Raw genomic sequence first — 70,894 nt, forward strand, 5'->3', positions numbered from 1 at the left:
GTTCGGAGCATTACAAATTCTGAGGAGATTATTTAATAAGATCTCCTCTTTTGGAGGTCTTATTGGATATTCCTAAACTGTACGCTATTTTATATTTTATTTTTATTTTTTTGATAATTATTTGTTTACTAAGGATTTAATTAAGAACCATTCGAGTCAATTTAGGGATGATTCATAATTAGATATTGTTTATAGAACGAATGTGCAGAGGGTGTTTATATGTTCTCCTCACATAACTGAACTTTTGATCCCAACTTTGGTAATGAAAGCTAAGGCTACTGATTCCTTGACCTAGGATTAATTTAGAAATCATACAACGAGTAGTAATTAGGTGAACTAACCGCACGTAGAAAAATAACAGGTTAGTAGCGACTCCATCGAACCACTATTATTATTACCCCTCATCATTCTAGACCCTTCTCCAAGATGTTGCAACAAGAATCATAGTGCAACACAATTGTATATCATATGAGAGTATTTTGGAGTTTCGAGGGTTATATATACACATTATAGTCAAGGGTTGAAACTTAGACCGGAAGACAATTTTTCATTGATAATGAAAATTAAGCAGACTCCATGGACGTAGGTATATTGTCAAACCACGTAAATTTGTATTTTTCTTCTCAATTTGATTTTTCTCTAATTTTCATATTTGTTGTATATATGTGCAGACATAATCTTAAGGTGTTATTTCTCAACAATTGGTATTAGAGTCGATAGTTTGAATTAGGTTAAGGTGTTTATACATGTGTCCCTACAAATATTGATCCCATAGAAGACGAGCGGTAGATCTTATGGATGCTAATCCCATAAATAAGTAGATTCCCATGGTTTCATGCTCTTTCCCATTTTTGAGTAGTGACTAATAGTTGGTTGCATAACATAAAGGTGATTAAGATCTGCATTTGGATCACAACAAGGATGAGAGAGAGAGAGAGAGATTTGTAGGGAATTTTTGATCGATCATCAAAAATCGGTATTCTGCAAAACCTAGAAGCCAACCCTAATTGTTTGCACAAACATGGCAATGAAAGATTACGGAAATTCCCCAGCACGGATTTAAGGGACATGAACTCTGGTGAAGATATGCAAAATAGAGTGTTCGTGACACGAGGTTCTGCTTCTAGATCCCCTATCTCGGCTCTGATCGAGCCAGTTTCACTAGGCCTGACTAAAAAGAATGAAACTAGAGAAGTTAAGGTCGTCGTATGCACGCAAGATTGTGTCACTCATGGTTGTGCTTTTTCTTGTCGTCACTATCACATTCAGAGTTGCGGTTGTTTCCAAAGGAGGATGATGAGGTGGAGGTGGTGATGGTAGCCATAGGATTCAAAGGCGGACGCGGCGGCGATGGTGTTGCAGTAGAGCCATAGGCTATGATAGTGGTGGTTGTAGGAGAATCATAGGTTGTGGCAGTGATGATGGTGGTAGCTGCAGGATTCAGAGGCGGATGCTGTTACGGTGCCGGTGGTAGACACAATGGAGCCAAAGGCTATGGCGGTGGTGGTCGTGGTAGAGCCATAGGTCGTGGCAAAGGTGTTGGTGGTAGTCATACGATTTTAAGGCGGACGCAGACGCGACGACGATGGTAGCCGCAATGGAGCCATAGGCTATGGTGGCGGTGGTTGTGGTAGAGTCAAAGGCTGTGGCTACAACAGTGGTGATAGCGTTAGGATTTGGAAGAGGACAAGGATGCGGCGGTGGTAGCCACAGTGGAGCCAAAGGCTACAATGATGGTGGTGGTGGAGCCATAGGTAGTGGCGATAGTGACGCTGTTAGCCATAGGATTCAAAGGCGAATGCGGAGGCAGCGGTGAAGCGAAAGGCTACAGCGGTGGTAGCCGCTGTGGAGCCATAGGTTACGACAATGGTGGTTGCTGTAAAGCCATAGGTCGTGGTGGTGACGAAAATGGCATTGGCAAAGGGCTAGGATTTGTAGTGGGAGTTGCTGCGGTGGAAGCAGTGGTGTCGTCCCTAATCGGAATCACAAGAGCGTCTATTCCGCTTCCATTTATGCAAGGAATTATTTGAATATATATATATCTTTTGGTGGAGGTATTGGTCTTAAAACTGGAAAGGGATAAATATTCACCGGTAGAGATTGTTGAGTAGTGGCTCATATTAAGATTAGTGTGAAAGATCCTAAGGGGTGAATATTTGTAAGGTGAAGATTGTTGACTTGTGGCTCATATTTAGAGGGCATTGACTTGAAGGCTGCTACAAGTTAGAGTCATTGTGTAATACGATTGTATATCATATGAGAATATTTTTAGGTTTCATATGGGGTTATATAGCACTTTAATACTTATATACAAAAATAAAGGAGATATTCAAAATTGTAATAACTATCATGGAATTAAACTTATGAGTCATACGATGAAACTATGGGAAATGGTAGTTGAACAAAGATTAAGGTTAGAAACGAAGGTATCAAAAAATCAATTTGGTTTTATATCTGGGAGATCTACCACAGAAGTTATATATTTTTTAAGAAAATTAATGGAAAAGTTTAGAGTAAGGAAGAGGGACTTACATATGATATTTATTGATCTTGAGAAAGCATATGATAGGATACATAGGGAAGTTCTATGGTGGGTTTTAGAAAAAAAAAAAAAAAAAAGGTATATGTAGTAGGTATACTAATGTCATTAAGGATATGTACGACAGAGTAATGACTAGTGTAAAGACTATAGATGGAGAAATTAAAGAATTTTCAATCATCATAGGTGTACATCAAGGATTTGCTTTGAGTCCTTATCTTTTTGCTTTAGTGATGGACCAACTGACTAAAAGTGTTCAAAAGGAGGTTCCATGGTGTTTGTTGTTTGCAGATGATATTGTATTAATTGATGAAACGAGGGACGGAGTAAAGGCTGAATTAGAATTACGGAGAGAAACTTTGGAATCTAGAGGCTTTAGGATAAGTAGAAATAAGACAGAATATATGAAATGTAATTTTAGTAATAATAGAAGGAATATTGGAGATAAAATTAAACTTGATGATGAAGAAATAAATAGCACTTGTAGATTTCGATACTTTGGATCTATTATACAAGTTGAAGGAGAAATTGAAGATGATATAATGCATAGAGTTAAAATAGGTTAGGTAAAATGTAGAAGTACTTCAAGTGTGCTCTATGATCGCAGGATACCCTTAAAATTAAAAAGGAAATTATATTGGACAGCTATAAGACCAGCTATGCTATATGGATCGGAATGTTGGGCGACGAAAAAACATAATATCCAAATAGTAAAAGTTCGCGAGATGAGAATGTTTAATTGGGTAAGTGGTATGACATTGAAAGATAAATTAAGGAATGAACATATTCGCAACAAGTAAGGTGTAACTCCTATAGAAGATAAGATAAGGGAGAGACAACTCAGATGGTATGGACACTTGCAACGTAGGTCACATAGTGCACCAGTGAGGAAGAGTGAATTAGTTACTGTGGGGGGTAGCAGAAGGGGTAGGGGTAGACCTAAAATAACTTGAAAGGAGATAGTGAGTAGGGATTCAATATTCCTGAATCTATCAAAAGAAATGGTTCATGATTGTATAAATTGGCGAAAAATGATTCATATAACTGACTCCACCTAGTAGGAATTAAGACTTGGTTTTATTGTTGTTGTATATGGGGCTATATATACACATTGTAGCCAATGGTTGAAAGTGAAAATTATGCAAGGAGTCCGAGGAGGTAGGCATATTATCAAATCATGTAAATTTGTATTCTTTCTTTCTTTAATTTTTCTCTAATTTTCATATTTACTGTGTGTGTGTGTGCGCGATCTTGGGATGTTATTTCTTAAAAGATAATGTGAGCATTTCCACTATGTTAGATTCACATACTTAAAAAAAAAAAAATGAAAATGAGATATTATGGACATCACATTCCTAAAAATCTTGAAAGATGTCATGAACCAAACAACCCTTTAAAGAATTGGGTGTGTGCGCTACCATAGGGTTTTGATTAAGTCTAATAGGAAAAATTGTGTGTACTCAAAAGTTCAATTTGCTTAGGGTTTCAGAGTAGAATATGAAAATACACAAAATTAAAGTTTGGTTTTGTCTTTTTTAAAAAATTATTTTTGAAACTTTTTTTTGAATACAACACACCTTTAAAAAGTACAAGTTTTTAGGAAATAATTTTGAATTGCTTCCTATATTCTTGGATATAATTTTCCCAATGAAAATAGGAGGTGTGGGTGTATAACTCACTTATTATTATTATTATTATTATTATTATTATTATTATTATTTAAAAAATATTTATTACAACCTTTTGTTTTTATTTTCAAAAATAATAATACAAAAATTCAATTTTGAATTTTGCAAGTAAGGGACTCACTTCGATTGAAGTGAGCGGGGCAAATTGTCTCCTCTAGAACGTGGCAATCCTTTGGACGGGTGAGGCCCAGGAAGAAAGCCATCCCCTACTCCAGTGTAGCGCGAGTGTCCAGATAAATTAGGAATATCCAAATAAACATAATTAAGACCTATTCAGCACCCGAAATTTTTAAATATATATGTGTATTTATTTTAAAAGTTGAAACTTTTACTTAATTATCAAGAATAAATAAGAAAGAAAATAAAAAGTATGCCAAATGCATAAACAAAATTTTAATTTTACATATTATTAATATTTGACTTTTATTAATTTTTAGAACATTTATTTTTAAATAAAATTCAATATAAAAAATACAATGATAAATAAATTTTCTTCTCATTTTTCTTTTCTTTTATTTTTCCCAAGTAAAATGTTCAATTCAAATGGACACTAAGGGCTTCAAAAGAAAATAAATAAATAAAAAGAAAGAAAAAGAAATTCATTTTTTATTATATTTTTTCTTTATATTAAATATAATGAGTGACACCATTATATTTATTATTTTGACATATTTTTTATTTTCTCTCTCACATCCATCATCTAAAAGTAAAAGCCTTCCTATTTTTCTTTTCCTAATATTTTCCAAGATCCAAATGACTTAGTAAAGCCATTGATTAAAGAAAACTTTATTAGTAACAATGATTCAACAAAGCCATCGATTGAAAAAAGCGCATTTGACTTTAAAAAGCCCATGAGAACATCCACATCGTAGCCTCTTTTCTTTTATTTATACGAGAGAGGACCAAAGCAGCCATCATTCAACCCACATGAACCAATCACGAACAACATAATACCACGCTATAAAAAAAACCATACCATGCTCCCATCCCAAAGGTGCTTTTGAAGCCTTTAAAAACTGATCATTGACTTTAATATTAAAAACTGATTTACATGAAAGAGGTAAGTTTCATATGAACCAATCTTCTGTACAACAATGCCCTTGTCCCAACTAGTCAATTTTCATAAAAGTTTTTTTTTTTTTTTAATATTAAAATTGTAAATGTTTAGATTGAACTTTAAAAACTGTACACAGGGACAAGGGAACAAAAACACATCTTCGCTTATTATCCTTTGCTCATTACATTGTGTGAAACAGCTCGATAACTCCTTGAACCATGCAACCATGAGGAAAGATGCCAGTGGAGCTATTGCTAGTATTCCATGATTTCCCGTCCTCAAATCCTCCCTCAAGGGCACCGTCGTGGCTTCAAATTGTACATTACGATGGGAAGGAGAACTGCTGCTCAATAAAAGCTGTCGTGCAACTTTTGAAGGTAAAAAATTGTGTGAGAACATTGATAATTGATGAACTATACAAAAATTCATGAACTAAAAAACAGAAGAATGCCAGTAAGAGGTGTTATTCACAAGGTTTCTCACAGCACAGCCATAATAATAAACATAATGCTGTGAAAATCTACGTCTCTACAGGGGTATCTGGCAACTCATCCCTGTTCCCTTCAAGCAATGGTTTCATGTTGGCTTTCCTGACTGGGGACACTTGATTCTCAGCATCTTCATTAAACTTATCCACGCTGTTCAGAAACATCCCTGTGGATGGTTGCAGAGTAATTGTTATCTAGTGTTAAGAGAAGCACATTAAATTAGACAAGTAACATATCTCATATTTAGTTAATACAGTGATCAAAGAATAAAGAGGCAATCTCGAATTCATAACCAACTTGGGGTCATTCATTGTTGTTCTAGTACTGTTATTGCTGTTGTTAGGCCTACTAATACTGCTATAATCACATAATTCATTAGCACACAAGTCGGGCAATAGACTAGGTTCAGACAATTTCCACTCATTAAACTGTTACCATGCATGGAACCGGTTCGGGTGTAGCTTATGCATAGAATGCTGTGTTTCAATCCAGTCATTGAAAATTGACTGAAAATAATTGATCATGCAACCATCAATAACTGCGACCAACACAGTTTCATTCGGCTTATAGTTTTGCAGGTAGCATTACGACATGTTTTAATTGTTTATATTAATTTGACAGGAGTATTTCATATAAATTTTATGTAGTTCATACAAACACTCGCACACAATCAAGTCAATAGATTTGGTTTTATTTTTCAGTCATCCAGTTCATATGCAAACTGCTAATAGTTACTTGACCTTGGCTCCCATTAAACAAGAACATTATGCACATTATTGAGCAAGTTAGCTACTTTGGTAAATTATGGACAGGGTTGGGGTGGAGGTAAGGGGGAAACTGGTTAAGTAATAAAGATCATTAGTTTGAAAAGTTAGAGGGTTAGGGGATCTGAGAAATAGGGGTCTTATTAGGGACATTCTGAACAGTTCTCCTAATATTGTTCATACCAAGAAACTAGAGAGTGTGGACAGTCCTCTGATTTGTAGTATTTGGGAGGGTCAGTTTAAGGAGTGGGAGGTTCTTCCTTCTTAGGACGCAGCTGGGGAATCCTTCGTTTTTGTGGGATACTCATTCAGTTGTCTAGATAGTCATGTAGGGCTTTTTCTTCGTTTCTTTTGTTGGGAGCGAAAGGTAGGGGTCAGTAGTGGTTCTTGTCGGTTTGTGCTCCTTCCAGACCTGCTCTTAGATCTTATTTTGAGACAAGTTATTTGCTGTGTACAGTTTTTGTTATCCTACGTGGGTTTTAAGGGTATGATTTTAATGTGGCGAGATTCCCTAGGGAAAAGAAAGGGGGTGGAAGATTTTCTTTGAAGAATTTTGATAGTTTTATTAGAGATTGTGGGTTAAGGGAGTTCAAAACACACAAAAACTGAAAAAAGAAAGAAATTGCCATCCTTATAACAGATCTTCTTTTGGGTAATGCTTTATTTTCCTAGTGAAAGCCTAACTAGACAACCCAGAATTTTAGAGTTAGATATATGTATTAAAAAATGTTACGAGAAAGGATGATATAAATCAATGCAAGGGAACTAGGTAGTAGAACCTAAAGGGAGAAAATATAATAAATTTTATGGATAATATAATCAAAATGGTGATTGGACAATAGAGGATGATGTAGGCATGACAACTCATTGGAAAATAGGATAACTAACTATTAAAGAGATAGCAAAAGAGATTTTAGGTGAATCCAGAGAGAACGATGCTCAAATAGTAAAGAAAGTTGGTAGTGGGATTAAGATATTCAAAAAGTTGTAAAAACAAAAAGCATTTGGTACAAAACATGACAAAAATTTAGAAACATGGAAAACTTTAAAAGGTATAAAGAGGCGAGAAATGATATAAAAAATGCCGTTAATGAAGTTAAACATATATCTTTTAATAATTTATATGTTAAGAGTAGATACAAAGAAGGGGAAAGAGGCATATTTAAACTTGCCAGAGCTAAAGAAAGAAACAGCAAATACTTAAGTAATGTAAAATGTATTAAAAGTGAGAATGTATTGTCTTGGTTAAGGAAGAAGACATGAAAGAAAGATGGCGAAGTTATTTTGGTACGCTATTTAATGAAAACCAAGAAGAAGGCTTGAACCCAGAATTAGGAAATGAGGAAAAGGCCAAAAATATGAGATTTATTCGCAATTAGAGTTAATTAAGTTTGCATTAAAAAGGATGAAAAATGGAAAAGCTCTAGGAACATCCCAATTGAAGTTTGGAAATGCCTAGATGATAATGGAATTACACTATTAACCAATTTACTTAACATCATTATAAAAACTAAGAAAATTTCAGGCGAATGGAGAATAGCACTTCAATACCCATTTACATAAATAAAGGAGACATTCAAAATAGTAATAACTATTGTGAAATTAAACTTATGAGCCACACAATGAAACAATAGCAAAGGGTAGTTGAACAAAGATTAAGGTTAGAAACGAGGGTCTCAGAAGAATAATGGAAAAGTTTAGGGCTTGGAAGGTCTACTTCAGAAGATATATATCTTTTGAGAAAATTAATGGGAAAGTTTAGGGAAGAGAAGAGGGACTTGCCTATGATTTTAATTGACTTAGAGAAAGCATATAACAAGAAACCAAGGGAAGTTCTATGGTGGATTTTAGAAAAAGGGGCATATCTAGTAGATATACTGATGTTATTAAGGATATATATGACAAAGTCATAACTAGCATTTTATATATGACGAAGTCATAACTAGCATTATGATTATAGGTGGAGAGGCTAGGGAATTTCCAATCACAATAGGTGTACATCAAAGATCTGCTTTGAGCCCTATCTTTTTGCTCTAGTGATGGGTGAACTTATTAGGAGTATCCAAAATGAGGTTCCATGGTGTATGTTGTTAACAGATGATATTGTCTTGATTGATGAAACTATGAGTGGAGTAGAATCTAAGTTAGAATAAAATCTAGAAATTTTAGGATAAGTACAAATAAGATAGAATACATGAAAAGTAATTTCTGACATGGTACAGGGAATATTGAAGAAAAGGTTAAACTTGATGGTCAAAATGACACTAGTAGATTTCGACACCTTGGATCAATTATGCAAGTCGAAGGCAAAATTAAAGAAGATGTAATGTATAGAGTTAAAATAGGTTGGATAAAAATGGAGAAGTGTTTCGAGCATGCAGTGTGATCATAGAATACCCAAAAAATTAAAAAGAAAGTTCTATAGGACAGTTGTAAGACCAATTATGCTATATAGATTAGAATGTTGGGTAAATAAAAAATAAAATATCCAAAGAGTAAAAGTTGTTGAGATGAAAATGCTAAAGTGGATGAGTGGTACAATGTTAAAAAATAAATTAAAGAATGAACATATTCACGATAAATTAGGTGTAGCTCTTATAGAAGATAAGACGAGGGAGAGACGAGTCAAATGGTTTGGGCATCTACAACGTAAGCCAAATAGTGCGCCAATAAGGAGTGAGCTAGTTACTTTCAAGAGCAGTAAAAGGGGTAGAGGCAAACCTAAAATAACTGGGAATGAGATAGTAAGGATTTAATAGCCTTGAATTTGTTAGAGGAAATTGCCTATGATCGTGTAAATTGGCAGAAAAGAAATCATGTAGCTGACCCACCTAGAGGGACTTAAAACTTCATTTGTTGTTGTTGTTGTTGTTGTTGTTATTGTAACGAAAAAGAAAGAGAGAGAGAGAGAGAGAAGTTGCTAGTCATTTAGATAGGATTTTTTTTCTTTTTTTCTAGTGAGTGGGAGGACGAGTTTCCTAATCTTTCTCAACCGGTTTTATCTAGATTAGTGTCCGATCTCCCTATGCTTTTAGAATCTAGTAAGGTCAAGTGGAGGCCAACTCCATTAAATTTGAAAATATGTGGCTTCATCATAAGTCTTTTCAATCTTTAGTTAGGAATGTTTGGAGTGAAAATGTTGAGAAGGGTTGGGAAGGTTTTAGGTTTATGAAAAAATTAAAATGCTAAAGCAGCTGAAAATCTAGAAAATTGAAGATTTTGGGAATTTTAAGGCAGAGAAAAGACAACATTAGATGAGATTATTTTGCTGGATAGAAAATAAGAAGAATGAAATCTTTTAGAATTTGTTAAGGTTAAGAAGCTAAAGCTGATTAATGATTTAGAAAGGAGGTGATTTTTAGGGAATTGAAGACTTGGAGGCAAAAAACTAAGTTTAAGTGGGTTAGGGAAGGTGATTGTAATTCTAAACTTTTTCATAGTTTAGCTAGTAGTAGTAGGAGGAGGAATATGATTACAGAATTCAAATTTTTGGGCAGAGAGGTTACTTCTTACTCTTCTTTGATTATTAGGGAGATTACACATTTCTTTTGCTAATTTGTTTACTGAGGAAGATGATTGTAGGCCTACGTGTGAGGGGCTGGATTGGAATCCTATTAGAAGTGATCAGATGAGGTGGTTGGAGCAACCTTTTGAGGAAAGTGAGATAAAGGCACTAGTGTTTAATATGGAGCGAGATAAGGCTCTGAGTTCACATGGGTTCCATAAGGCTTTCTTTCAATACTGTGCGGATATTGTTCGAGGGGATTCAATAAAGATCTTCAATGAATTTTTTTTTAATTGGATTCTGGGTAAAGCATTAACCCAACTTTTATAATTTTGGTGACTAAGAAGAACAAGTCAATTAAAGTTTCAGATTTTTGGCCTCCATTCTAGTGACTAGCGTGTATAATATCATTGCTAAGGTTTTAGCTAAGAGGCTGTCTTGCGATAGGAGATACTATTTCAGAGGCTCAAAGTGCTTTGTGGGGAATAGGCTCAAAGTAGCGAATGAAGTTGTCAAGGATGTTCCTATTAAGGAGAAATAAAGGGATGGTTTAAGGTAGACTTTGAAAAAATATTATGATAATCGTTTATTAGAAAGGGTTTAGTCAAAGATGGCAATCATGGATGAGGGGGTGTTCATCTAATGCTTCTCTCTCTTTTATTATTAATGGAGAGCTTTATTCTTGGTTTAGAGCTACAAGAGGGGTCAGGCAAGGAGATCCTATTTATCCTTCTCTGGTAGTCCTTGTGGTAAATGTTTTGAGTAGATTGGTTTAAAAAATTGTAGATGGCGGTTTTATAAGAGGGTTGGGATGGGAAACAAGTGATTGTGATTTCACATCTTCAGATTGCAGGTGGAGAGGAATAAGGCTTCAGTTCCATATGGGTTCAATATGGATTTTCCATAATTGTTGGGATATTGTTAAGAGGAGATTTAATGAAGATCTATCTTCAATGAATTCCCTTTTAATGGGATTTTGTGTAAAAGCATTAATTCTACTTTCATCTACTTGGTGCGAAAGAAGAGTAGGTCTATCAAAGTTGCAGATTTTCAACCTATCAGTTTAGTGATTAGAGTATATAAGATCATTGGCAAGGTTTTTGATGAGAGACTGAGTTTTGTTCTAGGGGATGCTATTTTCGTGGCTCAAAGTGCTTTTGCAGAAAATCGGAAGATCTTGGGTGCTATTTTAGCAAATGAGGTTGTTGAGGATGTTCATAAATCGTAGGAGAAATAGGTGGTTTTTGAGGTAGATTTGGAAAAGTCTTGTGAACTAGTTGGGCTTTCTTGATAAGATATTTTTAAGAAAGAGATTTTGTTAAAGATAGCAATCTTGGATGAGAGGATTAGGCAAGGGGATCCTCTCTCTCTACTTTTCTGTTTTTTATTAGGGTAGATATTTTGAGTATAATAGTTTTAAGAGCTGTAGATAGAGGTTTTGTGAAAAGGTTTGGGGTGAGAAGTGAGCGGGTTGTGGTTTCTCATCTTAAGTTTACTATTCGATACTATTTTACTTTAGAGCATCAGGACTCTTGTTAATGTGCTTTATTTTGCAATATATTGAGGGCGCCTCTGGTTTAAAAATAAAGTTGGGGAAGAGTGGGTCAGCTTGCATCAATTTTGATAATTCTAGATCTTTGGAATTGTCCTCTTTAGCTGGGAGTGCTATTCTTGATTGACCCCTAAGTTATCTAGATCTGCCTCTAGGCGGTAATTGTAGACCACTTGGGTATTAGGATCCTATGGTAGAGAAGGCATCTAAGAGGTTGGAAGGATGAAAGGGTGCTTTATTTTCTCCAAGTGGGTGTATTACACTCAAGCTTACCTTGCTAGTATATTCCTCCTTATTTCTTGTATATCTTTACAATACTTATGAGGGTAGCCAGAAGTATCAAGAAAATCATGAGAGACCACCTTTGGTCTGGGGTGCAGGAGAACAAAGATCATTTAGTTAGTTGGGAGGTTGTCCATAGGTCTAAAAAGTAGGGGATTGGGGCCTTGGTAAGTTGGTGTCTAAGAACATTGCTTTAATGGGTAAATGGCTGTGGTGTTTTCCCTTAGAGTCGTCTTCCCATTGGCACAAAGTTATTAAAAGTAAGTTTGGCCTGCAAAGATAATGGGTGGGATGCTAATTTTGGTTTGCGATGATGTTGTTATAATTCTAGGAACGGTATTTCAGAGTCATATCCTATTTTTATTCCCTTAATTTTTTTTTTATTTTTTGGGAAATGGGTACCATGTTTAGTTTTGGGAAGACATGTGGGTGGGAGGGTTTTCACTTCGTTCATTTTTCCCCTGTTAGTTTAGATTGTCCGTTTTACAAAAATGGACCAATTTCTTCTTTCCTTATTTCTTATGGAGATGATTCCTATTGGGATTACCATTTCCTTTAGGCTCTCTCCTTATTAAGTTTTTTGGATGGTAGGCTCATTTCCCGAAGGAGAAACTATCATTCTTGGATTCTTGATTCTTTTGGGGAGTGGTGAGCATTCTTTTAAATCTTTTTTGAGCATTGAACCAATAAAATCTTGTCTTTCCCACTTCATAGATCCATTTGGAAGCTAAAATCCCCACTAAGATTAAGGCTTTTATTTTTGGTTGGTCATTCTTAAATAGAGAAAACATTAACGATCTGTTGCAGAGTAGGAGGCCTTTTAATCCATTGCTCCTTTTCTTGGAGGGTGTGAAACAACCTTTTTGGTTTATTTGGAGATAATTGGGTGTGTCCCGATTTAGTGGAAGATTTGTTGGCTATCCATTTTTCAGGTTTCAGAACGGTTAAGGATGCTTTGGCTTTGTGGAGGTGTACAATTTGGCAGTTTTGTGGCAGATTTGGTTGCAATGTAATGCTCGTATATTTTGGTTATGCTTTCGGTTAGGATTCAGTATCTGGGTATCTCAAAGGGCATTCGTTGGCTGTGCTGTTTTGATTTATTTTGATTTTGTTTTGTATCTTTTAAGGAGGATTAATTATGCTCCTTGTTGTACTTCTTATTAAATCTTCTTTGCGATCAGAAAAACTACTGACACCCTGGACAAGATGATAATAATGGCCCCTAGATAACAGTGACTGACAAACATAAAATGTAAAAATATTAACTATGCTTTCACTAAAACAGCAGTACTGCTTCAATTTTCTAATGGACCCATTTTGAGTCCAAAATTTTGTTCATTGGTTGCTATAGTTTTGAACTTTATAGCACAACATTTTCAAGTATGAGATTTGCAAAGATGGTGTGCCAATTTTACAACAGAAAGCTAAGTATTCATGAATTCAGAAAAAAGGAAGTTATTTTTGAGCAACTGTATGGATTATTCACCTACAAACCATATTCCAGCAGCAAGAAAGAGAACAGATGTTAGAATAAGCGCTGTCTCCCTCCAATTGTTAACATTATCCTGCATATAACGTACATTAAAATTGTGAAAATTTTAAATACATAGAGAAGTCAAAGCAAAAAAAAAAAAAATCTCTAACCAAGAGTCAATATTGAAAGGATTGGAATCAATTGTCATATTCCTTCAAACAAATAAAGGGGAACAAAATATAAATCATCAATCAACTAAGCCCTTCTAGGGAGTTGCTTAAGAATGTAAAAAAGAATCACATTATATCCTGCTCATGGAGATTCTGTAAAAATTCCATACCAGAAAAGAAGTTGAAAACAGTTACAATTTTTTTTAAAAATAATTGGATGCAGTTTCATGTTTATTAAAACCAAAAATGCCCCGTGAGGACAGTGTAGCCTAGAACCAAAATAGACCAAAATTAAAACATGGCCTGATCCTGCCAAAACCCATTTCAGGCTTTAAAATCATCCTAAATCAAGCCCTCATCTTGTTATTTCCCATTTTCTTAATTGCAAATCTACACGAGAGAAAAAATTTCTTTGGTAAAAAGGACATAAAGACGGCTGTTAAGTCATATCAGAATACATCATAAAACATAAGGTGTCAGTTATAAAGCTTGCAATGGCACACCTGCAGGACACCAACAAGTGGTGAGGAAGGAACATCACCAAATATGTGGATTGAAACAGTTGATATAGCCATTGATAATGGTCTCAAACTTGGGTTCACACAATGAAGACACACATAATTAACTGGAGCCTGCAATATCAGAGTTAAAAAAGTTCAATAAAATTTTCACTATTTCCAAATTGAGAGCATAATAGATGCTTAAATAAGAACATTATAGATTCAAGTAAAAAACAAGAACTTCATTTCAGCTAACACTTGGTAGCGATATAACTAGGCAACCTTTGGGAGTTGGGCACCAATGATATCTAAATATATCCTCTAGATTGGTTAAGGCAAGGACTTATATGTTCAATACCACATCAAAGAAGGGATCATGAAAAGTAACAAAAAAAAATAGTTCCTCCTTAATGCTCTCATTGTAGCCCATTTAAACACAAATTAAGCAAAGTGGCAAAAAAAAAAAACAAAGCTGCTGCAAGTAGCAGCTTTAAAATAAAACCACTGTGAAAGGAGAAACACCTAGAAGCAACAAAAATGCACATGGATCATGAGATAACTGCAGGGATAGCCTCATTTTAAATTTTAGAAAGAACAGTCATCGAGGGATTGAGAGGAATGAATCTGTCACTCTGTCAGGCAGTCAAAATGACATCAAATTGATGACATAGTCCATGCCGCCATAATCATGACCTGAAGTTTTGCACATGAGAGCAAGCAATAAGAAGAACACACTTCATTATTAATTTATGCAATTTCAAGTTCCACACATAAGTAGAATATCTACACCTGCCGGAATCAGTTGATAAATACGGTAGCCATGGCATAAGCCCTATGCTGATAGCAATAAACCATCGGACTACCAACAAATAATCTACCGGAAGTCATATTTATTAAGTGAAAAATCTAACTTTCGATCACAAAATGTCAAAACCTAACAGACTATATCATCAGCTAGAACACAAGTTAAGGTGAATTTCTCACTGGAAAACTAATTGTCCATTATTTTCCATTTCATTTTATATAAAAGAAAAAAGGTAAGCTTGCAACAACAGTAACTGTAATATAAAATGAAAAACTGAGTTTTCTTTACTAGTTAAATTACCTGGGTGGCAAAGACAAGCAGCTCTCCAACTGAAAAAAGGACTAAAAAACCATACAAGCTACTTAGACAGAATGCACTAAAGCAAAAGATTGCCCCCAGAAATGTTGCTCCAGAAAGAAGCTGTAAAAGAAGCCAAGAGAGGAATTTCTCATCAGAGAAAAAAATATTCAAGAGAGGAATTTAAAACTGTAGATGACTAACAGTTTAGTGTTATCTAGAGCTAAAATTTAAGAAAATATCACAGAGACAAAAAAGATAGCATTCACAGCCAATTTCTTAAAGGCATGTTCAGTTGTCCCACATAAATTGAATGACTCCACTGTAATTTTTCATGCAACACTAGCAGTGGCAAAAAATTTCTTATCTTGAACAAGCCACAAAATAAAAATAGAGCCTTCTACAATAGATATATTAGGATAAAATTAGGATTTATTAAGTGTTAAAAAAAATTATCTTGACCGTAATTTGCAATAATGACTTCAATTCACTTTAATTGCTGCAAAGATTTCTTATCCAAACAGAGCCAGCTCAAATCAGCAGTAAAGATGATATATAGTTTAAGTCTTTAAGATGATATAGTAATGATGATATATAGTTAAGTCTTTAAGATATGAAAGTAGACACTTTAGTGCTTACAAGTAGAACCAATTCTTCTGACTTCATAGATGAACAATATATTTTGGGAGAAATTGCAGAATTTTTTTAAAAAAATCAAGAAAATACTGGATTCTGCAAGAATTTGAGAAATGAAAAATGTAGAGACAATATATTAACAATTGAACCCTGTGCAACATATATATATTGCAAACTGAAGACAGCTTAGAGACAGTTGGCCCATTATTGCCCAATGGTCCACTGCATTTGTAGCATGAGGCATCATGTTTTACCAAATGGGAATTTCAAAGATGCTCAGTTGTACACGAGAAAACACCCCACCAAAGTGAAATTAAAAACTGCCAATATAGAAAGAAAACTTTATTCATGTGTTTCTTTGCTGTATTATTTGCAAGGAGAACATGTCAAAGTTCTTGAGAATCCTACTTCTTAATCCAGACCTGTTCAAGAAGGTTTTGATTTTTAGTAATTTCTCCTCATGGTTCCTGTTCTTCCGGACTCTGTGGATATCTCTTTGAGGCTTCAATTTATGATAGCACCTGAACCCTTTTGTTCTCTGTTTCTCAGTCCTTCACTTTTTCAGGCCTCATTATTGTGCCCAAACAGTAGTTGTCAACTCAAGAACTATCATGTCTAGATTTCTGTTTTCTGTATCATGTATCGTACTTAATAGATGAACACTTTGTAATTTTAGTTAATAAAGCTGTTGCATGGGAACACAATTCTATAACAATAATGAAGTAAAAACTAACATATTATGAAAAGTTTCATTATATGAGTCACAAAGCTGCTGAGCTTGCATACATGCACAAAAAAGTTTAAGCGGTCATTTGGTATCATTGTCAAAAATTATTAAAACTAAAAATCAAAAACAAAAGCTAAAAACTGAAAACTAACAGCCTATTTGGTTAATATTTATGAAACTAAAACAAGTTAAAAACTTGAACGAGCAAATGTTCATTTCTTGTCTTTGAATTAAATAATACTTAAAATATAATTAAAATAATAAAAATAAATAAAAAAATAAAACACTTTAACGTATGATTAAAATAATAAAAAATACAAAAAAAACACACAAATTAAGAAATATTTTAATAAAAATAGAAATTAAAAGAATATAAATTTAAAAAATATTATAATAAAAATAGAAATTAAAACAGTACAAATTAAGAATATTACAATAAAAATATAATTATTATAATTATTTACTTAATTATTATATTTCAACTCATTGTTTAGTACTACAAGAACATTCCTATTGCACATGATAATTGAAAAATAGTAAAAACAAACTTTAAATGACATCTGTAATTTTTTTTCCAAATTTTAAAAAATTTATGGATATTTTTATTTTAATTATATTTTAAATTCACATGACCATTTTATTCTATTTCAAATAATAATAAAAAAACTACGTGCAAAATGAATGACTTAATCTACAAAAGTTGATTCTGATATTAAAATATTCTGGTACAAAAGAACCAAAAGCTAGGTTTTCAATTTTTTTTAAAAAAATAAAATCGACAATAAAATTAGAAAATCAGCAATGTAAAGAAATGTGATGTCATAATATGTTCCTTCATCGTTGACCGTACAAGTTTACAGAAAAAAAGACAAAAAAGAAAAAACAGAAATGATATCAAAAAGACCTTAAAATACTCATCCCTTCTCCCTGCATATGCACCAAAAAAGCCAGTAGCATATTCTAGTATAATCTATGGGAAAAAACGTACTACCAGAGTTCTAGTTGACTTATAAAAATATGAGTATAAAATATACAGCTATATCTTTTTATGTCAAAAAAGAAGAACAAAAGGGGGGGGAGGGGGGGGAACAGCTTCAATTTTGAAGCAATCATCAAAATCAACATCTCCATGATCAATGTCAATAGTCCTCATCACCAATATCATTCATCTCATAATCGAGGAACTCAATTTCTTCAACTTCATCTTCTTTTGATAATAAAAGAAAGTATATTAGATAGAGAAGGAGAAATTACAACAAAATAGGACAAGAAGTCTATCCCACAAAAATAAAAAATAAAATAAAATGAAATGAAAAAAAGAAAAAGAAAAAGAAAAAAGAAAAAAACCTTCTTCTCCCACAACCTTTTTCTTCCCTTTCATTAGTCCATACAAGTCACTTAGTCATGTCAAAGAAATCAATAACATCTTCCTGAGTTGGTAGCTAACTAATTGGAAAATACTAATTAAGTAGTTAACTACCTAGACTATAAATATAAAGATTTGTAGATTAGTTCTCCCAGCTGTTCTTACTAGGCTCTCCTCAACAAATAACTACCAAATGCTTCTCCTTTCTCTTGCTTCTTCAATTGTCTGTTCTTAATATGCTCGACCAAAAACAAAACATTTGAGTTTTTTGTTGATCCAAACAATTCCTCCTCTTGGAGTGAATATGATCTGAAGTGCTCCAATTTCCCTCACAATCTGCAACAATAAAACTGCTGCTAATCACCCATACAGCTAGCCATTGAAGCTCTCCTTGCATTCACTCCTATAGGTCTCCCACCATACTGCTACACACACACCCAAATTAGGAATCACAATAAGTCATAATAAAGACAATCCTATAGGATTAACTAACGAATATGTAAGGCAGCACAGGAGTAGGACTAGGACCAATTATTACCCTTGTTTGTAGTGATGGCAACCATATGCATTTCAAAGATACCTTCCACTTCATGAAGTTTGTTCATGCATCAATCTTGCACTATGAAAGAATATTAGGTGAATATCTTTTCAAGTGTAGTATATAGGCCAATCTCCAATATACTATCGAGGTTTAAATTAGGATCATGGTAAAATATACAAAGGCTCCCACAACATCAGGGTTCTAGAGACTAGGGAGGGCAAGATGTGCATAGTCTTACCTCTATGCCCGCGGAGACTACTGTTTTGAATGTGATGTTCAATGAAGTCGAAATTCCAACCACTAACGATAATTTCCCAAACACGAGCAACTCATCCTAACAATATTAAAATTATTTTTTCAGTTGGTTCCTTTGGCTCTATCCACTGCTTCAGATATGCATCCCATTGTTGGATTTGCATCTCCATCCTATGTCTTAACAATTTCACTTGGGAAAACACCCTCATCAAGCAAAATGTAACAGATTTCCAAAACTTACAATCATACATGGTAATCTCTACCTCCTTTAAGACACCTCTTCTTTGAGTATGGACTCCTTCCCCACTTCTCAATTGTTTGTAAGCAAACAACCTCATCGAGCTAAGTAATCAAATATAACAATAAATATGAAGTCGATGTCGATCCTCCTTACTTTTATTATGCTGTCATCGTGCATCAGCAAGTCTTCAATGTCTTGTGAACCAAGTCAACATAATGGTCCACACATGGGGCAGGGGACCAAAATAGAGACTTCCTCTTCTGCATCTACATCTCATCCACAGTGACATAACTTGAAGGACTATTTGTGATGAACTACATTTTCTTCTCATTTAGCATCAATCATAAAATCAAGTAACTCAAAAAACTCTATTTTCACCGCAAATCTAAGAAAAACCATGCCACTAGACATAGTAGCCAAGACATTAGTAAGTGACTGCCTAAAGCAAAACATCCGACAACTTTATTCCCAATTAAACTCTAAATAAAAACTAATACTTTGGAGACTTACAATGCTTGGAATATAAGGAAACTATTTTTTTTTTTTTTTTTCAGAAATAAAGAAACTAGCTTAAGAAAGCAAAATAACCTAAAACTCGTTCCTCAATATATACACAATACATGTACCAATGATAGAGCAATGACTAGTGTCAGGACCAGGAGAGTTTGGGCAACTCCCAGACACAATAGGTAGAATTAAGGATGCTTTGAACCCTTATCCATTTGCACTAGTGATGGATGGACTTACAAGGTGTATCCAAGATGAGGTTCTATGGTTATGTTATTTGCAGATGATATTGTCTTCATCGATGAAACTAAGGGTAGAGTAGAATCTAAGCCAGACTTAGAGAAGCTTCTAAATCTAGAGGTTTTAGGATAAGTAGAAATAAGACAAAGTAGTCACTATTCAAGGAATACTAGAGAAAAAGATTAAACTTGATGGTCAAGAAATTAATAGCACTAGTAGATTTCAATACATCAAAATCGTTATCAAAGCTAAAGTATAAATCAAAGAAAATTTGATGCATAGAGTAACAACTGGGTACAATGTAAAATGGAGAAGTGCTTTGGGGTGTGTTATGTAATCTTAGAATATCCTCAAATTTAAAATTAAATTTCTATAGGACGATTATAAGACCAACTATTATATGGATCAGAATGCTAGACAACTAAAAAGCAACATATCCAAAAAATAGAAGTTCCCAAAATCAGAATGCTAACGTAGATAAGTATAACGTTAAAAGATAAATTAAAGAATTAACATATTCACGGTAAGTTAGGCATAGCACTTGTAGAAGATAATCGAGGGACGGTTGGGATGGTTTAGGCACCTGAAAAGTAGGCCAAACAGTAAGGAGTGAGCTAGTTTCTGTTAGTGATGGTAGAAGGGGTTAGGGTAGACCCAAAATAACTTGGAATGAGATAGTAAAGATTTAACAAACCTCAAGTTGTTGGAGGAAATTGCTCAAGATCGTGTAAATTGGCGAAAAATGATTCATGTAGCTGACCCCGCCTAGTGGGACTTTAGGCTTGGTTTTCTTTTGTTTGTTTTTTCAATAGTTCCTTCAATAATAAACCCAAAACTCATGCTTCTTCAAGTAATTATATTCTAGAATCTTAGTGATATGACCCCAATAAATAGACCCTAGATAAAATGAACGAAAATATAACTAAAATAGAAAATCTTCTCCCATGTCGACTGCATCACTGCCCCTTTCCATTGGACCATCCATCTGAGATATTTGTGGACTGAGTGATATCACAATATGCTCTATATTGCACGATACAAAGAGCTAACCTGTACATCCCCATGATACTAGTTGATCCCCTCTTGGTACAATAAATATGCTATATTTTGCACATCATACAATACAAACAACATTGACCAATACCAAGGCTTTAAATTTGAATTTCAACTAAATTTTGATTTGTTTTCTATTTCAATTTTGATTATAAAAAGTAATGGAAATTAGTAGCAAACCATGGAACTATTTAAAGACTCTTTTGAAAATTTTAATAGACATAATAATGCAAGATTTAAAACAAATATATTGTATACAATACATCAATGACAAGAATGTGGTGTATTAGTATACGACATAATAACTATACTACAATAACAATATCAAAACATATTCAATTAAGATAAATGAAATTCATCAATCAGTTAAATATTAGCTATTCTACAAATGAAGCTAATTTAAACATAACAGGTCGACTAAAATGTTGTAGCCAATATCTAAGTTCAATTTTTTCCACAAAATTTCAAGTTATCATCCACATCTTTCTCATAATAATCATTGTTTTCAATTAGAAAAGATGATTTATTAAGACAAAATTTCAAATTGGAGGGTTTGAAACTCAAAAATTCAATTTCCATGAAATTTAGTTCCATAGTCAAATTTTTTAAAATTTCTGTTGAAAAAGTCAAGAATTTGATAAATTTTGAATGACTTGTAGAATTTTCTATAAAAAATTTTGTAAGACAAAAATTGCCCGCCGCTTCAGTTTCAAGGGTGATAGAGAGCGAGAAGTTCAGAAATCTCTGGAACTTTTAAAAGATTGTGGCCATACCCAAGATGCATATTCATGATAAAAACAAAAATTAATGTGAGCCTAGGAGAAGAGGAGTAAATGAGTATTTTTTTTCTTTGAAAATTCTTTTGGAGTTGTCCTTCTAAGATCCAAAGTCATTTCTAGTAAATTATGGAGAAAGGAACTCATAAAAAAAAGTGGGGGTATATTTTCACAATAATAGAACTCAATGGGGAAATGTCAAAAGAGCATGCAACTATAGAAGCCAACTTCACATTTGGGCCAGTGATGCCCTTATAAATACAAACCATAGTCAGAATTATAAAACTTGAAATTTGCGGGGCTTCAAGAATAATTCAGACAAAAAATTGTGGGGAAGTTGGGATGTCTAACAATAATAAATTTTTTTACTACCTTTTGAGCAAATGGAAATAAATTGCTTAAAGCAAAACAGCTACTTTGATAACAGGTGACAGGAATTCAACAATAAAGTATAAATATACAAACTGACAGTATCACTACGATATCGAATTTTGATATTGCTAGAGAAAACTAGGAATTGTAAGTCAAGTATTGGATTACAATTAATAGAAGTGTTCAATTCATTTAAAATAAAAATAAAAAAATCACAATCAATCAAAAAGTTCAAAGTTTTTCAGAGAGTGAAAATGAAACCAAAATGCTGAAACCATAGGCATGAAAAGTAGTGGTAAATTAACAACCATATGCTAAAATGACTAAACTACTTAAAAATGTCAATATTGATGCAGCAGATTAAAAGAATACCTTAAAAGCATTAGAAATCGTGGCATCTATGCGATCCAGAATGTAGCCCCCAGCTAAAGTTCCCAAAATTCCACACACAATTGTAACCCCACCAAACATCATATCCGCATTGCTCTGTCAAAAGCGTTAATTTTAACCAACATACCACCATAACCTCAATGGAAATATTGTAATTGTTCAAAAAGAGTACTCAAACTTGCATTGTAGTGGAAGAAAGAAAAAATTAACACAAAAGGATGTTAACAAAAAGAAATTCAAGAAGAGAGATGGAAATAACATTACCATGTGATAAATGTTATAGCCAGCCTTTGGCCCCCAATATGAATAAGCTCCTATGACAAAGTTGTATGCTATGTAACCTGCCAAGCAACTTAACAGTAAAATAATTAACACAAAGCATTAAATACAAGTTAAAAGTGGGGAAAAAGAAAAAAAAGACTACTGTTTAGTTCAATTTTTCTACAATAGAAAAAGCAATGAGAAAAATATATCTATATATGATTGCTAAAATGATCAAAATTTTGTAGCTCGGCATGAAAAGTGTGCAGCAAATTTTGTATGGAGCAGAAACAATATCACCAATATTTAACATGCCATTTGGGATTATGACGTTGGACAAATTTTAATAAAAAATCTTATAGAGTTCTTCCCAAATTCACATAACTTCAAATTCACCACTCCAACCCAAATGCAACGTAGATAATTTTTGTCATTCATATTCTTAGAACTTAATATTCTAATAAAGAGATTAAGATATTGGGCAGTCAAAAACAATTCATTCATATTCTTAGAACTTAATATCCTAATAAAGAGATTAAGATATTGGGCAGTCAAAAACCAGTAAGAAATTACCTAGAACATTGACAACATAGACTTTCTCAAGCAAAAGTGCTTTTGTGTCTTTCCACAATCTTGAGAACTGGCTACAAAACACACCCTTTGACCTGCAGTATGAAGGAGAAGACACAAGGAGCAAACAAAACCATAACAAATATTTAATCCAGAAATTACTTCTGCTAATGAGTCAGACCTCCTCATCGTAAAAAATCATTGCAAGAATAGGAATGGTAGACATTGAGTTTTTGAGAGCTAATGTCAGACATGTTCTGAACCCAAGTCAGCAGATTTAAGAGTGATTATACGTGCATGTATAAGCGGCATGCTAGCTAATTTTCTTTATTTTTAAGGGAGTCATGTCCCATGACCAAGTTCAACCAAGTTTAGAGCACAGGTACTCCAGGGTGAAGGCCAAATTATCAGAGTGCAAAATGATTGCAACATGTTACCAACAAGTGCAGGTTGAGAACAACAGGGATTGAAGATGTGTAAGCTCGTACCAACATTTAGGAATGAATAATACATAAATAATTAATTAATGAGAAAGCAAAAGGTTCAACCAGACCTAAAATAACCAACACTTGGGAGTTGGGACCTGTCTGAATAAGTGAATATGCCAACAGTATGCAGAAGTCTAGCTTCAGTCCTTTACCTAAAGGTAAATCATGCATACTCTACATGAAATGAACCACTCTGAGGCTTCCATTTGCCCCTAATAACGTCAACAATTGATGGGCAGTTATGGGTGTAACATAATGGAAGATAATCTAAAACTCACAAAGGCCAATGGAAATTTTATAATCCCCTGTTTGTTGATTTGGGATGGGCTGGATGGCAATGCCAATGAACATATTGAGTAATCTAGTGCTTCAACCAGCCTTTCCCTAGATTGAATGATTTTGACCCAATATTACATGGATCAAGATAAGTAATGGAATGTAAACTCTCTTGGATCCTATATTATCAGAAAAAATAAGTAACTCTCTTGGATCCTAAGATAAATTTAGATGCTTAAATTTGAAAAGGGCCTATAGGCTATATGGGAAGGTCATTTTCCAACTTCTTGGGGACGTCAATGCCTCCATCAAGTCACTTTTCTTTCCAATACTTTTAGATAAATAAATGTCATTTTTTAAAAAATATACACTATAATCTATGCTTAAGTAAAAAAAAAAAAAAATGACCTAGTACCATTGCTTTGGCATAAGAAAGATCCTTAGGATGAAATGCCTTCTTCATATATAGTTTTTGTAATGCTTTTCTAACTGTTTTTTTACACCTTGAATCAGTTCTTTAATTTGAAAAAGTCACTTTTTTTATAAACAAATAACTATATTAGATGAGAAGAGTAGAATATACAAAAGGGAGGATAGGGCATCCTCCAGTGACAAAGAAAAGAAAAACCAAAGAAAAGTCAACACATAGTCAGAAAATCTAATAAAATGTCACGTGCCAGTCCCTCTGCAAGTAAGTCAGAGAAATATCTTTAAACAAACAATTTGCTGTAGTCCAAACCAACACCAAGAAGGGGGTGGGGGGGGAACCTAAGCATTGATGATCAACAAAAAGAAAAGAACCTCTGAAAATTCTAGCATTACATTTCATCGGGAAGCATCAAACACACACCTTGCTAAATTTCCTTTCTCAAAATTATGACAAATATAATTTTCTCAAATTGTGCAGTAAATTTTAAGACAGAATTTTTTTCTATGTAAAGTACAGCATTTAAAATCATATTTACTCATTGGAAAAAGAAAATAAATAACTAATGTATTAGCCACTCTGATGCAGCACTCACTTGGACATTTTATTTGAGGCTTGATTATGGATACCTTCATTTCCAGTCATCATACAACCATTAACATTTGACTGTCCAGAACCTGCAATTAAGAATAATTATCACCAAAAAAAGAATGATTACAAAAATTAAAGAAAAAAAGATAAATCTTTATGTGGAAACACACAGAGTCTATCCTGCTTATATAAAATATTATACCAAATGATATTCAGAAACTCGGACTTGCACTCAGCCAACAAAGAAGAAAATATACAGGCAAAGTTCCACATTACATCAATAACTTTTTTGTGGAAGAATTAGCCTTTAACACACAATATTGGGTGGACCAGATTGTGCATCCAAGTCCAAATAGTTCGGCTTTATTAAGTGAGTTCATAACACCCCTAAACTGTTAAGTCATGTACCCAACTGACAATATTGGCAGGACCAAATTGTGCATCCAAGCCCACATAATTGGGATTTATTGAGTAGTTTTTTCATCACAACCTAACTGTAAAAGTCATGTCCCAACTCCAAACAACTCCAAGCATGATCGATACTTACCAGGAACAATAAATGGACAATCCATGCCTTTCAAATCCGTTTGGGCCCAGAACTTGGTGACCATTGAGAATTCATTATTGTGCAAAAACCTTGTTTTCACTAGCTAGTGAACCTTTCAAAATTAGCAAGCTCAAAAAGGAAAGACTCTTGTATCTAGAAATTATCACTTGGGGTGAAGGATGAAATGAGATCTCAGCTACATTACAATGTTTTTTTTTTCTTTTTCTTTTTTTTGGGCATATTACAAGGTTTTGGCTAATGAAGCCAAGATGGGAAGAGCAGTAACTATATGGGTATGTCTAAGAATCACAGGCTCTAAGTAGAACCAAAACTAGCAATATGAATGCTTAGGCTACACAACCAAGAGATAAGTTCAAGAATTCTTGGCTTCCCCATGAGAAGTGAAGAGTTAAAGACTTCTCACACTCATCCCCACAATATATCACCCAGTTAAAAGTGCAATCATCATAATTCTAGCTGCTTTTCCGAAATATTTTTTTGAGCAGCTAATAATTCACACTTTCATGAAGCAATATTTTCCAAAATCCTTTTTGGCCTGCAGCAGTATTGCCCTTTTTTACACTAGTTGTACCCAACCAAGCGAAGTCTCCAATTCCACGGCAAACCTTAACCGATGATGCATGTAGTTCTTTTTCTTTTTCTTTCAGTGTTTTTGTTTCAGGGAAGAGTGGGGTGGGGGGACTGGGGAAGGGAGTTCACAAGTCAAGGGCATTACAGACATAAGTAAGCCAAGAGTACCTTAGTCACCAAAACCTCTACCTTAAAGAAGAGGGCCAAGGGTTTGTCAAGTCCTAAGCCCAAATAAGTATAGTTAGTCAAGTTAGAGCAGTGTTACGTAGTATTTGTTCATCAATGTGTGTCTTCAGGGTTCCTTTGCAATGGGGGAGAATGATACAACATGCAAACAAGAGATACGCTAAATATTTTATTTTTGTCTTTTATTTATCTTCTTTTTTTTTGGATTATATCTTTTAGTTTAGCATATTTGTACTGAGGCAGGATTTCAGTTTAGGGTGAATTACAAAAGCCTCTCACCTCCCCCAAGGCTTCTGGCACTTACCTACCTCGCTAAAGTTTAATGCTAGCTGCAATACTTCCTTTGCATGCATGAACAACAATAAAGAGGCTTTTACTTTATGTCATGGACTAAACCCTTCAAAATAATAAGCCTGCCCGCTAAAATTTGAATGAGTTTAAAAAATGGAATTAGGAAACAGTAAAGAAGGATCTTCTCCTATAATAATTTACTTTGAGAATATTTTATAACACAAAACAAAAAATGCAAAATATATTAAGGAAAAAAAAAAAGGATCCAGCTACTAGTTACAAAAATTTTAAAATTACTAAGATCTAAATTTTTATCAAGATAAATATGATTTAAAAATTTGAGCTTATGATATAGTGAAACTGTTCCAATATTTGAAAAGGTATCAAAGAACCACATAATCATATTTAAGCACATGATTTTAGTTTAGATATAAAACATGAACAAAAATTTTAAAAACAATGATTCATTAATAAATCTTCAAAACATTTTTTGAAAATTCAATTTTGTAGATGAAAGAGACATAATATCAAAGGATTTGGTGCACATTTCTTTACTAAAATCATAACAAAATAAAAATTTATACCAAATGTGGGGTATATGCATTTTGAAAAAATTCAAGGGAGGTAATAGGGCCTAACACACCCCCGACCCTGTTCTTTGGATGAGCCTTCAAAGAAGGTTGAATTCATCCACTCTGTGGTTGGATTCCCTGCTGTGAAAATAGAAAAAATAAAGAAATTATCATACCGGGGCATGTGATGTACTGCCCTTATAGTAGATTTTACCGTCATCTCAATGCAGAAGATATTTGACAGCCGCGATACCACAGCCCTTTCCATTGTGCATGCACTACTGACTCACCAATGAGCAATCAGGAGCAGCAGCCCAGACTTGATCAACCCAGACCAACGCAAAGAACAGACAACAAAGGAAAAATATGAGAGAGGAGTGGTGATTCTACTTTTCACGCAAGCCCTCATCCCCAAAATAAAAAAATAACATCAACGAATCAATAACTTAGTTTATAATGGGTCATTAATGGCAAGAATCAAGTTGGGTCATTGATGGCAGATTGGGACATGCACTTCCCCAAAGCCACTCAGGGACTCCTTCCCAAGCCCACTTCAGATCACTTCCCTATTCCCATTGACACAGGAAAAGTCAAATGGGGGCAAACCCTTTCCACTTTGAAAACATGTGGTTAAAGAACAATGGTTTCGAAGATCTCATTGAGCACTGGTGGTCCATGCTTCAGATTGAGGGGAAAGATAGCTTTGTGCTAGCATCAAAACTGAAGGTGTTGAAAGAATAGCTCAAGGTATGGAACAAGAGCACCTCCAGAAATATTCAAGCAAGAAAGATCACTATTCTTAATGACATTAAGGATCTTGATGAGTAGGAGCTAGGACAAGGGCTCAATACCGATGGAAGGGCAAAAATGGTATTGCCGAATAAGGAATTGATGAGATTATGAGCCTTGAAGAGATCACCCACAGACAGAAATCTAGAGCATTTTGGCTCAAGGAGGGAGATTGGAACACTAGGCACCTATTTAATTGTGGAAAACATTTTCCATTTTCCAAATTTTAGTTTTCCAACGAATTATAAAAATTTTAGATTATATTTTAAATTCCAAGGTTCGTATTAAAAAGGTAAATGATAAAGAGTTTGTTTAAATGTGCAAAACTATTTTTATTTTTATTTTTATTATTAGATTTCAAAATTATCACAAAAAAGACAACTTGTTTTCCAATTTTCCAAATTTTATATAAGGTAATATTTGAAATCATGGATTTTGGGGTTTGGATTTGCGGTGGATTTAGAAGAAACTTTATACATCATCTGCACAAATCAAAGTCCAAGATCCGAATTTCATGCCCCCATATCCATATGTAAAGTAAGAGATAGAAATATAGAAAAATAATGAAAAGATAGATTTTTTCACCAAGCTGCAAATGCTCACTTCAAAATAAACACCATTTCCAGCATTGAAATCAGGGAAAACACCTTGATAGAAGAAGGGGAAATCAAAAGAGGCATCTGTGAGTTCTACAAAGTTCTCTACTCTGAAACCAAAAACTGAAGAAATGGTATCAATTTTAAATCACTCAGCCCCTCTACTGCGGAGTGGCTTGAGAAACCTCTTGAAGAAGCTAAAATCTCCAAGCTATCAGAGATTGCAGTCAAGACAAAGCAGCTGGTTCAGATGGTTCCTCCTTAACATTTTTCTAGTCTAATTAAGGCGCTCTCAAGTAGGACTTTATCAGCACATTTGAGGATTTCTTTGGATCAGGTAGATTTGTGTACAGCATCAATGCAACCTTTCTTAATTTGATGTCGAAGAAATTTGGGGCCATTAAATATTAAGGACTTGTGCCCAATCAGCCTGGTGGGAAGTATTTCTAAGATCTTGCTAAATTCCTTGCTAAGAGGATCAAAAGAGCCCTTCTAGAAGTTATCAGGCAACATCAGCATGCCTTTGTGGCAGAAGACAGATCATGGATGCAGCCCTCATTGCAAACGAAGTGGTGGATACCTATCAGAGAGAGAAAAGCAGTGTGATCTGCACACTTAATATGAAGAAAGTCTTTGATTGCATCAATTGGAACTTTCTTCTCTATCTTCTTAGAAAGAGGGGTTTTGGGGAGCAATGGTGCAGATGGATCGCTCATTGCATCAATACAACAAGCTTTTCAATGCTAATCAATGGGTGTCCTGCTGATTGCTTTCACTCCTCCAAAGGACCAAGACAAGGGGACCCTTTGTGCCCCTTTTTGTTCATTGTGGTGATGGAGGTGTTGAGCCTCATGTTGAGAAAAGCTATAGAAAGAGGGCTCCTTAAAGGCCTTAGAGTTGGCAGAAACAGAAGGTTTATAGAGGACTCATATCTCTTGTTCGAGGATGACACCATTTTTTTGTAAGGATGTCCCCCTCCACATTCAGAATTTGCATGTATTTTGACAGAATTTAAAGCTGTCTCGAGCTTAAAAGCAAGTCTTGGAAAAAGTGAAACTATTCCGATTAGTGACAGTTCAAGAGGGCCTTCCTTGCGGGACTTTTGGGCTGCAAGTTGGGAACTTTCCCTATCAGTCACCTTGGGCTACCTCTTGGAGCCAAATTCAAAGATAAAGGAGAGTGGGACCCCATCATTGAGAAGTTCAAAAAAAAGGCTAGCAGGTTGGGAAGGAATTTTTTGTCAAATATGGCAGACTCACTGTTATTATAAGCAACTTCCCAATCTTCCTGTTTATTTCATGTCCCTACTACCACTCCCGGTTTCTATTGCCAAGAGATTGGAAAGAATTCAAAGGAGCTTCCTATAGGAAGCTTGGGGGCATAATTAAAGTTCCACCTAGTCAAATGGGGAACGGTGAAACAACCAAGGGGAAAACGGCTTTTGAAATTCAAGCTCAACACTCAAAAACCAATAATCCCCCACAATTTTGAAAGGCAAAAGGAAGATCTTGGTAAATCAATCAAAATGCAATCTGTTGTATCCTATGCCTTTTGGGCTATGAATGAAATCTAGAACAAAAAGTTGTGACCCACGAGAGTATGTAAGATTTTAAATTTCTATAACCACAGTTCCTTAGTGTGAATCGTTGGCCTTACTGTCCACATTACACCCTTCAAGTCTAGTTATTCAGCACAAGATGGCACAATTAACCATGAGACTTGCCTGGATTGCATTTGCGCTCTAACAATCAAGCCCAAGATCACATAGGAGCACTCCGCTCACACCCATATACGTGAATCCATCACGTGTTCATTGCACTTAAGCAGACCATTCATAAGAGAGATGGAGTTTCTAAAGAGCAAGAACTCAACCTTACACATAGCAATATTGCACTGTCCTCGACATAGGAATGAGCAAAATAAGAAACAGTGATAATGCTTGTCACATAAACTCATGACTTGTTATTACCCACGCGAACCTACTTCATCAGATATCCAATCATATAGGTTATATTACCATTGTTAAGGCTTGATATAACATTATTGGCCTATGGGCCACAACCTAACAACTTAAGCTTTTAGGTAAAGTGGTATTCTAACATGGTATCAAAGCAAGATCCAACATGAACCCTGCCGCCATACCAAACCATAAACCTGATTAACCTATGCAAATAAGCCATTACAGGAGGATCAGTCACACCTCTATAGCCTAGAAACCAGTCCAGGAATTGCTGAAAAACTCAGCAGTCGCGGAAAACAACCCGATCGTTGCTGCTGACCCTTCTCAGAATCATCAAAATCCTTTCCATACTTCACAAAAACAACCACATAGGTAGTCACAGAACCCTGCAATCCATAGGTTTGTGAAAATACCATTCCCAGAGGTCCCACACACTAGCTGATTTCTGGCATCTCCCACGCTCCGGTGTGTGAGACCTCTTACCAGCCTGATTAGGCTGCGTTAGTGCCCTATTAATGTATTTTAAGATCAAGCTCCTTCAAAATGAAGGGCTGTGTCTCACTTCATGCACACATGGGAGATCGGTGTATGTTTCTTCACAAGTTCCAAGTAGTGCTCCATATATAAAGTGATTGAAGGAAGACTAAATAATCAATCTGAGACAACTCTCCAATACAACAATGCAAGTGGGATGATATCAAGTGAACAGGTAAGCAGGTAACACACTAAGGGCTAAGGCTTTTGAAATTCAACACTCAAAAATCAACATCCTGTTGCGTCAGAAATTCAGTCACAGCATACCAATCATGCAGGTATATTGACTTTCGCACTTCCAATGCTTCTAGGTTAGGAGTTCTCAAACTCAAACCACAGCCACACCGACTCTATGGGGTGAAGGATCTTTCACAACAAGAGCGATTGCTATTCGTGAACCTAATTTAATAGTGACTCTCATATGCAGCATCTGTTGTGCAGGAAGAATTCCATGGCACAAGCCCCATAAATTAAATTGAGACAGTCATATATGCCATGAAACCCAACCCCATTTATCTAATGTTGTGAAACTATGTGAAATGTTTCTCCAGTGAGCATCAATCTAGAACGTTTCAGGAATAGCATTACAAGCAATAATTTCAAGTACAGAGGACAATTTATCACATAAGGCATAGTTTTTTTTTTTTTTTTAAGTGAAAAGTTGAAAATTTTAAAGGGGGGGATTCAGGGAATGTATGCCAAAAGGTGCAAAAATGATGAAGGATGAATATTAATAAAATTGGTGAAAAGAGTGTTATTATTTAGCTGAAGACATGCCTTTTGGAAGGAGAAATGGAGAAGCAAGATACATATAGCATACACTGGTGATCAAGTCAAAGGGACAGCTACAAAAAGGCTTGTACACCCACAAGGTATTACAGACACAGTACAAATCTACTCATCACCTTTGTGGTGCCTTAAAAGATTTGTGGACAAGAAACAAAAAACGCTCTGTGGCCTCACAACAAGAAGCACCCTTAATCAGTTAAAAGGGAAAAAAGCACCTCATAATTATTATTTTTTTTAAAAATCATACTACCAATTAAATAACACTGTGTACTAAAAGCACTAATAAGACAGGACCTTCATTTTCAGGAGCAGCTGTCTCAGATGTCAATGCCTTTTTTGATTCAGCGGGAGCAAAACCTGAGGGCAAAAGTGCAACTAGTCAAAGGATGGTGGATAAAAACAAATATGAATCACATCTTAACTGGACCTTCAGTAGGCATGCACCTTTCAACTGTAAAGGTTTCATTACAAAACCCAGAACAGCAAACGGAAACATTAAAATTGCCTCCCCCCAGAATGCACAACGCCAATTAAAATGGCCTCCAACCTAATATATAAAGATAAAAAATCACAAAGAAACATTACTGTAAAAGAATCCAAAAAAATTAAAAGACAACTATGACAATAACACAAAGTGAACATCTTCAATGGTCAACAAGTATTGAGACATTATAATGTCAACATCTATACACAGTACAAAATCAAAAAGCAAAACGACAGTTTATAACTACAAAGGGTTTTCCAATCTGGTACAGGACAATTCACAACAATCTCACACTTGAGATGCAAAGCAATAAGCACCTGGCTTTCTTCAAAGGACAGTGACCAAGGATCTTAGCCCACCGATGGCTGGCTTTCAAAAAGTACCTTTGGGTGGAGGTTTCTCAATCAACTATCTCGACCAATAAGACAAATTATTTGCAAGGCCCCACGCACTTCACAAAACTAACAAAGTAACATAATGCGTAAATGAATAAATAGCTATGCATATTTGTCATAACAGTGTCTCCTGATTCACCCAACCATGCTGGAACTGCATTGTGCGTCCTTAGTGAAGCATTCACATTCCAGTTCACCAAAAGTTGTGAACCAAAAATTTTATACACTAATTCAGTTGTTTTAAATTTGATCATTGAGCTAATATGAATTCCTTCTTTAGCATCTATCCAACATCTTTTTCTTTGTTAAGCTTCTAGATCTCGTTGGTTTGTTTTAAAGACAGACTACTGAATTTGAAGTCCGCATTAATATTAGACATGTAGCATTGACATTTTTTTTTCTTTTTCGCTAAGAGACTTTCAAATAGATAATACTTTATTTTCTTGTTTAGTGGTTTGGGGAAAGAGCAGTGGCAAGTAGTAGTTTAGATGTGTTCTTATTTATGGCGATTGGGAAGATGAATTTCCAAACCCTTCTCAAATGGTTTGGTCTAGGCTTATGTCCATAATTTTCCTATTTGATAAGAGTCTAGGAAGGTTAGGAGTAATGATTTGTCCCTCATTCCCCTTGACAACCTTTGGATTGTGTGGATGGAAAGGAATATGAGAGCTTTCGAAGGAACAGTTACCACTCTTCATGTTGATAAAGACTGATGAATGGCTATTGTTACTAGCTGGCACAGTGGTTTTGCTGAGGGTGACACTCATGTAAGACTTTTTTTGATACCAGGCTGGAAAATATTCTTCTGTTGTCTGTACTTAAGCACTATCCCCTTAATGCCTTTTAATGAACTTTTCTTTACTGATAAAAAATAGTATTTAGAAGGTCAAAGTTCTCTCTAGAATTAAGGCTTTTATTTGGTTGGTTGTTCTTAGTATTAACACTGTTGCAGAGTAGGAGGCTTTCTAGGGCTTAATCCCCTGATGTGTCTGTTCTTTGTATTGATCATTTTGATCCTGTGTCATTTGTATTTTGCTTTGTTTTTTCTCCAGTAGGATTTGAAACACTCTTTGTTGTTATTGGGGAAGTTGGGTTTGTCCGTGGTTGGTGAAAGATATGTTGGGCATTTCTTTTTCAGGCTTTGGAAGGAGTAAAGACAGATCAGCCCTTTGGAGATGTTGGTAGTATGCTGCATTGGGCATTTGGTTGGAACACAACCATATTTTCAAGGGAAAGACCACTTCTTGACTTTGGTTTGGGATAAGATTCAGTATTTGGCTTCATTAAGGGCTGTCGCTGCTGGCTGTTTGAAGGGATTATCTTTTCAGGATGTTCAGCATGATTAATAAGCTATTTGCATTAATTTTTATTTTTTTTTGTATACTTTTAGTTTTTTGCTCTTTTTAGAGGATTTCTTATTTTCCAGTCCCATACATTTTTTCTCCATTAATATATTTCTTTTTTCGAACAAAACAAAATTTTACTCATTTTCTTAAAAATTTTCACTATATATCATTTAGGTTTAGTTTTTAAAAATCTTCCTCATATGGTGTGCCCATGAGGAAGAGTGAATTAGTTACTGTGAGAGGCAACAGAAGGGGTAGGAATAGACATAAAATAACTTGGAATGAGATAGTGAGTAAAGATTTAGTAGCCCTTAATTTGTCAAGGAAATTGTCCATGATCACATGAATTGGCAGAAAATGATTCATGTAGCCAACCCCACCTAGTGGGACTTAAGGCTTAGTTTGTTTTTATTGTTGTTGTTGTTGTAGAAATTTGTGAAAACAATATATATTATCAGACGCACAAAGCAGAAACTAATGCCACAATCAGCTTCTCCAGTTGATCTAATCTGGAAGGCTAAGGTGTTTCAAAGTAGGAAATACTAAAATAGAGATCAAGGAAAATAGAAATACATTTATCATCTTTCTCAACTCAGCAAAGATTAGAAGATGAAGAGAAGAGAAGGTGCATTGTGTTTTCAAAGGTAAATAGAGTTTAGAAAACAAAGGGAGAAACGGATTGAGAAAAAGACTAGGAAAAAAAATATTGTTTTACTGATACTTCACTTTACACCAGCACTTACTAATGAGGCCTAAAATTAACCCTTAAACACCAAAAAGCTTCCAAAAGTTAAAGAGTTCACAGCAATGCAAAAAGAAAAAGTAATGTGAGCAATAAATAAATAAATCTAGACATACAGAAACATATAAATAGAAAATTACAAGAAGATACCACACGAGTTGATAAAAGAAACTACATATTTGAACCATAAAAAAACCAAACTCAAGAAATCTTAATGCAGCAGCTCCAGTATGGTTACTCACAAGTCCACCGTACACGTAGCCCAGAGCAACCCCAGTTGGTATACACATGTAAAACATTGCAAGCCATGCTGTTTTCTGTACCATGATAGACATTGTAAGGCATTATTGGAAAAAAAAAACACACACACAAAATAAATTGCAAAGCCAAAAAATAAAAATATAGAGCAGTCAACAATATGAGAGAGAATATTCAAGATAAGTTGAGGAAGAGTAAGGCATCTAAAGAGATCTTTGAAAGGCATGTGATTGTAATTTTTTGAGAATAAATGCTTCTTGGAAGCAGTTTAGAAAGTGCTCAAATCGGAGCCAAGCCAAGTAACCCAGCATGTGTTCAAAGCTACAGGGCTTATGCTGAAAACAGCTTCAATAAATACATGAAAAGGCACAAGTGTACATATATATGCGGTTGCTACACATCCATGTGCATCAATGCAATGTTGAGAAAACAACAATGGTCAAAGCCATGATAAATGCAAGCATATAAAGCAGATATAAAATAAAGTGATGGGTGTTATCTATTATGTGTTTATCTCTCCACGTGCAGTCGGCCTGCGCGTGTGGGGAGTGTTAAAGCTTGATATGCTTTGTTGGCATACAACCTAATAGCTTAAGCTTTTAGGTAAAATGATATTCTAACAATATCATTGACGCATTCCATAACCATACAGTAGTCACAAATGTAATAATCCAGCCTTACTTTCTTTATGTACTTTATTCCTTTGGAGTCAGTTGCTATTAAGCCTCTTATATACTTCCAGCATATAAAGACTTCTCTTGGCTTTCCGTTTGTTCCAAATTATAAAATTATCCCTTTTTTTATCAAAACAGGTGTGCGCATGCACATAGGGACAGGAAACAACATTGATACATCTAGAATCCTAAAGTTTAACAAAGAAACGTTCAAGAAACGACGACAACAATAATAACAACAATAAAACCTGAGCAACAGGAGCATTGTCATCTATGAATGGAGCTGCAAGACTTATGAATGAAGCCTCACCAACACCAACCAACCTAGAAGGGCAATAACAACAGCATAACTCAATCTCAGACGAGAAAAAAAAAATAAAGAAATAACTTGAATAATTCAACTCTTTAAAAGAAATAACATTTTTTACACTTACATGCGGCATATTGCAATAGTCCAAAAATCAAAGGAAGCACCACAACCAGCTGCAGCAAATGTCCAAACAGATAATCCCACTCCAATAAGCCTAAAAGGATTGTGGCTGCAAGGGCAATCATGAATAAGAAGTCATTTATCAGAACATTCAATAAAAATTAATAAGAACGCATAAATTAAAATCAAGTAAATGAAAGCTGCCCCTCATGCATGGGAATGCCAACAAACAAAAACAAGACACAATTAAGATCAATTTTCCCTTCACTTATGCCCATCTCCCCCCCCCCACCCCCCGGGCGTGGTGAGAGAAAGAGAGATTGATTTGTCATTCCAGTTATCTTAAAAAAATTTGTAACTTGTATGATACTAGGTACACAAAAGTCACATCCCTGGAAGCAGGAAAAAGAGAGAAATAAACTGTCATGATGATATAGCACTTAATTAGAGAAATACAAAAAAGCAAACCCCTCACTTGCTAGTAAGGCATCAAGGAGTTAGCATGGAAGACAAAAGAAGCTGCATACAAGAACAATATTTATGCGTGCAAGCATAATTGGAGCATAAAATATGTTTCACCTTTCTAGTACTTTCTTATATGGTTTGTTATGGCACCATCATTCACTGTTAAAACCTTAAAATTTCATGGGAAACTCAAAAGTAGGCGAGATGAGGAAATCTTGTTCCTTTACTAGAGCATAACTACTAGGCCATATAAATTTGTCATTTTCTGCAAAGCATGCCATAAATCTGCCCAAAATCAAACTAGAAACTTTTATTGCATTCAACATCAAATGAACCAACTTTGACCAAGTGGCTCAATTGAACTACTCTAGAGTTAATTATTGTATGCATTTTTTTTTGCCCAGCATAGTTTTCATCGAGCTTATCTCTATCTGTTGATAGGTAATGTTACACTATAATTCAACAGTAAAAATCTTGAAATAAATAGATGAGCAACTAACAAACATCGTAAAGCATTACCTCTTTGCCAACGATGCAAATATTGGAGAAGCAACAAGAAGTCCAACCATAAATGCAGATGATAGAACACCATCTTGAAAATTATTCAAGTTAAAATCCCCCCTGCAAACAATGATAATATGTTAATACAATGATAAGCAATAAATTTATCTAAAAATGCAGCTGCTTAAGCCACTAGCCCAAAAAATAAAATGGCAATATTGAGTATCACCTAAATCAACAATAGTAGGTTTACAGGCTGAATTGACATAACATGCATGCACATTGGACAAGAAAAGCAAGCAGACTAAAAGGGCCCATGCAAGTATGGTGCTATTTTCCATTTTCCCTTTTTCTCTTGAGGGTGTTTTGAAGCTACTAGCCAGGCCATGTGCCCTTCATATTCCCATCTTCTTTAATTATAGGCAATTAAAAACACACTAGACGAACATAAACACACACACACGTGTATAAATGTGTGTGCACATGTAGAGAGGGTAGGAGGGAGATGAGCATCCATCTAGGCAATATCCACGAACAATTTGAGGGCTGTCAAATCTAGCCTTTAGTTATTCTAGGTATAACCCCCCTATCGGTACCACTAACATTTTAATTTTTATTTTTTTATAATAAAATAAAGTACATTAGATAGGGAAAAATGGAGGTACTACGTATGGGGACAAGAAGTCCGCCAAAAAAATAGAAAAGAAAGAATGAAAATTAAAAAATAAAAATAAATAAATAAATAAACCAAAGATCACACCATGAAACTAGATAAAATTAACCAAGAAAACCCCTTTTCAAACCCTTCCCATCATAATACATTAAACTCTTCAAATTTTCTAATTCCCTTTGACCCTTCAATTTACGACTTTTGCCACCATCCAAGTGAACCTCATTTCCTCCCATATCACTCAACTTTACATCAAACTTATTCAAAAGATCTTGAGCTTCTAAATCCTCCTTGGGAATTTCCTCAACAAGAGTAGGCAATATTCTTTTCCTACGCCGTGAATTGTTGACTAAACCATCATTTTCAGAAATAGATACTCCCTAGATAAATCCCCTCCTTCGTGGCAAGAATCAAAAGCACACCCATATTGCTTCCGGATCTCATCCAATAGTAAACCCCCCCCCCCCCCAACCACAGGCAAATTCACTAAAATCATCACTTTCTGAATCTGAAAAACCCCCATTTCTTAACCTGCTTTTCTTTCCTTTCCTCATTGCTACACCTGACCTCCTTCTTCGTAAGACTATGCTAAGTTCTTCTCTAGAGTCTCTCCTCAAAAGCTTTGTCCCTGTCACACCAAATTTTCTCTCTTCTCATCAAACACCTTCCTCATCTAGGCACCCATACAAGCTAACCACCGGCAAGCATACACCTTACCACCCTCAAATCTATCAAAATTCAGACACAAGATATCATCAACTCCCCCGTAATTGCTCCTGTGCTCCTAGATTTTTACGTCTTACCTCCTATTTCTTGAACGCTCTTCCAGACTACATTTTTAATACTCATTTTCTGAGCTCTAAGGACTGAAATATGGCCCTCCCGTTCTTGAAATCTGACTCTAACTTGTCTGATTCCCCATTTCCCTGTCCAACATCCTCACCTTCACCATTTACCTTATGAATAAAATCCAAGGAATGAGGGCCACCCCTAAACTCCTAATTAGAGCCCAACTTAGATAAACCTAAATCTTGGGCTTCCTCAAGTAAATGACCTAGTTTATATAGAAAATAAATACCCTTCTTATCAATTAGTTGGGCTAGGTCAAAAGCAAGAATCATACCTCCCAGCCCATATCTCTTCGCTTAATCCCCCCTGAATGCAGCCCTAGCAGCTTCTGAAACGAACAACTCCAACATCAAAACCCTAGCTACCTTCTCAAGCAAGTCCAACTAGTTGACGAAGATTGCACCCTTTGGAGGTTGCTAACTGGTTGACGATTGGTAGGATAGGGTTGGTTCCGGCAGATTAACGGCAACTGCTGCAGACTTCAGAAGCTCAGGCTTGCTCATCCAAACTACACCGCAACACCTACAGCACCTATCTTCCACTAGCATTAACTAGCTCACTCCTCACTAGTGCATTATTTGGCCTACATTGCATTCTCATTTATCTTCTAAAGAGCTGCACCTTAGCATTCTCATTTATATTTTAGAATTAGTACCACTCATCCTCCCTAGCATTCTCATTTTGGCAACTTCTACTTTTTGGATATCCTATCTCTTAGTTGCCTCGCATAGGTAGTCTTGAAACCATCCCAAAGAATTTTCCTTTTAATTTTGAAGATATTCTACAACCACACAACACGCCGAAAGCACTTCTCCATTTTACTAAACCTCCTTCAACTCTATGTATTACATATTTTTCAAGTTCTCCTTTACATTGCATAATAGATCCAAGCATCAAAATTATTCAAAACCTACTAGTTCTTTGAATTTCTTCTTCTTTTCTTGGGATAGAAAAATAAACCTTAACAAAAAGAGCAAGGAAAAAATTACAGAAAAGAGGACAAGAAGTCCTCAAACTTAAAGAAAACCAAAGAACAATGAAACTAATGAAATACCAACACTACATCCTCCCTTACCACATCCCAACACTCCTAAAAGAAAGTTCCATTTGGACATAGAGTCTTGTCCTTCTCTAAACTAAACACCGCCATCCTAGCATCCTCCACCACAAAAGGCTTTTCCAACCAAGGCATGTGTGACCTAGAAATAGGATTCCAATTCAACCCCTCAATCATCAGCCTATCTAAGTTCTTCGTTGTAGAAATTTTAAAAAAAATTCAGCAAACTCTTATGCAATCACCCTCACATCAGTCACGAATTCACCATTCTTCAACTCCATTTCTCTATTATTATCACGCCTTACTTGCCCATTAAGCACCATATGAATAAAATTAGAATTAAAATCACCCTTCCTCACCCACTTAATAGGCATCTGAATCATAAATAGGAAATTCGTTCTATCTCCAACTCCTAACGTCCAAAATTACTCTCTCTCTCTTCACCCATTGTTGCAAACAAACTCGCCTAGCTCCCTCCCATACTGAGAGCCCCTCATCTTCCTCTTTTCTATCCAAAACCTACGTATTCTCTCCAAATACTCCTCTTTCACTCTAATATCCCTAAATGCCACTAAATTCCCCTTTTTAACTCTTCTCTTTTTCCCCTTAAGCTTCTTCATAAAACTTTTTCTTGATGTATTATGTCTTATTTGCACTCATCTTAAAGTTCATAGATTCCAAAACCTCTCTCACTACTCTAATTTAGATTCTACCCACCTCTAGCTTCATCAATTAAGACAACATAAATTACAAACAACATGCACCATCGAATCTCATTTTAGATATTCCTAGTAAGTTCATCCCTTGCTTGATACAAAAAGATAAGGACTCAAATTAGATCCTAGATGTACACCTAATCCTAATGTGCTTGGAATTCCCTAGATTTTCCATTTACAGTCCTAACACAAGTCATTACTCTATCGTACCTATCCACAAAAACATCTATATACCTACTACCTCATTACACTATTGTTTATTTGTACCTATCTACAAGAAACATCTACATACCTACTACATGCTCCCTTTTTTTCTATAACTTACCATAGAATTCCCTTAGGTACCCTATCGCTTTTTCGAGCTCAATGGAACCCATGCGCAAGTCTTTATTTTTTTTCTTAAAATTTTTCATTAATCTTCTTAACAAATACATAGCTTTCATAGTTTATCTTCCAAGTATAAAACCAAATTAATTTCCTTAAACCCTTGTCTATAACATTAGTCTTTCTTCTTTATCCATTCCCGAAGTTTTATTGTATGACTCAACGGTTTAATTCCATGATAGCTAATTACAATTTTGAATATCTCCTTTATTTTTGTATATAGGTATTAAAGTGTTTTTCCTCCATTCATCTTGCATTTTCTTAATTCTTATAATTGTTTTAAATTAATTAATTAAACATATATTTTTCATTATCACCTAGGCATTTCCAAACTTCGATCAAGATATTTTTCATCTTCTTAATGCATACTTGATCTTATTGTCTCTAATTTTGCAAATAAATCTCAAATTTCTAGCCTTTTCCCCCATTTGTAATTCTTAGTTTAAGCCTTCTTGATGCAAGGTAATGTCCAACAACTTCAATTCTCAGTTCCAATCCCCTAAAACTAATACATAAGGGCCTACCTAAAAACCCCTAGAATATTGCTTCCTTAATAATAGTATACTAGAATCTTGAACATGTGAGAACTTAACAGAAAATATCCTTAATGAAAGAAATGTAAGATACAATAAACCTTAGGGAAGTAAAATAGCTCGTGTTTGCACTCTGCATCATCCTCCCCAACTAGAAAGAATTCAATCTTGAGTTTTAAAAATCTAAAGGATGAAGAACCCAGATCATGACCATGCTTGAGGTGGGCGAGTGCAATGTGCCGGCTTCAAATAGAAATGGGATCATATGTGTGCACATTTCATGGAAGTACAATTAGCAAATTTATTTGGGATGATCAAATCAACTAGTTGAACAATAGACTCCAATTTTGAGATGTCCAATATTTCTTGCATGACCCTTCAACCTCAATAATAGCTTCCACATCAACCTCTGGTACCTCTTCTCTCATGGACAGAAAGGAAGGCATTTTTGTTGATTCATAACAATTATGATCAAAGAACAATATAAAGGTGTAAAACATAGAATCATACTAGCTCATCCTAGCTGATAAAATTGTCTAATGCAGCAGTAAAGGTTACCACCTTCTTGTGTGTGTGCGTGTGTTTCTTAGTTCGTTGCCTCACTGGTTCAGTCTAATTTGGCTGAAATGATATAGTTCAATAGCAATAAGGTGTAGGAGTGGCAAAACGGGTCAAGATCCAACAAGTGACCAACCCATCTGTTTACACCAGGTTTGGATTTTAGAGGAGACAACCCATTTATAAACGGGTCAACCAAAACCCTACCCATTTAATAAATGGGTTAGAAGGGTTTGGGTCAAGTACCTGTCGGGTCAGCATTACATTTAAAAAATAATATTTTATAATTTTAATTTTTGGTTTTGAGCTTTTAGATAAATAATATTTTATAGTAACAAGTTATATAATTAGATTTTTTGAAAATTTGATGAGGAAAAAATGATACACAACACAAGTGATAGATTATATTTGCATTGATGTTATTTTTAAAATTGTAAACCATATTGCTTCAAAAAAATTAAAGAGATGTATTGCTTTTTAAAATTTTAAGTTTTTTGTTAAGATGTTAATAAATAAATGACTATAAGTGTTGTTTAAAAAAAAAAACTAAGTAAAATTTGGCGCATTGTTAGAGAAAAAAATAAATCATATTTTTAAACGGGTGCTTAACAGGTACCCATTCAATAAACGGGCAGGTTTGGGTTTAAGGTTATTTACCCGTTAATAAATAGGTCAACCCGAACGCGAACCTGTTTAAGACCCGCCCAAACCCGGTCCATGAACCCATTTTGCCACCCCTAGCAAAGTGAGTAGTCTGAAACTTTTCTTGAACCCCTTTTCTTTGTATGGGAGAATCTTCTTTGAGCAAGAGTCGGGCATTGTGACAACTTGTCTTTGTCCAACAAAAGAGGTGGTTGCTGTACCTGTCATCTTCCATAAACAGAAATAGGATTTGGATGAATGAAGGCTAGGGTTTCAAGTGCAGATGCATCAATGGGTGGCGACCAATGTTACATACAACGCAGGATGTTCTGGTTCATGGAATGGGAAACTGATGCGGTACGACACATGCTCAAAAATGTGGAATGTTAGGGGTATACTCCTAGATATATATTAGTGAAAAATGTGTACTAGCACTCGTATATTTTGAAGAGAATGTTGAGACGTTTCTAAATCTAGAATTCTTTTGTGAAATAGATTAATAATGACCAAAAATATAATTACAATGTGATGATTCCCTGCTTTAACTAATAAAAGCATATGTTATGAGAAAAATATTGAATTGAAATTTAGATCGCTATATCTAGCATTCTAGAACAAAAATGTACATGTTTTGGAAGGTTACAAATTTGTGGTTCACCAGGGTGTTATTGTTTTGTTGTAACTATGGCGGAGACAATGTAACAACAATTTGTGGATAATGAACGACCTAGGTGGTAGCTGTATGCAAGAATGGGGTGAAAAAACCTGCACTTCTGACTATGACAATGTGGCCTAAACTGGCAGCAACAGAGAGTTTTGCCCCAGCAAGTGTGTAGATCTGTGAAGAGTGAAGATGCCCACAGAAATCTGCTCTGGTGATGGTGACAGGATGGCCTGCTTTAGTGAAGGATGCAAATTCTTGATCTCCTGCTTCAGTGACAAAAGTTGCTGCTACGATAAAGTTCTTGCACTGTATACACACACACGCTTTTGGAACCTGTTCTTCATTCTTCATGGCAGCATGGTTTTATTTCCCTGCAACTACAATTTTATTCTTCGTTGTAGCAATATTACTTTTTATCCCATCTGACAGGATTGAGAAAGGGTCTAAAGGTGAGATTTAGAAAAGAGCTGGCGTGGTGGTGAAGATGGCAGCGGAGATGGGGTTACCACGAGGCGATTTAAGTTAAAATCAGAATTGTACAAGTGTAAGCCAAAGGTTGCGGACAACCCTATTCAGCATACCAATTTGAGTTTGAAATCGCAAACCCTGTCAAATAATAGTGACAGTCATGTCAGATCAAAGTCTACTCTGATACCACTTAATGCAGGAATAAAGCCCAACAACTTCAATTCTCAATTTCAATCCCTTAAAACTAATACATACAGGCCCATTAATAAGCTTGCACTGCTTGGAAGATGAGCAAATTAATTTACGAAACCTAAAATATTAATACTAGTTTCCTAAATAACAATATGGTTAATACCTGAGAATCTTGCTTACTACATAGTAATATCTCAGAATCTTGAAAATATAAGCCTAATAAAAATATTCTAAATAAAAGAAACAAAAATACAACAAAACTAAGAAAGAAAAATAGCTCGGGCTTGCACACTACATTAACTTCTTGCTTTTCACTAAATAGTTTATTAAGATAACTCATCCAACTTTCTTTTATATCTTCTTCTTTCTAACTAAAACATTATCATCCACATTCTTTATGCATTTTATATTACCAAAATTCTGCTTTTTTCTCTAATTTTAGCAAGTTTAAATATGTCTTTTTCACCTTCTTTTATTATCTAGTCTAGTTACTCTAGTATACAAATTATCATATGCTCCATGTTTATCTTCGCTAACAACCTTTTTACCTTTCTTGCCTTCTTTATAATTTTCTATGTTTTTCTGTTTCTATTTTTTTGCCATGTCTTAAACAAAACTCTTTTTTCTTTAAACTACTTTTTTGCATGTCTTGATCTCTTTACTAGTCATGCATCTTCCTCAAGATTCACCTAAAACCTCTTTGCTATCTCTATAATTAAACTAGTGCCTACTTGAAAGTGTGTGTCTCTTACATTAATCTATGTGACGCTTTCTCTTCCATTTATTAACACATATATCTAACAGTAATACTCCATGTTGTATAGTTAACATTTACCTAGAACAACTTTACAATTCTTAATTGATATCTTTCAACTTTTGTATTAAAAAAAAGTCAAATTTTATTTGATTCTCTCTCTAATAAGATGAATAAGTCTTCTCTCTTCATAAAGCACATATTCCTTGTTATAAAATCATATGGCATGGTGAAATCTAAGATCATATACATGAACCCAATTTATCTTCATAGCATGTCCTCCATGAATCCTCTCATAAGATATATTGTAGCATTCCTATGTGATTATTCAACTTTTTTTAGATAATAAAATTTCCATTAAATAAAAAAAAATTATATAAAAATAAAATATGTGGGGGACAAGACATCCTCCAAGAATCAATAAAACACTACAAAAGCACTGCCTTCCAATCCCTTTGAGGATCAGACGGCGAAATGCCCCCTGAAAACCCCCAAAAGAATGTGCTGAAAGTAAAGCTAGAAAGACAACTCTATTCCACAACAAATGAGGAGAACTTGTTTGAGGCTTAAAGATTCTTGCATTCCTCTCAATCCACCACCCACATTTTGAGACGCCACCCACACTTCACCAAAGAAAAAAAAAAAAAGTGCTCCAATATCTACTCCTATGAATATTTTCCCACTTGTTGATATCCCTTGTATTTGTATAATATTTATCCATATCTTTCCGAAATTGCCTTTTAAGGCCGCTAAGCCTATTTGATGAGCATAAGCACTAATCGCATTTATGATTCTATCTCCTACTCTTAACATCTACTACACTATCTTTCAAGTGATTTTCTACAATGATTCCCACCCCATTCCTATATTTTTTTTTTCAATGTTCCAAAGTTTAAATCCCTACTTTTAAAGTTCTCTTTTTCCCTACCATTTAGTTTCTTGAAGGAAAAAAAAAATTTTGTCCTAATTTTTTTTCAATCATTATAAACACTTTTACCAATAAGGGTTCTTAACTTCTTATGTTCCAAGTAGTTAATCTAATCCAAGCCTCCAGCCACCCACGCGAGAATGAGATGGGTCCTCACATATTTAACACTGTACTCAAGCACTAAGAAAGCACAACACTTCCAGGTGACACCAAAGCCCACAACTGCCAATTTTTCACTACATCTAGTAAAAGTCCAACGCACCACTAAAAAGGGACACCCCATCAAATAATCAATAAGAATTCAAGAAATCATTTTATATAGATTTGGCAAATTTTCCCCTAGTTGTTAGTTAATCACCTAAGATAATCCTCCTACTTTACCTAGGCATGGAACTAACTGTGTGAAAGAATTTAAAACAATGCTTGGTTGAAACATAACCTATATAATTATATAGCAGTATTGAACAACAGAAGTTCCTCATTGTAGTCTAATCAGTTATAGCTCAGCAACCAAATCAGGATCAACAAACACATTGCTAGTAATTATTCTCATTATGCGAACAGAGTAGAATCATGAGTGCGACATTATGGACTTAATATTCATGAATCCATGTGAACAAGAGTACAGTCTTTTTTTTAGCAAGAGTAAAATGTAACTATCAAACGAAACCCATCAGTAAATCTTACTGAATTCCGCTACCCGAAGTGCATATTCCACTTTCTGTGCATGTCCTACGACTCCCATTCACACCATTGCTTGCTATTGCTCCTCGATCCACATAATTTACCATATTAATGACACAAAAGATTATAAGTAACCTGCAAACAGAAATGTTAAATCATTTACATGCTAAAAATGTTCAGTCATTTACATGGCATCAAAATTAACAGTTGGAAATTTTCATCTCTCGTGCCTTCTCAGAAAAATTGGATGTGAAACCAAGGAGGCATACCAATTCAACATTTCAAGTTCAGGAAAGCATTTTGAGCTCACATTAAAATCCATAGAACAGTACAATCCCCTTTCCTTCAAGCTCCAAGAATACTCCCCCAAAGTATTTAGGTTACAGATCAGCATTTTTCTGGTTGCAACATTTTTCAAACGGTTGATGTGCGTGTAGTAGCAGTGAAAATAGAGACTGTTTTACTTCAAAAATAGAGAGGGCAGAAAGAAAATACAAATACATCAACTGGTTATATAGCACAAGAGTTCCATAATCGAAGAAAAAAAAATCCTAATAGAAAAAGAAAGTTTATCAAGAAAGGAAGAAAATACAAGACAGACAATAAATTATTTCCAATACAAACCACAAAAAAAATAAAATAAAAGAAAAGTAAAGAGAAACAAATAAATATAATAAAGAAATGAAGAAATAAAGAAAACGAAAATCAATCAAACAAAGCGCACGTCTCCAACCAAGCATCCAAAAAAACAGCAAAAACTACACACCAACATAATCTTTTGGCATCTAAGCCTTCCAAAATCAATATTCCAGGAAATGCCCAGAATCCGAATGCCCTATTTTCTTCACCAGCATAAAATTCAAATTGGAACTGCGATCCAAAATTTCAGTCGAGGACACAATAAAATGCAAAATTCACAAGTGTACTCCACAATTTCACCACTCGCACACCTACGGAAACTCAATACAGCGCTACTTCAACGTAGTGATTCGAAAAAATAAAAGACAGAAGACACGCAGTGACCTCCAAAAATACAATGCAAAAAAAATGGTTTCGATTCAATTTGGCGGTGGAGCAGAGGAGGCACGGTACCTTTTGGGGGTGAACCATGAAGGCTTCGGAGACGAATCTCTGTTCGCGCTCCTCGCCATTTCGTTGTCGACGGAGAGAAACGCAGAGAGCTTGGGTTGCTCGGGGGGCTGTGGAGGTCCTCCAGCTGCCATTCCTCGGTCCGATTGCGGATGTTTTAAGCCAAAAAATATCCTCCGGGGAGTCCAAAAGTCCAAAGGCGTTAATTTCGAGGAGCACTTCTTTACTTTTTGCCTTTCTTGCTTTTTCTTGAAGAGTAAAAAAAAAATATACAAAGAAGAATGGCAATGAACGTGGCATTCAAGTTAGTTTGTGATTAGAGAGATTTAATAGGAAAATCCCGCGATCTCATTTTTTAGCATTATTTCTGTTTTTTTTTTTTTTCTTTTATATCAAAAGAGATAAGGCTCTAAAAATGTATTCATTTACTTTGTTGTTTTTTATTTTTTTTTATTTTTTATTTGTAACAAATTTTAATTTTATAATTTCCATTTAAATTTTTATTTTATACATAAATTTAATTCAAATCAAAATAAAATAATCATATAAATTTAAAATATAATTAAAATAAAAATATTCGTCAACTTCTAAAAATTAAAAAAAAATCAAAGATTTTACTATTTTTTAATTTTCATGTAAAAATGATTCTTATAAAGTGAATTTTAATATATAACAATTAAGTAATAAAATAATTTTTATTTTATTATAATATTTTTAGTTTTTGTTTTTTACACTTTTGTTATTTCAAACATATTTTTAACCATTATCTAATTTAAAGATAAAAATGAACATTAGTTCAACTAATTTTAGTTTTATAAATATTAACCAAATGAGCTAATGATTTTTTATTTTTTGTTTGTATTTTTGTTTCATTTTGCTAACCCTTAAAGTTTCAGATATGCATTATTGACCCACAACCAAATAATTTAAGTTTTTAAGTAAAGTAGTAATCTAACATGGTATCAGAACCAAGTTATGAGGAGGTCATGGGTTCTATTATTGTCATCCGCATTTATTTTTATGGTGTTTTAAAAAAAATTGTGTTCCCTATCATGAGCGTTATTTATTGTATGTTTATCTCTTCGCGTGCTCTCGGTCTCGGGTTACACGTGCAGGAGAGTGTTAAAACTTGATATGCATTATTGGCTCACAATCCAATAGTTTAACCTTTTAGGAAAAATGATAATATTACAATTCTGACTCTCTCACTCATATGACAATGAGGTTCATTCCTTATATAACGATCCAACGTGTATGTAGAGTTCAATCATCCAATAAAAAATCATGGAATAATTGTTTGATCAATTATTTTTAAGTCAATACATGATTTTGAAACTTTAGAAATTAAGACATCACATCAACCCACTAAGCTTGAATAGAAAATGAACTATATATCATTTACCTCTAACCAAAAAAGAAATCTTATTCACAACCATTATCAATTAAGAATTTTTTTAACAAATATTATAATAAGAGGGATATAAAAAGAACTTTTTTGACATCACTTGATAGTAGATTCAATTAACCTTAATTGCACTACCATTTGCATTTAAGATATAATATTGATTGAAGTTCAAATATTAAATTTAGAATTTTATAGAATTCCATTTTGTACTTGTTGACCTGATAGGTCACACCCAGTTTTGATTATGACAAATACTCTTGGTACTAATGGTTGTACTGAGAATTGCATGCAGGTTCACTTTGTGCGCTCTTCAAAACTAAAAGTCATATCATGATGGCGTGTAATGTTCGTGCCGAAAAAATGAAGATCTGCGTGTTGTGTATTGTATTTTGTATTTATTAGTATAGTTCTTCATTCTGGGATGTAAATTTAATTATGAACTGTGCACTCCTATGGCTTGTAATAATTTGCATTATGCATGATAGATAGGTATGCTCAAATTGACTATAGTTGGACTTTAGGTAGCTACACTAAAAACACAAGTCCCCAACATCACTTATCATAATCACGGGAATTCAATTAAAGATGAAATGAACTTAAATACAAAAGTTGAGAGGGTTCGGGTGACCGAACGACCGAACCTAGGCCGTGTAAAATGGCTCGGGCGACCGAACTAGTCAACATGTTGACTTAAGTGTTCGGGCACCCGAACCAAATTTGAACGTATCTTCCCCGGGCACTCGAGCTTTTGTCAAAGCACTTTTCAACTACCTAGGTGACCGAATAACTGCGTTCAAATTGGGCTTGGGCGACCTAATCTCCTAGTACGGTTGACTGAATTGTGAGTCAAGCACCCGAATTATCTAACAAATGCTACTGACTTTGTTTCGGCCTATCGTCTCACCCTTCAGGAACCCGAACCTCTAAAAGTTGAATTTTTGACTGTGTCTGTTCGGGCACCCGAACCTTGCAGGTTAAAATATTTTTTACCAAATTTTTAAATGGGGTATAATGAGTTAATATTCTTAATGGTCTTTTAAACAAATTTAATTATGTCCATTATGTCCCCAACGGTCAAAAATTTCTCGTTGCCTATATATACCCATTCATTTATAATAATTAGTAAGGATTAGCAAACTTGATTAGACAAAAGTTCTCTCAACATCCAAAATCCTTTATTAGCCAAATAATACTTCCAAACACTCACATACTCCTCATTTTTTACTTTTCCAAACATTGTAAGTATTTTCCAAGGCTATTGTGTTTAATCTCTATAATTAAAACTCTCATTTGCATTATTGTTTGATTGATTTTATTTGAGCGTTTAGCATTAAAGTTCTTCCACCGATTTCATTTGATAAATCTAGTGTGGAAAGACTTTAAGAGTTGTGGTTCTTGCATTGTTGTTGCAAGATACCTAAACCAAGATTTTGTGTGCAAAAATCCTTTTCAAAAAGCTAGTACTTCAAACAACTCCATTGTGCCTTGAATATTAGAATATATTATTGAGTTTGTTTGGTTGAACTTGCTTAGCATATTTTGAAACCCTGATCTGAGTTGTGTTATTCACATAGTGCATTTCAAATATTGCTTGAATATACACTCTAGATCTGAACTGAAAATCTATACGTGATTGAGTGTTTAGCACACATTAGAGCACTGAGCATATTTACATATCATTCGTACTTGCATTATTGATTGAACCATGTTGGTGCACACATCAGCTTGTCTAGAAGCATATTTTCGTGTACAAACATTTTATACACACTGGTTGTATTCTAGACGCGGGCCTAAAGAGGGAGACTAACCCTGTAGAATAGTCTCAGATTGGCTTAGACCCGGTTTGTTAAGGTGTGTTGGTTAAGGTCAACCCTTTTAAGTGACCTGTTTGTATAAGTGCTGCTCCACCCATTTAAATAAGTATTATAGTGGTAATCCTTGTGCTGGTGTGGCCAAGGCGGAGACGTAGGCACAGTTGGCCAAACCACGATAACATATTATGTGTATTCTTTACATTTCTACTCTTTACCTTTACTGCACGTGTATGTTTTTCTGTTGATTGCGTCGACTGCCCTAGGTTGTATTTCACTGTTGATAAAACCAGTTAACCTAGGAATAAAATTTTAAATACTTAATTCACCTCCCCTCTTGGGGTTGCACCAACTCTATCAATTGGTATCACAGCCTCGTAACCTAGATTTATACGTCATTTAGTTAAAAGATCATGATGGCTCGTGTTTGTGCATCCCCTTTATGTGATGGAAGATTGATCATACACCCACCTATATTATGTGGTAATGATTATGCTATATGGAAATTTAAAATGACCGTATATGTGAAAGCTTTAAATTGGAAATTTTAGAAAGTCACTTATCAAGGTGATTGTGTGCCTATGAAATCTATTGGGTGTACTGATATTCCTAAATCTGAGTGTGAATTGAATGATCATGATATGAACTTAGTACAGGTAAACTTTGATGCCTTGAATACCTTACTGCATGCTTTAGATTCTAATGTTTTATGTGAGGTTATAGCGTGCTGTAATGCTAAGTAGATTTGGGATGAACTTGAGAGGAGATATGGAGCACCCATGCAAAACAAGGTGATCTCTCCATGTGACTCAAGCTCTATCGATCTTGAGGAAGGTAACCAAGTCTTTGTTGCTTTAACTAATGATGAGGTTATCTCTATTCCTTATGCTTTAGTAGATAAATATGAAAATGATTCATGTTATGATTTGAATGATATGTCTGATTGTGAATCATATGATAGTAGTGATAGTGAGAGCATGCCTACTTATGAAAAACTGCAAATTGAATATATTAGGTCTCATAAGTAACTTGTTAAATCAAATAAGAAATCTTTTATGCTGAAAAACAAGTAAGATGCATGCATTAAAGAATGTGACGCAAAAGTTCTTGCTGAAAGAGAAAGTAATTTGAAAATTAAAAGACTAGAAAGTAAGAATGAATCATTAGAAGATGAATTAACTGTTTTGAAATCTAAAGTTTCTAATGATGATGAAAAGAACCACATGATTGCAGATCTTAAGAGTAAAACAAACAATATGTCTAAAGAACTTTTGAAACTTCAGAATGCTTGCAAAGATTTAGAAAACTCAAAAATTCAAGATCTAGAGAAGAAAATAAAAGAACAATCTAAGATCATCTTAACGTTCACTAGAGGCAAGGAAAACTTTGATAAACTGCTAGGTGCACAAAAGATGACCTTAGATATGGAGGTATAGGTTACAATGTGATTGAAAATAAGATAAGAAAGAGCCTATACATAGGGTACTTTGTAAAAAAATCAAAATATTATGCTAGTACCTCATCTAGTCCATACAATCACGCCACATATATCTTATGTAAAAAGAAGGGGCACACAAAATTTGATTGCTCGTTTAAAAGAAAAGATGTGAAACCTAAACAAGTATGTAAAATTAAGGAATCACCAACTCCTAACCCATTTAGAATAAGAGGAAGAAAAATGATATGGGTTGTTAAGAAAGAAAACCTATTGAAATTCAATGAAGAATTTGTTCAAACAGGAATTGCATGATCACATAATTTTTCCTTAGTAGATAGGATTAGCTATAGGGGGTTGTATCTTCTAAAGGCTTAGGAAGTGGTTCGGGGCTGAAAATGTAAAATATTGGCATATGATCTTATACACTACGTACTTTTAAAAATCAAGCCAATCCGCAAATACAAGCACATAACCAATTTGGACTTAATGCATATATTCATTGATTAAAATAGAAAATCATTGGTTGTTTGAATAAAAATTCACTTCTGAATGGACATGGCTTGTTTGCCTTGTATTTAAGTTTCAAAGTGTAAGAATCCGAACCGTGATGAGTGGGTTTAAATATTTAAAGAGAGGGGCAAATTGGGAACTTGGTACATTTTGTCGAAGAAGCCAGATTTCGTCAACTTTGTAAGTCTCTTCGATGAAGCTCAGAGACTCATTGATGAGGAGAAGTCAAAGAGTCTCGAAAAAATCGAAGATCCCAGACTCATCGACGAGGCCACCGATTCGTCGACAAAGGCAATGGAAGATTCGTTGACGAGTGCGCCATTTCGTCGACGAAGTTACCCAGGTCAAAGGGCTATAAATATCAAATTTCATTACTTCTTCATTAAGAAACTTCAAACATATCCCTCTCTCTCTCTCTCTATAACTCTCCATACTCTCTCTCTCTCTAGATTTCTTCGTCCATCATTGATGGAATTGGGAATCTGAAGTTACCACGAGGATCGTGGAAGGATTCTCTACAATTTTTACGGATTGGAATCTCGTTTCAAAAATTTTCGGGTTTTGGCGAAAAATCGAGGTAAGGCTCGGTTTTCATTTTTGATTCGGTAGTTTTGTATGAAACTGTCTTGTGAGCATATTCTGTATTGTGATTTGTAGGTTTTGGAACTCGGTTCGCTGTTTAGGGGCCTTGGAGTTCGGGATTTGCTATTCGGGGAAAAGGTAAGGGGAACTGTGTTTATATTGGTTATTTTTTAAATCGGACTCGGTGAAACTGTGGTCCACGATCCTGTGTGTGTGTTTGGCTACTCATTTAGGGGAATCCAATGGGGAAAACTATGGGTTTTTTATTATTACAGTTTTGGGAAAAAGGGGGCGATGGGCTGCCTCCCTGGTTTTGTTGAAACTGAGCGTATATGTTGATTTATACTGGATTATTGGGATGGTCGTGCCTTGACTTGTTTAAGCTGTATTTGTTTGGAAAACCATGATTTAGATTACCAAATGGATATGGTTTGTTTGGTTATATGAGCATGCATGTGTGTGTGATATGTTGAAATGCTAGTAGGAACGCGATTCCGAAATTATTCCAGGTACTGGGAGTGTCCGGCTCTATATCCGATGGCGTGATCCTATTCTGGCAGATCAGGCCGAAGGGTGTGGATCCACCAGTTAGCGCCGGTATGATGCCATGGGAGTCGGGGACTAGCTATGTGCCGGTGGCGCCGTGTTCGTGGGTTGGCTATGGGCCAACGCCGTATGTCGCGGGCCGGCTTTAGGACGAAGAGTGTGACGACACCAAGATTGCTGATCATGCGTACGTGTATGTGTGCATGTACTAGATTGCATTTAACTGCGTGTGTTGCATCGTGATAACACTCAAATGCCACACACCGATATAACCTATGTTCTTCCTTGCTGAGAGGTGTCTCACCCCTGCTGTACGTACATTTTTACAGGTTCTTCGAGTAACCGGAACTGGCGTCCTGGTGTAGAGAGCGTAGTGGCCGGTGTACAGCAGTTAGTGCTTGGGTAAGCGTTAGGACTGTATTTTTGGTGGGTTGCCATTTTGAGATGTATTTGGGCACTCATTTGTACATTTTGATAGAGTCATGTTCTGCTCTTGTATAGACTCTAGTATGATACTGTATATGTTGTTATAGAATGACCCTTCTCCATTGCGTATATGATTTTGATTGGATGTTATTTAGGGTGCCTGGGAACCCCACGGGGCCGGACCCTCATCCATTGTACTGTATCTTTAGATGTTTTATCGGATACAAGGACAGGTTAGGTTACATTTCACCCCCGAGTCCCATTTCTGGGTTTGGGGCGTGACAGCTTGGTATTAGAGCTAACCAAGTTACTAGATCTTGTAGACTTGGTTAGGCTTAGTTGTGAGTACATACCAGAGTATAGGATGTGGATATGGGTAGAGTTAGATGAGGGTTATTTGGTTACTAGACCGAGATTTGTTGACGGTATTCCGTGTTTTTTCTGGGATGACGATTCTAGTAAAAGTAGGGCAGATCATTGATGACTTTCATGTCGGCATGATAGGACAAACCTAAACCTGGCAGGGAGTAGTTAACACGATTAGTGTGGATCATTGTGTTAACTGTATTGCAAAATTTGACTCAAGGTTCTTTTTATGTTTCTACATCTTTATTAATGCTTTAACTATAATTAATTTCATCCTTATGTCACTACTTGGGTGGGTGGCCTAGTGGTAAGGAACCGGCCGTGCATCCATGTGATCGCGGGTTCGAGTCCCCACTACGTCCAAGTGGTCTCATGTCCTGGCCTTACTTCGGGGGTAAGTGAGCTATAGCCAATGATTTCCACCCATGAGGCATTTTTTTTTTTTTTCAAACTGCAAGAGTACCCCTTATATATATATATATATATATATATATATATAATAATGAAATATATATATATATATATATATTTCATTATTATTATTATTATACCAAATATATGTTGGGCATGTTTGGTCGATTGATGATTTGACATTGGTTAGTTATTTGAAGAAAATTAGTTAATTTTTATATTGCTTTCGTTAATGAAATTTTTACTATATAAAGTTTTTTTTTTTTTTTTTTATAAAAAAAATTAAGTTGTATTAACTTTTATAAATTTATACAAAATTTAAGATTTTGTCAAAATTTATACTCCTAAATCAAACTTGGATACTTGATGGAAATTGAATATGCAATGGAAAAAAAAAAAAAGATATACATATTTAACTTGCACATGCTAAGGGATTTTTTTTTTGAATTTAATTATAATAAGTAATATTTAAATAATATTCAATTCCTTATATACTAATACAAAATAAAAATTAAAGATTTTGTCAAAATATATATTCCAAAATTAAGCTTGAATGTTTTGTTGATAACTGAATATGTAATGTAAAAATATATATTCATATCCAACTTATACATGCAAAGAAATTTTGGGTAAATTCAGATTTAATAATAGACCGTTTGTTCATATTTATTTGTATGCGTAGCACTTCTAAATTCAGTAGGGTCTAATGGGTTATTTCTTATATATTTAGTGAAAATAAAAACAGTGAAAATAATTAAATCTCAAATATTATTATTATATTTATATATATATATATAAATTTTAAATTATTAATGCATTTGACAATTAATTATGAATCATCAATATGGGTACGTGTTTATACAAACATAAATAACATATTTAAATTAATTAACATGTCTTCAATAATACTACTATTTTTCTTAGAGAATTTATAATTATTACCTGTCCTTGAGAGCCTTCACGTAAATCTCATTTCCTCCAATGCTACTATCTTTAGGATCCATTCTTAAATAATGATCAAATATTATTTTAAAATCATAAATCTATTATTAACGTATAATAATATAACAAACTAAAATAAATATTCTAAACTACCCAATCCTACCCAAATCATGTTTTATATCTAAGTTTTGGTAAAATTTATATATTAGAGTATGCAGAACTTATATCCTATGCTCTGGTAAAATATATATATATTTTTTTAAAGTCTACAGAACCTATAACCTATTTCTCTGATACCAAATGTAACACCCCGACTGCGAGGGGTCTGGGATATTAACATTTTACTATTGATTTACAGCGGAAGCAAATAAACTCAATTATTATTAAACCAGAGCGCTAATTATCCATATTACAATCATTTATTTCAAAAAAAGAAAAATTACACAAACATAAATATCTGAAACCATATTAATATTTCTAATCAATCTTTATTTTTCTAATCCCCACCTACATGCTTGCTAAGCCTGATTTCCGATATGTCATTCAGAGTTATCTGAAATAAAATATGATTGGGGTGAGACAACGTTGAGTAAGTAAATAAGATTATTATTAGTGTGTGGCCAAAATGAGCTTTTAAAAAATTTCATAAAATAATATTTAATACTATAACTTCAAGACTGCTTTTAGAATAAATATAAATTTAAAAATTTATGCATAAAACTTTTGTCATCAATTTCAACAATAAATTTTTATAATCATATACTATAATTGTTAAATTAAACTTTTAACTTTAAAACTGTAAAAATATTTAATGATAAACATACATATACTTTTCCTTAGATCGTCATTTAAGCACCAAAATGATCATTTTCGCGTAAACTTATACTTTTCCTTCAAATCATCAATAACTTTGTACACGTAATTAAATATGTATAAACATATATTATAAAAACCACCCTTAGGCCTGTTTGCCGTAAGTCATGTTTACCCCCATGACTGGGTTGTGTGGTCCGAAGACTGGACTTAGCTGGATGGCCGACCAAGCTAAATCAACGTACGTAAACTTTAAGTGAGATTTTCTTTATTAAGTCCTGGTCCGGAACCAGGTGTGCACTCAGGAGAAATCCACTAACATAAATAACCACTCTGTAAACAGTGTGGGTGCACTCTGATCCGTATAAACTTTAAACTGCGGTAACGAGCATCTGTAACTTTGAACTTTCGTTGTCATAAGGGGTTTTAAAATCATCTTATTATAATTTATGCAATTTAAAATAATATCGTAAAAATCTCATCTTTACTCATATTTTCATAAAAAAAATGTAACGTAAAAATAAACTCATGCCACACAATTTTTGTGTTAGAAATATATATAATTTTATTTTTGAATAGAAAGAAATGTCAAAAAATTTACCCGAATGGATTAGAACATTTCTTAACCCAAAAATAGATGCAAGTATATTAAAGATAGAACTTGTATAATTAAATATGCGTAAAAATAAACTCATGGAAATTTTGTGCAACTAATTAACATAATTGAAATTTACTTATAAAATAAACTCGGGTATAAATTTTAAATAAAAAAAACTAACATAATCAAAATTTACTTACCTTCTTCCTTACGAATACTGTAACTATCTCTAAGAAATGAGATCGGAAAGAGTGGGTGATTGAGAACTTACTCAAAAATTCTCTCTCCACCACAATTTCTTTCACTCACTAATTCTTCTATTCCTTAGAAAATTGTTGTGAAAAATGAAGATTGAGAGCTCCCTATTTATAGGAAAATTTTGGAGAATAAATGAAATTTATAAAAGTGTGGGGAGATGGGTAAAATTATAATTTTTAAAAATTAAAGAATGGGCAAGGTATGGGTTGAGTATGGGATGGGGATGGAGGCCATGTGGGAGTACTTGCCACCATTCCCATTAAATAATTTTTTAATTAATTACTTATCTAATTAATCAATTAGTTAATTAATTATTTTATTATTTCATTATTTTTCTTAATCATTATTATTATCATTGTTATTACTTTTAAACTATTTTTAGTATTTATTTATTTATTTATTTTTTTAATAAGAATTAAATTTAAATTTTGAAAACTCACGTTCACATGGTCTTATGGGTCCTACACAACTTCGAGACCCAAATGGATCCTATGAAACTCCAATAATCCTCATACTATTTTATGCGTCCTACATAACTTTGAGACTCGTGTAAACCTCTACATGGCTTCGGGACTCATGTGGGCCTCACACAGTCTTGTGGGCCCCGCATAGGATACTTATATTATTATTATTTTATCATATATTTTTACAAATTATATTAGTCAAAACATTATTTTATGTACTTATTTACGTATATAAACAGTGTCTTATGGCTCTGGGGCTCATGTGGACCCCACATATGATACCTATATTATTATCATCTTATTATGCATTTCTACAAATTATGTTTATCAAAATACTATTTTATGTATATATACTTATTTACGTGTACAAACAGTGTCTATCCTGTTTATCCTATTAAATTCCATTTTGACCAAGCCGACCTTTAGGGAGCAACTGAGCCGCAATGGTCTCTGAGCACTCGCTTAGACAAGGTATTTCTTATGCATCAAACATGGAATCAAAGATCCTACAAAAAAACACTTCTGTATTTAACTCAATGACCATTTTTATTATTTTATTATTATTGTGTTTTAATCATATATATATTTTTGGGTCATCACATCTGCTGTGCCTCGAGGTTTGACAAGGCAGGTATTACGAGAGATCAGGCGGAGTCTGAGGAGACGCGAGCACTCTCCTACTACTGCGGGGTGTGTAATAACTCGAAAAAAGAAAAAATTTTAAAAAAAATTAATTAATTAATTAATTAAAAAATTTAAAATTAAAAGTAATTATTGATTAGCTAATCAGTTAAATATTATTAAATTAATGTATTAAATAAACAAATAAAGAAAATAGAAAAAAAATTATATTTAATTAAAATTATTCATTAGTAATTAATTAGTTAAACATTATTAACTTGAAATAATTAATGTAATTAAAATGATGATTATATATATATGAATATATAAGGATAAGATATATATATATATATATATGTAAGTTAAGTTAAAGTAAAAGTAAGTTTAAAAAAAAAAAAACCTAAAGGAAGCCTGAAGCTTTCTGCACAATTTTGCATTCATCTTTTAGGTTTCATCTTTCTCTCACTGTCTCTATCTCCGTCTACGTCTGCGTCTCCTCTCTCTTTTCCCTTATTTCTCGACAGATATTTGACCGATCGGGAAACGGAAGGTGTCGTTGGATTCGTAACTCCGCCACTGACATTTCTATTAGAGCAGATTTGTCGTGGGAACGGCTTACGCACTGCTATTGGGGAAAGGTAATTTTTTCCCATTTTCTCAATTTTACTTTAAATCTGCCGTTGAATCGACGATCAGGTACCACCATGGGGTCCTAATCGTCGTTGTCGTCATTTTGACGTAGGTAATTTTTCAATTGGGGTTTTCTAGGCTCTACTCCAAAGTGAGAGTGAGATTTGATAAATTTGGCAATTTGGCTAAATTTAAGGGTATATTTATTTATTTAGAAATTATGGCCCTAGGAAATATTTAAATAATATTTTATTCAGGAATAATTTATTGGAGTTAGGAACTTTTTATTCAGGGTCCGGGTGAGCGCCACAGGTATTTTTTGGAGTTCCTGTTGGGGTAGTTCAAGAAACTAAGTAAGGAGAAAAATATATATTAAATCATAATTTTTATGAATTTAATGAAAAAATAAATTGTGTTATATGTACGTGTATATATTTCAGTATGGGTAAAATGCCAACTGTTTAAATTATATTTTTTTCTGAGTTTAGGGCTGTTTATTATATATGTATATGCGAAAATGAACTGATGAAAGTGGGAAATATTTTCAGGATAATTAAGTAAGAAATGAAAGGTATTTTCAGTATATAAACATTAAATGTTGGTTGACTTATTTTACAGGCAGTGTATGAATTTTATTGTTAAATTGTGTGGCATGAGATTCTGTGCAAATATATGTTAAATGTATGAGATGCAGGCTAAGTAAGTAAAGCAATGAAAATAAAATATGATATGGACAATGTTGCCTGTGTATGTTAAATGCAACTATGTAAATGTAAGACAGCTGAAAGACAGCCATGTTAGCAGATCTAGCACACTTCTGTGTAAACTAACTGATGACAGCTAAAAGGAGCTGTGTTAGCAGATCTAGCACGTTTCTACGTAGACTAATTGATAATGGCTAAAGACCAGCTGTAGTTCGAAGTAATGAAATGAAATGTTATGCAATGAAATGACGATGAAAAGGCAATGAAATGAAATGATAAAGGTAAATGATGTAAATGGGAAAGAGTCACTCAAAGTGAAACGAATGCAAAGTTAAGTTATAAACAGGAATAAATGTGCATGAATGTATAATGACAGAAAAGAATGATGTATTATGATAATAGAAGTATGTATGTACGTAGAACATGTTACGATTGGGCGAGACGTACCTTTCGCCTGAGGGCTTGCTGAGTAAGGCTAGTGCACTAGTAGCTTCTGATGTGGCAGCAGCTGCATAACGCGCTAGGGCAGAAGGAACCTACTTGTATGGGCGGGTAGAATTCCCTATCCTTAGGGCCTTTGCAGGTAAACTATTGTTGAACACGTGAATACGAGATTAGTTCAACACTTGAGGGCTTACTGAGTAAGGTGAGTGCCCTGGTATGCTTAAATCATGACTTTCGGGTTGCTTAAAGTATCAGAGCAGAGGGGTGCTATTTGTATGGGCGGGTAATCACTCCTATTTTCAGGTAATTTCGTGAGTTAAACATTTGCATGTGTTTGTTTAGGATCAGAAAATGGTTTCAGGAGATTATGTTAGTGATTTGCAAATATTATAAAATGATATGTATAATCTCATGATGGTCACATACTGAGTTTAATATATTGTTTCTTCCCTTACAGAGATGTGTCTCACCCAAATATGAATTCATCTTTTTAAGGATTTCTCAGGATCGAGCTTTGAGAGCTTAAGATTTTATAACATTTTATTTGAAGATATAAGAAAAAGGGTATATTTTTATGTTAATTCTGATATATATATTTAATGTTTTATGTCTTTATGTCTTTATGTTTTAAGTCAGTTATGAAAGGATAGTTGTGAAACTTACTGGTATTAGTGGATAATGTTTTAGAGACGTATATATTTGAATACTAGTAAATGATTAATTTATTATGGTTGGTAGTTAGAATTAGTAAACTCTAGTATTATGTTACATGGAGATTATGATTATGTTTTCCACTGCGTATGTTATGGATTATGATTTATCAGGATATGATCAAGTATAACGCACCGGACCCAGGTTTAAGGGTTCGGGGCGTTACAGGGTGCACTATTAAGAGGTTCACACGCATGCATCCTCCGACGTTCTCTAGAGGACTTGACCCACGACAACAGAGGACTGGATGGAGAAGACTGAGAGGATTATGGAAGTCCTGCACTGCACGGATAGGCAACAAGTCCTCTATGCTACTTTCTAGCTGCCTGGGGAGGTGGGTCGATGGTGGACTGCAGTGAGTTTGTTGGAAAAGCAGAGAGGTGATCCTAAGGAGATGACGTGGAGCCGTTTTAAGGAGGTGTTCTTCGACAGATACTTCCCGGCTTCCGTATGTGATACGAAGGCAGATGAGTTTTCTACGCTGACTCAGGGGAGTTTGACGGTGCAAGGGTATGCGGCTCGATACATAGAGCTGTCCCACTTTGCACCATGTTTGATCTCGAGCAAGTATGAGAAGACTCGGAGGTTCGAGAAGGGTTTGAGGAAGGATATCCGCAAACTGGTGGGCATGCTTAAGATCCGTGAGTTCTCAGTGTTGGTGGATAAAGTCACAGTGATTGAGATTGGTATCCAAAAGGATGAGGTGGATCAGGAATCGAGGAAGAGGACAATACCTTCTGGTTCTCATACAGGATCTCGTCAGGGATCGTGGAAGAAGAGGAGCAAGGGCTCGGGTTACCATCAGAGTATCGAGCACCAGGATTCTCAAGGGAGCCAGACTAGTGGTCGTTGTACCAGATGCCACAGGTGGCACGAGGGTGAATGCAGATCATTTGGGGGTAGTTGCTACAACTGTGGCCAACTAGGCCACATGTCTCATGATTGTCGAGCACTGAGGCAAGATGTGCCTGCATTCAGTGGGAACCGAGGGAGCAATCAGATACCTTGGGGAACCGTTCAGACGAATACAACTCCGACTAGAATATATTCTCTTACTCTAGCGGACGCTAAGCATGCAGGTAATGTGGTGATAGGTACCTTATTATTGCTTTCAAATAAGACTTCTGTTTTGTTTGATTCGGGTGTAACTCATTCCTTTGTGTCTGTGAATTTTGTGGGACGGTGTGGGGTTGAGACTCGAGACATGAATAAGGTGTTATCTGTTACTACGCCAATCTTGCACAATATGGCCAGGGCTACTACTCTAGAGTACTCAAGACTGATCTCCATTTTGACGATTCTTATCTGGCAGAGACATTTGAGATCCAGCGTGGCAACTTCACCTGCCCTGATTCTTCCTCCACCTGGATTGGCGAGCAGGATTTCATGGTAAGCACCTTCGTTAATTTAGTTATGACGAATCCAGTAGCTGATTTGACAAATACTCCCAGTTACAAATCCTTGACCTTAGAGGCAAAGGTGGTACCCAACTTATCTCATATAACATTTTGCCTAAGTCAGGATCAAAGGGCCACATATCCTACCTAGATTGTTTTGTGATGTGGAGTCTCTTTACTGGAAAGAAGCTAGATCTCCCTAGAGTGATCATAGGGTGGATGTTTGTAAAAACCGTTGGAAAGATGATCATTTTACCATACGGTGGCATCTTGTCTAGGCTATTCGTTAGAGAAGGATTAACAGGTCGCCTCTTGCCACCATCAAGAAAGTCAAACCCTTCGACATCTTCAACTCCACCACACTAAAGTTGATGGGATACGAGCTCACAGGTAACATGTGGCTACCCACTGCACATGAAAGAAGCCTAGGAGCTCGAGAGATCCCACAGGAGCTGGCCCATGCGCCGTCTAATGCCGAGATCATGGCGGCCATCACTAACCTCTCTGCAACGTTTCAGGAGTTCAAGGTCTCCATGACAGAGCGTGCATCTTCATCTCATGCTAGACTTGATTCTCTTTATAGCGAGTTCACCGAGTTCCAGTCCGAGGTGCGTGCTAAATCCTCGATGAGTGGTTAAGAGAGATGAATGACAAGGAGATTGGGAAGGATGACCAGATGGAGTTGAGCGGTGAGGAGGAAGATGATGATCATGACGACAGGGAGACCTAGGAGTGCTTCGCGAGGATCCATTTCGTCATACTCCAGCTTTTTATTTGATCCACTTTTGTGTTTTATTCATATGCACCTTTATTTGGTCTGTAATTTTAAAACAGCTTTTATATTTGTTTCTTTGACAATCACTCTCACTACACACACACGCAGATACTATGTTGTGGTGATTGCGCTTTTGCTTATGACTATATATCTAATTGTACTTAAACTTACATGTGTTTTGTACTTTGATGACTATACTGTTGAGATGCATGTTTAGTATAGAATGCCTCCTACATGGCGGATGCAGTTGATAAGAATTGCCTGCTGGTAGATTTAGGTTCTCGCATGCCTTAAACTCTTGAGATATTGCCCGTTTGAGAATCATTTTTGTGCAGGTTAATTTTGGGAAATGTCATGTTTACAAACGGCATGCTGCCCAATTTTCTGTAGAAAAATTGCCCAAATGGTTGAAACGATTATTTGAAAATCTTGTGTGCAAATGCAATTTGATCTTAAATTCTAAATATTTATGCTTTGCTTATTTGCTTTGAAATTTTAAATTCCTTGGAGCTGGTTGTGCGTATATATTTAAAGTGCTTAGATATTGGCAAGTTCTTATGGATTGATCATATTTTCAAACAAAATGCTGCCAAATTTTTCTTTAATTATTGCACACAACTCTATATCATTTTCTAAATGCTAAACTTCTTAAAACTTAAGTTGTGTTTTTAAAATAATGATTGAACTTTACTCAAATTGATTTATAAAGAAAATGCATATTCTTAGAGGGTGTCACTTAACTTTGAAATCATTAGGCCCTAAGAAATAAAAATGTATTGTGCCTTCATTTGTATATCTTTTGGAAAATACATTAACTGGGTGATATCAATGTGCATGTTTTGGCAAAATCTCTATTTAATATCATGCTCATTTCAAAACAACCTGCCTTTACAAAAATTAACATTTTTATCAATTGGTATGTAAATAGTTGGTAGCCTCTCTATCACATAAGTATGACACTTGGTATCGAGCTAGCATGATTTCATTATACTATGCATTGTGGGAATACATGTTTGTTTTGGCAACGAAAGATGATTATGATAAAATTTTCATGAAAATATTTTTGAAAGGATGAGTGAAAGCCAAATGAAAATTTAATCTCCATCCTTGCATAATCATCCATTGAGGAAGTATAAAACATTAAGATTATAAATATGCTGAATGCTACTCTTACTTCCTTAATGTACATTCTGTTTGGGTTCCTTAATTGTAATTTGCTATATATTGTCTATAGAAATTCCAAACAGGTCATTTAGGTTCAAGGCTATAATTGGGAACGGTGTGCTCCCGAATTTCTTTCTCCCAATATAACTTCTATATTTAAATGACATACTTTGCCTTCGCGCTTTATTGCTTAACCTTTTCTGCTGTTGCCAAAAGGGGGAGAAGAGGCAAAAGTGAGGTAAACTATGCTTAATCATGCTTAATCTTTTATTACCCATTATTTTAATTATCTTTATGCATAAAGTCAGGGGGAGCCCTTCTTGGCTATACCAACTTTTGCATAAAGTATTTGTCATCATAAAAAAGGGGGAGATTGTTGACCTGATAGGTCACACCCAATTTTGATTGTGACAAATACTCTTAGTACTAATGGTTGTACTGAGAATTGCATGCAGGTTCACCTTGTGCGCTCTTCAAAACTAAAAGTTATATCATGATGGCGTGTAGTGTTTGTGCCGAAGAATGAAGATCTGTGTGTTTTATTTTGTATTCATTAGTATAGTTCTTCATTTTGGGATGTACATTTAATTATGAACTGTGCACTCCCATGGCTTGTAATAATTTGCATTGTGCATGGTAGGTAGGTATGCTCAAATTAACCATAGTTGGACTTTAGGTATCTACACTAAGAACACAAATCCCCAACATCACTTATCATAATCAGGGGAATTTAATTAAGGATGAAATGAACCTAAATGCAAAAGTTGAGAGGGTTCGGGCGACTGAACCTAGGCCGTGTAAAACGGCTCGGGCGACCGAACTAGTCAACATGTCGACTTAAGTGTTCGGGCACCCGAACCAAATTTGAACGTATCTTCCCTGGGCACCTGAGCTTTTGTCATAGCACTTTGCAACTACCCAGGCGATCGAAGAACTGCGTTCAAATTGGGCTCGGGCGATCGAATTGCCTAGTTCGGTTAACCGAATTGTGAGCTGGGCACCTGAACTATCGAACAAATGCTACTGACATTGTTTCGGCCTACCGTCTCACCCTTTAGGCACTTGAACCTCTAAAAGTTGAATTTTTGACTGTGTCTGTTCGAGCACCCAAACCTCTGGCTAGGCACCCGAACCTAGCGGGTTAAAATATTTTTTACCAAATTTTTAAATGGGGTATAATGGGTTAATATTCTTAATGGTCTTTTAAACAAATTTAATTATGTCCATTATGTTTTCAACGGTAAAAAATTCCTCATTGCCTATATATACCCATTCATTTATAATAATTAGCAAGGATTAACAAACTTGTTTAGGCAAAAGTTCTCTCAACATCCAAAATCCTTTATTAGCCAAATAATACTTCCAAACACTTACATACTTCTCATTCTTGATTTTTCCAAACATTGTGAGTATTTTCCAAGGCTATTGTGTTTAATCTCTGTAGCTAGAACTCTCTTTTGCATTATTGTTTGATTGATTTTATTTGAGAGTTTAGCATTAAAGTTCTTCCATCGATTTCATTTGATAAATCTAGTGTGGAGAGACTTTGAGGGTTGTGATTCTTGCATTGTTGTTACAAGATACCTAAACTTAGATTTTGCGTGCAAAAATCATTTTAAAAAAGTTAGTACTTCAAACAACTCCATTGTACCTTGAATATTAGAATATATTATTGAGTTTGTTTGGTTGAACTTGCTTGACATATTTTGAAACCCTGATATGAGTTGTGTTATTCACATAGTGTGTTTCAAATATTACTTGAATATACACTCTAGATCTAAACTGGAAATCTACACGTGATTGAGTGTTTAGCGCACATTAGAGCACTGAGCATATTTACATATCATTCGTGCTTGCATTATTGATAGAACTATATTGGTGCACACATCTGCTTGTCTAGAAGCGTATTTCTGTGTACAAACATTTTAAACACATTGGTTGTATTCTAAGCGCGGGCCTGAAGAGGGAGACTAGTCCTATGAAATAGTCTCAGATTGGCTTAGATCCGGTTAGGAAAGTTAGGTGCATCATCGTGTTAAGGCGTGTTGGTTGAGGTTAGCCCCTTGAATTGACCTTTTTGTATAGGTGTCGCTCCATCTGTTTAAGTGAACATTATAGTGGTAATCATTGGGCTAATGTGACCAAGGTGGGGACGTAGGCACAGTTGGTCGAACCCCAATAACATCTCTTGCGTATTCTTTACATTTCTGCGTTTTATCTTTACTACATGTGTAACGACCTGCTCCTTTTTCACATATATATTTTTTTTATATATAAATAAATTATCATCACATCATACATCCCAGCTCAGCAGGTCACAATCCACCTGGGCCCGTGGGCACCAGGGATATAACAAAACATACAGCAGAAGCCTACGCAGCAGAAAGTATAAAATCATATACATCTCATCATAAAGTGCATAACACATACCAGAGTCACTACAATTACTATCTCACAGTATATACATCTCAAAAATGAAATCTAGGGACAATCCCCACAAAACCTAACTGTCCATACCAAAAACTTACCCTTCTAAAGAGGGCAAACAACTGATCTAGATCAGCGGGGCTTTTCCCGCTCTCCTATCAGGGGCTCCTGAAAAATGTATAAGATTTAGGGGTGAGACACCTCTCAGTAAGGGAAATAAACTAATACCAGTGTGTGGCAACATGAGTATTATGTGTTCTACATATACCATACATAACATATTCAATACTGTTTATTAAATCTGGGAAAACATACATGTCTCATCTCACACACTAATAATAATATAAAACAATCCTGGTAGGTTAGCTAGCTGTTGTCATGTATTACCCCCACATGACTGGGTTGTGTGGCCCGAAGGCGGGACCTGACAATGGTTGGCCGACCACTGCCAAGTCAAACAGTAGTCTGTAGGTCCGATGGGTCTACCCAGACTGGTCCGTACACCAGGGGCGATAACAGTACACTTCTTGAAAATAACCACATCGACCATCCAATCTCACACCACTCCATACAGCGGCGTTAACACAGATATCATGATCACGAGGACCATGGACACATAGCAACGGTACCGTGCAAGTGCTAGCCTAGACCAACCCAACCAAGTTCTGATATCATATACATATACTAAAACCGTGATACATAAATATCTCATATCATTTATTTTCACATCAATCATATCATTTCACATATATACGTGTATCATGAAAATTATCGGCCCGTACGCCGGTATTACACATTTTAATATAGCACGGCCCGTACGCCAGCAAATCACATAGCACAGCCCGTACGCTGGCAAACCACATAGCACGGCCTGTACGCCGGCAAATCACATAGCACAGTCCGTACGCTGGCAAATCACATAGCACGACCCATACGCCGGCAAATCACATATACATATAAAAATATCTCGGCCCGTACGCCGGTTTTCCATCATAGAAATCCATATCGTCCCCATTAAAAAAAAAAACAGTATTTCACAACATTTTTATACTCATGCCACACTAAACAAATTTTTCTACGTATTCAACATATAATCATTTAAACAGTATTTTCCAAATATAAATCATATATATAAATATATTTATTTTTCCTGAAACCAGATGCTATATATATATATACATACATTTTCTCAAAACAAAACTAGCTTAGTTTATCCCCTTACCTGATTCCTGAAAAGCCCATAAGAAAATCTTTCCCGTACCCACAAGGTTCTTAACTCAATACCTTGAAAATGAAAACTCGCAGAATTAAAGTTTAGTATTTTCGTACGTACAATATTTTCTATAACTACCACTAAGTCAAATTCGACTTAAAAAATCTTACCTCAACTTAGGGATGATTCCCAACGTTCCCAATCAATACCCTGGGACTGAAAATTTTCAGTATTAAAGTTCAATATTTTTACGCGTATATTACTTTCTTCAACTGTCAAAAATCCAAATATTGAATATAAAACCTTACCTTGGATTTGGGATGAAATCCAACTTCGTTTTCCTGACGATCCGTTCCAGCAGACTTGTAGAGAACTTCGCCAGGAGCGTCGTGATGGTTTCGGTTTGTCGATTCGGCGTAAAACTAGCCCGGAATCGAAGAGAGAGAGTCGTAGGAGAGAGAAAGAGAGAGAGAGAGAACACTTCCACAAATATCCAATTTAGCTTCTTGAAGAAACTTCCCACTTTATATATATATATATATATATATATATATATATATATATATATACACACCTTTAACCTTTATGTTAAATACATATCATAATAACTTACTTATATGTATATATATATATATATATACACACACACACACACACACACACACATATATATATATATATATATACATGCTTCAATATATATATATATATTTTCCTTATCATACTATTCATTTTACTATTTAATTTAATTAATTAATTTTATTTTATTATTATTATATATACATATATATATTTTTTAAATTAAATTTTATTTTATTTTTTCCGAATACTACAACATGTGTATTTTTTTCTGTTGATTGCGTCGATTGACCCTAGGTTGTATTTTACTGTTGATAAAACTAGTTAACCTAGGAATAAAATTTTAAATACCCAATTCACCCCCCCTTTTGGTGTTGCACCAACTCTATCAGCACTTCTTATATTAGAGGTTCAATATGATTTTTAAAAGCCAAAAAAAAAAACAAAAATGCTACCAAGTTTCAGTTGATTTAAAGAAAAAATACATCATATTTATATTTTTCTTTTAGTACAATATATATATTCTCGAATCCTAAATCCTTTAATTTTCCCATTTTTTATCAAATTAATAATTTTTATGTTTTATTTTGATCTTTGGGTTGTAATAACACTATTTGGAGATACTTATATGGTGATGGTTTAGAACTCTAGTAATGCATATGAGGTGTATGAATTGTTTTTGCTGCTTGTATGATAATTGTGGTATCATAGATAGTATAGTATAGAAAATAATACCTTGGACCCCACTATCGGGTTCAGGGCGTTACACCCCTCAAGTATTTCTTGGGCATTGAGATAACACAAACCTGTAAGAGCATTTCCCTCTCTTAGCGAAAATATGCCCTACATCTCCTTATGGACACTGGTATGTTGGGATTTCGATCTATTTCTATGCCCCTAGATCCTAATATTTCCTTTATGTAGAGTCTGATGATCTATTGATAGACCCTTCGGTGTATCAGAGTCTTGTTGGTCGCCTTATCTATTTGACCAACACTCGACCTTATTTGGCCTATGCAGTGAGCCTAGTAAGTCAGTTCATGCATTCTCCCCATACTTCACATCTTGATGTCATTTATCACATCTTACGGTATGTGAAGACCTCACCTGGTCTGGGATTATTCTATTCATCTAGAATACAACTAGGTCTTTCCGTGTTTACTGATGTTGACTATGCTGGGTTCAAAACTGACAGACGATCTACCTCAGGTATTTGTACTTTCAAGGGTGATCATCTTCTTACTTGGGAGAGTAAGAAGTAAGCGGTGATTTCACGTTCTTCTGCTGAGAATGAGTATCGCACTATGACACAAGGTACCTATGAAATCCTGTGGCTACATGCTATCCTATTTGAGATTCGCTTTCCTGCGACAAACTTTTCTTTAATTTGTTGTTTTGTGACAACAAGTATGCTATCTCTCTCTCTCTCTCTCTCTTTTGATTCAGTTCTACTCGAGAAGACCAAGCATATTGAGGTGGATATTCACTTCATTAGGAAAAAAGTTCGTTCTGGGATTATCTCTCCCCACTTGATTTCTTCCAAATGTCAGGTTGCTGATGTCTTCACTAAGTCAGTTGGCCTAGGTTTATTATAGACTGCTCTCTCAAAACTTCGACTTGTCAACATCTTTGTTTCAGCTCAAAGGGGAGTATTGAACATAGTGTATAGTTTTTAGTTCCACATCGGAATGTTAGGATAACCTCATCTCAAAGTCATAAGCTAAGCACACCAAGTGATATTCACTTCCTCTTGTAGAGTTCTCTCTCTTTTACTTTCTTTTACATGTTTGTCGTGCTTGGAAATTGAAACATTTTTTATTTCATAACTTGGTATAGAGCGCTATTTACTTGTGCAAATAATTAGAAAAAATCTTTTAAAGTATTAATATAAATAAAAATTAACAATAGAAATAATTATCAGCAATCAACACAAAGCTAAAGATATTCATTGTTCAATCTATTTACTAATGATGACATTTAGCTTTGCAGTCACTAAATACATTACAATTAACATTGTTTTAATTAATTATTTTAATCAATTATAAAAACGATACACTCATATTGAAATCATCAGTCACTTGCATTGGCACCTCATAGATATCGATGGTTGTGTTTTTAGCACAACATGCCAACTATTCTTCAAATTATCAGTGACATAATGCATGTGCGATGCTTGATTTGTCAAAACAAATGGTTCATCTATTTTTAAAAGGCGTTGACAATTAATACTTATGAATCCGTATTCATCTTTCTTCACTCATTTTTCTTCATCATATACATCTCACCAATTCTCACGGAATAATTCCACTCGTTTTCTACTAAGACGTTGTAAGTCAATGACCCTAGTCAAGACCCTACAGTAATCCACTCTCTCAATTTGAATGCAAATTTTACCAAAGTGCAGAAAACTTTCCTATATATAGAAGATTAAATGCATTTTTTTTCCTCTTTGGGCCAAACGCACTAACGCAGGAACCATGTTG

General features: G+C 34.8%; 2 protein-coding genes across 2 annotated transcripts; both read right to left on the reverse strand.

Annotated features, from left to right (window-relative positions):
* Positions 1 to 5,653: 5,653 nt before the first annotated feature.
* LOC131152421 (probable sphingolipid transporter spinster homolog 2) lies at positions 5,654 to 47,435 on the reverse strand. The gene is made up of 16 exons (XM_058104301.1): positions 47,180 to 47,435; positions 46,091 to 46,222; positions 37,007 to 37,108; positions 36,027 to 36,131; positions 35,841 to 35,916; positions 34,903 to 34,977; positions 32,138 to 32,240; positions 31,988 to 32,050; positions 24,843 to 24,924; positions 23,060 to 23,151; positions 22,490 to 22,566; positions 22,208 to 22,321; positions 15,125 to 15,244; positions 14,023 to 14,151; positions 13,362 to 13,440; positions 5,654 to 5,938 (listed from the first exon to the last, which is right to left on the reverse strand). The coding sequence occupies exons 1-16, from the start codon at positions 47,308 to 47,310 to the stop codon at positions 5,805 to 5,807; spliced, it is 1,614 nt and encodes a 537-aa protein (XP_057960284.1). The 5' UTR covers positions 47,311 to 47,435; the 3' UTR covers positions 5,654 to 5,804.
* Positions 42,413 to 43,667, reverse strand: LOC131152431 (uncharacterized). Its single transcript, XM_058104311.1, has 2 exons — positions 43,163 to 43,667; positions 42,413 to 42,618 (listed from the first exon to the last, which is right to left on the reverse strand). The coding sequence occupies exons 1-2, from the start codon at positions 43,410 to 43,412 to the stop codon at positions 42,449 to 42,451; spliced, it is 420 nt and encodes a 139-aa protein (XP_057960294.1). The 5' UTR covers positions 43,413 to 43,667; the 3' UTR covers positions 42,413 to 42,448.
* Positions 47,436 to 70,894: the final 23,459 nt, after the last annotated feature.

Source organism: Malania oleifera, chromosome 1 (assembly GCF_029873635.1).
Source record: "Malania oleifera isolate guangnan ecotype guangnan chromosome 1, ASM2987363v1, whole genome shotgun sequence".
In the NCBI taxonomy this organism is placed as follows: Eukaryota; Viridiplantae; Streptophyta; class Magnoliopsida; order Santalales; family Ximeniaceae; genus Malania; species Malania oleifera.

Excerpts from the sequence above, each read along its gene's own strand:
- LOC131152431 (XM_058104311.1), bottom strand. The coding sequence starts at position 43,412 with ATGAAGAATGAAGAACAGGTTCCAAAAGCGTGTGTGTGTATACAGTGC. Across the intron at positions 42,619-43,162 it reads TGTCATAGTCAGAAGTGCAG|GTACAGCAACCACCTCTTTT; the intron begins GTTTTTTCACCC and ends GGAAGATGACAG.
- LOC131152421 (XM_058104301.1), bottom strand. The coding sequence starts at position 47,310 with ATGGCAGCTGGAGGACCTCCACAGCCCCCCGAGCAACCCAAGCTCTCT. Across the intron at positions 23,152-24,842 it reads GCCTCAAATAAAATGTCCAA|GTCAAAGGGTGTGTTTTGTA; the intron begins GTGAGTGCTGCA and ends TTCATACTGCAG. Across the intron at positions 22,567-23,059 it reads CTATGTTGTCAATGTTCTAG|GTTACATAGCATACAACTTT; the intron begins GTAATTTCTTAC and ends GTTGCTTGGCAG.